This window comes from Aethina tumida, chromosome 1, assembly GCF_024364675.1.
Source record: "Aethina tumida isolate Nest 87 chromosome 1, icAetTumi1.1, whole genome shotgun sequence".
NCBI classification, from domain to species: domain Eukaryota; kingdom Metazoa; phylum Arthropoda; class Insecta; order Coleoptera; family Nitidulidae; genus Aethina; species Aethina tumida.
Window position 1 is genome coordinate 72,191,826 of NC_065435.1, and position 72,089 is coordinate 72,263,914.

General features: G+C 29.9%; 6 protein-coding genes and 1 long non-coding RNA gene across 11 annotated transcripts in view; 4 read left to right on the forward strand and 3 right to left on the reverse strand.

Annotated features, from left to right (window-relative positions):
- The window catches only part of LOC126264169 (uncharacterized), a 925-nt gene extending 631 nt beyond the window's left edge, over positions 1–294 (forward strand). Inside the window, exons 2-3 of the long non-coding RNA XR_007546954.1 lie at positions 12–113; positions 162–294. This is a non-coding gene — a long non-coding RNA (uncharacterized LOC126264169). The remainder of the gene's footprint in view (positions 1–11; positions 114–161) is intronic.
- A 17,361-nt stretch (positions 295–17,655) lies between these two features.
- On the reverse strand, positions 17,656–19,067 carry LOC109609259 (protein odd-skipped). Its single transcript, XM_020025898.2, has 3 exons — positions 18,977–19,067; positions 18,413–18,896; positions 17,656–18,323 (listed from the first exon to the last, which is right to left on the reverse strand). Exons 1-3 carry the CDS (start codon positions 19,020–19,022, stop codon positions 17,918–17,920), a joined length of 936 nt encoding a protein of 311 aa, XP_019881457.1. The 5' UTR covers positions 19,023–19,067; the 3' UTR covers positions 17,656–17,917.
- Positions 19,068–45,501: 26,434 nt separating this feature from the next.
- On the reverse strand, positions 45,502–46,332 carry LOC109609310 (uncharacterized). The gene is made up of 2 exons (XM_020025961.2): positions 46,223–46,332; positions 45,502–46,170 (listed from the first exon to the last, which is right to left on the reverse strand). The coding sequence occupies exon 2, from the start codon at positions 46,165–46,167 to the stop codon at positions 45,538–45,540; it is 630 nt and encodes a 209-aa protein (XP_019881520.1). The 5' UTR covers positions 46,168–46,170; positions 46,223–46,332; the 3' UTR covers positions 45,502–45,537.
- Positions 46,333–51,653: 5,321 nt separating this feature from the next.
- On the forward strand, positions 51,654–54,270 carry LOC109609309 (probable actin-related protein 2/3 complex subunit 2). Its single transcript, XM_020025960.2, has 6 exons — positions 51,654–51,821; positions 52,072–52,165; positions 52,873–53,159; positions 53,211–53,400; positions 53,462–53,694; positions 53,755–54,270. Exons 1-6 carry the CDS (start codon positions 51,748–51,750, stop codon positions 53,780–53,782), a joined length of 906 nt encoding a protein of 301 aa, XP_019881519.1. The 5' UTR covers positions 51,654–51,747; the 3' UTR covers positions 53,783–54,270.
- A 351-nt stretch (positions 54,271–54,621) lies between these two features.
- Positions 54,622–60,348, forward strand: LOC109609302 (nuclear RNA export factor 1). Of its 3 annotated transcripts, none has more exons than XM_020025948.2 (10): positions 54,622–54,819; positions 56,187–56,485; positions 56,545–56,631; positions 56,686–57,120; positions 57,180–57,289; positions 59,019–59,055; positions 59,123–59,539; positions 59,595–59,768; positions 59,824–59,978; positions 60,030–60,348. In XM_020025948.2, the coding sequence occupies exons 1-10, from the start codon at positions 54,762–54,764 to the stop codon at positions 60,133–60,135; spliced, it is 1,878 nt and encodes a 625-aa protein (XP_019881507.1). In that variant the 5' UTR covers positions 54,622–54,761; the 3' UTR covers positions 60,136–60,348. The 3 variants fall into 3 exon arrangements, with proteins under 3 accessions (XP_019881507.1, XP_019881508.1, XP_049825037.1); XM_020025949.2 differs by lacking the exon at positions 54,622–54,819 and adding an exon at positions 54,946–55,187; XM_049969080.1 differs by lacking the exon at positions 54,622–54,819 and adding an exon at positions 55,997–56,129.
- A 1,354-nt stretch (positions 60,349–61,702) lies between these two features.
- Positions 61,703–65,018, forward strand: LOC109609301 (kinesin-like protein Klp10A). Of its 3 annotated transcripts, none has more exons than XM_020025947.2 (7): positions 61,703–61,982; positions 62,901–63,035; positions 63,086–63,308; positions 63,363–63,572; positions 63,623–63,783; positions 63,838–64,391; positions 64,444–65,018. In XM_020025947.2, the coding sequence occupies exons 1-7, from the start codon at positions 61,826–61,828 to the stop codon at positions 64,909–64,911; spliced, it is 1,908 nt and encodes a 635-aa protein (XP_019881506.1). In that variant the 5' UTR covers positions 61,703–61,825; the 3' UTR covers positions 64,912–65,018. The 3 variants fall into 3 exon arrangements, with proteins under 3 accessions (XP_019881506.1, XP_049826454.1, XP_049826455.1); XM_049970497.1 differs by lacking the exon at positions 61,703–61,982 and adding an exon at positions 62,492–62,538; XM_049970498.1 differs by lacking the exon at positions 61,703–61,982 and adding an exon at positions 62,704–62,823.
- Positions 65,019–65,525: 507 nt separating this feature from the next.
- On the reverse strand, positions 65,526–67,356 carry LOC109609246 (uncharacterized). The gene is made up of 3 exons (XM_020025882.2): positions 67,290–67,356; positions 66,967–67,234; positions 65,526–66,916 (listed from the first exon to the last, which is right to left on the reverse strand). The coding sequence occupies exons 1-3, from the start codon at positions 67,354–67,356 to the stop codon at positions 65,554–65,556; spliced, it is 1,698 nt and encodes a 565-aa protein (XP_019881441.2). The 3' UTR covers positions 65,526–65,553.
- Between the last annotated feature and the right edge of the window lie 4,733 nt (positions 67,357–72,089).

Sequence of the window (72,089 nt, forward strand, 5' to 3'; positions counted from 1 at the left end):
TATATTTTTAGGAGAAGAACTATTTAAATTGTTTTAGATTTATATCTGCTTTTGTTGGAATTATGTACACCCTCTTCATAGTTTGTTATTGGGGGCAAAAAATGACAGATGAAGTATATTTATTATTGTGTGTAAAGTTATATATTAATATACAATTTTAGCACGAAAAGTTTTATTACCAATGTTTTGGAGCGGACTGGATTTATTGGAACGAAAAAAACTTAAAACTCTATAACATGCTTTTGTTACACAGTCAATCATACTTTTTGGTTGACTGCAGAGGATTGGTAAATGTCAACAATCAAGTGTTTATAAAAGTAAGAATTAAAAATATACAAAAGTGTATTTACTTTTGGTTAAGTTTTTCAGAGTGGGATTTACGATTTGCACGTTTTTCCTTAGTTTACCTCAAAATCGATAGAATTGAATAAGCTTTGTTAAATAAATTATTATGTATTTTTGTTGTTGTTTTCTTTTCGACTTTCCTGTGTTGAAAATCAATTTTTGAATAATTAATTTCGAGTAATGACATTCAGTCTCTAAATCCGCAGAATCACTAGTTACTATTTAACTCTATTTAACTCTAGAATATATATTCGTAGAATATTAATCTTCACTGTAAATATATTATAATATAATTAATTAAAATTTTTAAATTTTGCGAACATCAATAATATCTTCGTAACAAGTACTAAGGGATAGTTTAATTAAATTATACTTTTAAGAATTTGAATTTTATTTACTTCAAATTTCAAAAATCTGGTCATATGTTCAAAAATGTCACTCCCATCTTAAAAGAAAATTAATAACCAAATCATTAGACTTAATTCAACCATCAATTTGCATTAGCAGTATTCAATTAACAAATCTTGGAATATGTATAAGTAGAATTATTTAAATATTATAATAATTATAAAGTAATATTAATAATAAATAATTTTCTGACTATAATAACATTCCCACTGATGTATGGCAAAAGCAATATATAAGCAGCTCAAGCAGCTGTATTTCTCAAGAAATTTCTTGAATGGTCAATTGCATCAAACCTTACTCGAAATAAAATCAAATGAGTTGTTAAATTATAGTTAAATGTTAATTATCCATTTTAAAATTCCAAGATTAATTAACATATTAAAAGAAACGGTAGTGATAGTTGAGGAATATATTGTAATAATTTCAAAATGAAATTGAAATAAATCTATTAATAGTCATTAGACTTCATCGTTAACAACTCTATATATATGCAGGATGTTACACAAATTTACTTTACCACATGCTCATTGTTACATAGGAAGTTATCAAAAAATATTGTAAAAGAATATCAATAACAAAGCGATGTGTATTAGTGGGTGTATGGTTAAAATTTGTCGGATAAGTTGTGAAACACCCTGTATATCTTTAGTAACAAATTGTTGAGTTTACAGTAAATGAAAATATTAAGAAGAAAATACTGCATAAAGAGTTAGGTTTGTTACAACATTTTTTATATCGTTTTCTGTTGAACCTTCGACAATTTTATATTTCAGACTTAACTTTGTTGTTAACGAACAAGTATTCATTTATTCTCAATGTCATAATCTGTTATGTTATAATCTATGTTTTCAGGAGAACTTTTTAATTTTTTTAGGTTTATACTTCATACCACACAATTTCGGATAAAGTGAATTTGTGACAATATATAAAATTATTCATTAATATATTATATTTAGCATAAAAATTTCATATTGAGATTTACATTTTGCATGTTTTTCCCCAGAGTACTACAAAATCGATGGGACTTTGGTAAACAAATAATTATTATATTAATGCATTTCCTTTATAGTTCTGACCTTCCTGTTGGAAATTGATTTTCAAATAATTAATGGAGAAATTATGATCATTTCAGAATAGATCGAATCCCTAATTAATTTTTGGTCATTATAATTTCATTTCTTATTATTTTTATGAATTATCTTAATTTTAGTAAATGTTTTCAACGCATTTATTGTCAGAAAAATATCGTCCTTTTCCGAAATATTTTCTTATATATATTTTTACGTTATCACATGGTACTTAACATTCTATTTAAGCTCTCAAATTTTAAATGTATAACTCTTCATTTCCGAGTAATTGGAAGTTAATATTTGTACTCAACTCACGTCTATTTTTAACTAAAATAAATAATATCATCCGAGCACAGACATGAAAGGAATCAAATTTTCTTTAACAAAATAGCTGGCTTTTGTAATAATATTAATTTAAGATTTATGAGTTTCGAAAAAATCCTTCATTGAAGCCAGTGGTCTTTTAAGCTTGCGCACTTTTACTTGTACTTGTAATTTCTTTACGATTGGCCATTACACAACATTTTATAATTTAAAGTTAAATAAATCTTGCGTCTTTTAATAAATTGAATCAATTAAATCAAAAACATGTCTAAGGAAAATATAAGTTAAACAAACAAAACTAGAGAGATTACACTAGAACACAAAATTAAATAAAAATCAGAGGTAAAATGATATGAATTTGTCCAAAGATATGTCGACAAAATTTTTGAAAGTTGTTATATTTCTCTTTATAAAATTTTCATTTATAGGGGCATCATCTGATGTAATAAATAATGATTATGGTGGATGAAGAGGTCGTTTTCAGAAAAAAATTTCTCAAATTATTTAAAATGTGATGGTAAAATAAAACTTGTTTATCAAATGGAACTGCATGTTCTCAGCTAAAAGAAGACGAGGTATTTTTGTAGTGAGGGGTTTGTCAAAGATTGGGATTGATAACGTCAATAAACACTAACATAATCATAAAATTCCGATTTTTTGTAGAACTGTTATTTTTCACAAATATTTTCGATTTATAAAAATAAAAAAGATATATCAAATAAGCCTATTCTATTGGTGTATTGTTTGTACATTCCACATTTATTTCATTCGACATGATATGTGTGATCATGCGCTGTGAAGAATCTTAGTTTGAGTAAGTTTTTCATGAATTTGATCAATTAACAAACAGTAGGCAGTTGTATCGATCGTTTGGCCTGTTGTTAGGTAGTCAATTTGTAGAATTCCACGCGCAGTCATCAAAATCTCTATTGGAACTTTTCTCAAGTACAGTTTCACTAGATTTAACAACTTCTACCCAAGGTAGGCAAAAATAGACGAAACTACCCATTTTTGTCGCATACACAATACGATCGATGACGACGTGCGAGTAAAAAATTGGTAGTTGTCAAACGTTTAATTTTGTTATTTTTGGTGAAATTCATTGCACGAAGTATTTTTTCAATTCATCACAGTTAATGACCGACGTATTTCTAAACATGTTGGATATTTCTTAATTTTTCATTCATTTAGGAACCACTTTCGCATTGTTCATCGTTAATGTATTTAGCATTTCGCAAATTTGCACGAATTATAACTACACGCTGAGTACACCATTTTATCCCAAAAATCATTCAAATAATAAATTGATGGAAAAATCACATTTTTTCGATAATCAATTTATCAAAGTAAACGTCGATATCAAACTAACTTTGCCTTAATATCTATTGTTTTGCTTTAATTTTATCTTCTGTAATTAATCCAAGAACTGAAATATTGTATTTCTTTTATTTGATAAAAAGTTTTATACAATTTTTATGATTATCTTATTCTAGGATAAAATTGACTTGAACTGTCTGAGGTTTTTTTTCGTTTTGTGTGCCCTAAAAGTAAAAAAAATACAATTTATATTATTATATAATTTACAACAGCATATACTACTTTTAATCGATTGATTCCTATTTCCTAATTAAAAGCATTATGAATTGATTGTTTTAATTCTGTCAATAGGTTTCAGAATAATTAGCAATACATCATCAAAGTACATTAATTTATAATTGATTAAATTACTTTTTAATTAGCAATCAATTAATCAATTCAAATTCAGAATGGTGTTTATATATAAAAATATTAGAAATGTTTTATATAAAACATATTTAATAATATTTAGTGATATGGAAGAACAGTTTGAAAATATTTCTAATTTATACGGAATAAATACATAAAATAATCTAAATCGATTTTAGGGGATGCTTTAAATTTTGCACAAAATATTGCCTTTTTATTGTTTCGAAGACAACATTTCATAATATTAATAGTCAATGTTTGTTCTTACATTATGCGTGATTTTACACAATTTTATATTCATGTGTTTCCCTGAACTCTCTGAAACTAAAATAACTTTAAAATGTTTGTTTATAACTTCGTGCGGAATATTGGTAAGTAGGTATTATAAAATTCATAAATGCTAATTTAATTTTTTTTAGAATTTAATAATAACCTTTATAATGTCCATGAACTTTTAAGGTCTAAAATGCAATTCTTCTATCAAAATTTTGTCATATGGCCTCAGTTTCAACCCAAAAGAAAATTTATAGACAAGTGAAACTCGCACGTAAAGTAGTCACATTCATTTCAATCTGTGCTTTGTTTACAACTTTACTTTTATTTCCATCAAGTGATATTGACAACAATTTCCTATTTTTTTATATGTCGTGAAACATTTAAAAGTTACCTATGATATGGAGTCAATTTATTACTTGTATATTAATTTTATGTAGTACATCGCAAACAATAAGATTTCTAATTACATTAGTGTATTATTTACATCAAGTTAGGTTTCAAATTTATATATGCAGCGAAGTATATCTAAAAATCATCAATTGGAACAATATGCAATACAAGACAATATTAAATATCAAAATGAAATTGAAACTAGATTATTGAAGCTGATTAAATTGCACAGAATTATAAGAGGGTAAGTGTAATACGTAAACTGAAAATGTTTTGCTACTATTTTGTACTGAATATTTTTATTTTAGGGTAAATTGTGAAATTAATCAAACAATATCAACAATGTCCATACCACTCTTTCTCTCTTCTATAATTAATCCACCCTCTCTAATAATTAATATATTTGTTATGGTAAACAAATTTATTTTTTTTTAAATTTATACCATTATTTATAAAAATATATTTTAGGATAAAACTATTTTAAACTATTATAAAAGTTTTGCAACTATTTTTAAGTACTTTATATGTGTCTTTTTATTCAGTAATTTAGGACAAAAAGCTGCAGATGAGGTAAACGTAAGAGAAAAATAAAACATTAATTTATTAATAAATTTACAGAATGAAAAGTTTTACTACAAATGTTTCGAAACAGAATGGATATATTGAAATAAAAAAAAATTAAGATTGTATCATATGCTTTTGTTGTATGATCAGAAATCATTCTTAATAGACTGTCATGGTCTAATAAATGTTAACAATCATGCCATCATATCGGTAACAATTTTGGAATTAAAATTAAACTTTTGTAATTTTTCAAAAAATTTTTTTAGATTAGGATTTACGTGATGTACTTTTTTTTTGAGTGTGAAAGTTTAAGTATTAAAACAATAATGTAAAATCAATATTAGTATTTGAAGTTTACATTTTCAATTATTTTCTGATTAATGTAACATTATTACTTACTTGACCGTTAAAATTAAACAATTTACATTTAAAAATTATTTTTGTGTGAAAAGAATATAATTTGTATTTCATATCAAATTTAACATGTGCATAAGTTATTTTGTAAAGGTCATGAAATTATATACATTTCTTATCTCATTGTTCAAATGATTCGAATCGAATGTGGCTAGTATAAGTTCTTTGTTAAAATTTATAAATGCTTTTATGTTTATTTCCCTTGTAATAATTTAACTAATGTTAATGTAATATTTTTTACTATATGTAATAAAAATAAATCATTATCGGCTTTTAGATACGTAATTAATTTTCCTAATTAATATATCAATTAACTTGGAAACAAATCTTTTCTATTCCTAATTTGCATGAACACTAAAATTAATCGGTTATTTCGAATTGAAATGTTCATAAGTGTGAATTTCAAAGGACTGACTTTTCAGATTCAAGATAAAAGTACCCCCTTCCCTCAAAATTTGGAGTTAAGGAGGGAACAATTTTGCAAAATAATTTAATCTGAAATACCACATACACCAACATAAGGAATGTCCGCGCAATACACGAAAAAAATTGGTCGGCTCGCGGCCTATACTTACCAGGGGCGTTTCGTAGTGGGGCGTAGCCCCCTGGTCAGAGTGTTGGGCCTTGGGGCGCCCCCAAGAACCTCAGTTGTGTGGGTGGAACGAGCCCGGCCCGGATTACGTCCCACCAAAGATCATGTTCCCAGAATCTTCCACAACCAAGACTACACACGAATTTTATTAAAAATATATTGCACCTTATTATAATTAAACTCGATATTGTGGTGATAATTTTTGACTGTGTATTGAATATTTGAAAGTTATCGCGTCGGACGTCAAAGGTACACCTATAATTTTAAAGTACATGTTTCTTACAATTCCATATTAGACAGAGTATATGTTTAATTAGAATTGATGATATAACCATCTACTTAATTTAAACAAATATGTAAAATTTGTAAATTAATCATATGATAATTATACGAATGGATACGTCGTAGTCACGGGGAGAAAGTTGGACACGTTTTTCCCTTCAGGAAATGGCAAGAATTCTAACATGATGTTAAAACTTAGCATAAACGGCACAACAGTTCGCCACCTGTCCGTGGACCGTAAAAAAATGCCCTTTGGCAGCCGAATATTCGTGACTCCTGCTTATCTAACGCTGGCACAACTAGCAGGACTCGGCGGTCGATTCGTTTTCCCAGTCTAATGCGAGTTATTATGGCTTTTTAATTTGTACGTTGGACTAAAGCGCGGTTGTTGGCGTATTTGCCTCGCAGTGATGGGATTTCGTGAAATCCGAGTGATACGGAGATTTTCACACGCTGATGAGGAAGGGTTTCTGGATTTCACTTTAATTGTTTCAATTTGTAATGGTCCTGCAGCCATCCTGGTAACTTTCGTTTACGCTCACACGACCCACAATCGTTTCAAACATACATGAGACAAATAAATCGCACCCCCTTACTTACGCATCACTTACCCTATCTTGATAAAAATATCTTGAATTAAGTTAGGAGTTTCGTAGAACACTTAATTTCTGTGCGATTTTCGACTTTTTTTCCTTAATTCTCGGGTTGATAATTTAATGGTATCAAACGTGTGTTTATTATTTGGGATGGATGGGTACCTAAATCGTGACTGAACACGACCCCAAACGAGCCGCTTCACTTCTCGGAACAGCGATTAATTTCACTTGCGCAATATTTATTATCCACCACGGGGATAGTGAAGGAAAAAAAACATTAAAATTAGCAACCGGCACGATTTAATTCGACTCTGTCCAAACAAGTAATAAACTGAACCACCGTAACAAACATCCACCCCTAAAATTAGGGGGTAAACTAGTATGAAATGTCTCGGTGGCGCCAGTAGTTTCTCGTTCGACAAATGTCTATTTCGAAAGCAGTTCCATTAACTCTAATCACAAGTTTTTTTACGAAAACCGCTCATTTAAGCGAAATGATCTGCTATTCGATGACTGTTATTTGTTAACCATTTCGTTTAATAATTTTTCATGGTTAGGTTCACCTCCGAGCCATTATGGTCATTAAACGGTATGCAACACCATCATTACGTATTAATTGCGAATGTTTTTCGCCGCAAGTTACAAACCATGTTATAATTATGTGTGTGCCGATTTTTGATTTGTAGCACTTTTCAGGTAGTACTAAACTAACGTTGCGGTTTTGTATTTGCGAAAAACTGCTTTGTTTTCGATCCATTCTGATTTATTGCCAAGATAAATAGTGCGTGGTTGTTAAATTTTACATTGTTTTAAAAAAAAACACTTCATTTTTTTTGGACCATGAAATTTATATTGTCATTTAATAAATTACAGACCTCATAAAATTATTGATGTACAAAAATTAAATGGCAATTTAAATCACGTTAACGTTCCGAAAAGGGACTACTTTATAAATATCACATGCTTAAGTCAGATAAGTCATTTTTGGACTAGTATGGTATTATATTAACATTAGAAACTAGAAGTTACTAAATGTTTTATTCATAAGGCCTCCAAGGCAGCTACTACCAAAATGTGATGGGAAATTTCCCAAAAACTTTTATTTTATGCATGAATCGGTTGAAATGTATATAATTTTGTTTTTAATCTCAATTTTTATGGGATTTGTATGATTGGGGGAGGATTTATCAACTATTTTTTATGAGAACATATTTTCACAAAGGAAATTATCAAGTGTTAGAAAAAATATTTAATGATAAGAGTTTATTATTTATAAATTCAATATTAATTTCTATAATTAATATAGATTTCTGGCGATATTTACCTTTATACCAGGTGTGCAAGTTTAAAATGTCGTTTTCTTTACGAAAAGTAAGCAATTAATTAAGAACAATGACAAAAGATTTTTTATTCAAACTATTGGTGCTCGCTTTATACACACTTTGTCCATCTCTCAGGTAAAATATGGATACCATTCCAAACACGAGCTTCATTTTTCATTGAAATCCAATGCATTTCCCATCAATGAAAAGAGGTGCCAGGTCTGGTAAATACAGCGGGTAACATAGAATGGCCTAATCAACCGAAGAAACCGTTTCTTTGATCACTTTGGCTCAATGTAAATGTAAACGTTGTAAAGCTTTAGAATGATTTTGCCGTGTTTTAGAGTCCATTATAGCCGTTTTTGGATCAATACATGGTTCAAATTGATCATTTGTCAGGAACGGACGTAGTACACTACTCCTTTTTGATCTCACCACACTCACAGCATCTTCTTCCCAAACAGATCCGGTTTTGCACTTAATGCTGATGGTTCTCTTGGCGTTACTCATGACTTTTGTGTTTGAGATTTTCAAAATATGCAAAAAACCGTTTTTCTGTTTGTCGTTTCTTACGTTCATGTGGAGTCCATTTTTCAACCCTTCGAATATTTTCCATGACTTTCAGGCGATCGGAAATGGCTTACCGAGTGAAATTCAGCTTCATCATTTGTTGTGTTTGTGTGTTGTCTTCGTCCAATAATGCTTGTAATTCTTTCAACATATTTGGGTGATTTTCACTTTCTTTGTCATTGAAATCGCTACTTGACGCAAGATTGCCGTAACTCTAGAAGAATTTGATGATTTTTTCTTTTGATTATCAAATGCCGAAAATGCTGTTTATTTGTCTTCACATTCGACATATACCAACTCCTGATAATAAAACGACATTTTAAACTCTCGCACCTAGTACATATACATTGAAAAAAATTAAATAAAATATACAATAAAATTTGTTCAATTTTTTTTTATAAAAGAAATAAAAAATTTGCTTAAATATCCAATATTTTTATAGTTACACAAGTACTACAAAAATTAATGAAATAAAAGATAAAATTAATTTTAAAATAATTTATAAATAGTAAAAATAAAAAAATAAAAGTATTTACATTATTAATAGTAAAGGGAAAAAAATGTAAAAAATTAGAGTGGAATAAGAAAAATTAAAAAAAAAAAATAATGTAAATACGTAATTTTTACCTTTTTTCAATAAAAAATAAATTTGATCTGTCTCAAATATTCGAGATCAAAAGTATTATTAAAAATAATAAAAAAAATCAAAATAATTAAGAAACAAAATAATGATTTATATTAAATATAATATATAATAATAAAAATTGATAATATTTTTATTAGATTAGAAATTAAAAGGAAAATTAATAGAAAAAAAATATATGTGAAATATTTAATTAAATTATATTTAAAAATAAAATTTAATTAATAATAATAAAGTTTTTGCAAATTCATTATTTTTTGAAATTCTCTTTATATTATATAAAGTTAGTATAACAACTAGTGAAAATTATTTTTTATTTTCATATTCATATTATATGAAAAAAAAATGAAAAAAAAAATTAGCGTAAAATAAGAAAAATATTATTAAAAAGAATAAAAGTACATAATTTTTATAGTCTTTTCTTAATAAAAATACATTTAAAAATAGATTTTTTGTTCCATCTCAAATACCAATAATGTTATAGTAGCAATAGTACTAGAAAAATATAAAAAACAAATACACATAAAATTAAATATGTGAAAGTAAAAATAAAAAGAAAGAACTCATAAATAACTATAAAAGACAAAAAAAAATGAAATGCATAAATTTTAGTTTTACTTCTCAAGAAAGAAATAAAAATAAAATTATAATTGAAACATTATTAAAATAATTATTTTTTAAAATTGCGAATATTTAAATGAAGCTTGAAAAATGTAGTCTTTTATCAGTGATATTTTTAGAAAAAAAAATTGGTACCTGTAAACAGCACAAAGATATTTTTATTAAGCAACCCAACAATTTAGATGAACAAACCCCCTGAACGCATTGCAATCCACCTCCACAAAAATAATTATACGTCGCTTAAAATGCATTAAACGCAAAGCTTAGAAAACACCAATTTCCAACCGGCAACCTGGTGATTACCCGGGAAGAAGCACCGTAACAGTGGAGCAGGACAGGACCTAAAAACTATAAAAAATAGATCACGGGTGACTAGAACGGAGCCGCCGGCGCCAAGGTGGCAACCGTGCGCAAGGAAAACCCCCAATTAGCGGGGTCCGGCAGGGCGGACGACAAACTTTATACATTTTAGTAAATTGCCGGTTGCGGACGGCGGTGTCCACCCGCCCCGGTCCGACCACGAAATCACAGTTCGCCATCGATTCTTTCGGCTTTTGTTCTGGGACCGGCCGACGGCGATTTGGCCGCGAGACAATGCCTCCTCGAATCTCCGACGGCCGTTTTTTTCCATCCGAACCCGCTTGATTATCTCGAGACGTATCATTTACCGGGGATTTTTCACCAGAAACGATGATGGCCATTTCGTTATTTTCACACCGGTCATTATGAAGACGTTCTTTCCAGACGACAATCTAACTAAACTGTCTTAATACTTGTCTCGCTTAAAGACAGTCATTTCATTTGTGGAGGCGGATTTTACTCAAAAACTGTCATCACTGTTTATTTCTACTAGTTAACATCTTCTTGATTTCTGCTGTTCTTCCTTTACTAAATGTATCTGTCACTGTAAAATTGGGGGATACAAACTACACGGATAGAAGAGATAACAAACGACAATCAACATTCACATATCAATTACATGAATGCAACATGTTGTAGTACAAATAAAATTCGGTACGTCAATAGTTGATTTGTAATGGTTCGGAACGGAGTGGAACGGAACAATGGTCGACGAGTGCCGCAAACAAGTACACAATAAAAATCGCCGTCTGTCTTGTCATCGTGGGTAATGTTCTTTTACGGGCCATTTGTGTGTGTAAGGCCGTAATGCCGAGCTAAAGCTGCGATCACACTACTAATCAAATCTTCACTGATGAATATTATCCAAAGATGCCAAAATATTTATTTTTGTAGGCTATTATAAACACTTCGTGGTTTCGTTTCAAAATGTCTGCAGAAGAATATAGGAAACAATTGCTCAATATTCATGTACAAAGATAGAGTCACACCTGTCAACATTTGTTTTTGCTTTCCTTCCAAAATTAAGTGATATTCAGACACCACCTCCAGATAATAAAATAGAATTTGTCAAATTAAAGCAAAAACTCCATTGAAGGTAACTGAAAATGATCTCAACAAATCTTGTATTTTCTTAGTATCTCCTTTAGACCTATGTTTTTACGCATTTTAAAGACTGCATGTAAATTCACCAAAAATGTTAAATCAATCGTCTCAAAAATTCTGATTTTCAAATATAAATATATCAGTAGGAAGTTGCCAACAGTCATTTAAACTATTAAATATTTAAATATTCTTCAACAAAAAATGCCGTTCGTAAATCTTAATATTGCACTCGGGTGTGGATCCGGCTTAAGACACGATGCGGGCCGGGCCGTTTAGCGGAGAGCTGGGAAGATCAATGCTCTTGAGTATTGTGTCTTATGCGGCAATCATGAGGGGTCGAAGGTCAGCCAACGGGTCGCGAACCTGTCCTCTGGCCAATTCAAGAACATCGCCCAAAACAGGTCCGTAACAACGCAACTATTTTATACAAATCTGTCGTCTGCACACACCAATGCATCTAGATTTAACACATTAGAGTGTTAAATGCATTTTTCCCGATTATTACTGTTGGTTAACTAGAAGATAAATATAATTGTTTGGTGGTTATACAGGAATCTTATAATTGTCCAATTTTCTCATTCCTTTCATACCGTCCCTAAAAACCATTTAGCTTTAAAATTGCTACGAGATGCAGCCAGAAGTAAAAAGGGTGAAAAGTGATTAAATATGATACAAAAAAAACGATTGAAACCCCATAAATATAGACAGATGACGTATTTATAGTAATAATTCACGAGGAGGATCATAAATAAAAATGTCGGGCAGCAGAAGCTGTCAATCAAAAACATCAACTGTAATTTGACCAAATGATGTTCAAACAATTTTCTAGTAGGTAACGCAATTATCGAACGTTTCAGCAGGTGCTTTCATTTTGTTTGTCGTCTTCATAATTTTTTTTCAATTGCAACATTTTCATTTCGTTCGTTTCCAGACATGAACCATGTTGTAACATTTAGCGGCTAATAAAATTAAGCGGCGCCAGTTCTGCGTAGCTGGTCAGCCGTGCACCCTTTAATTAAACGGCGCTAATGACAGACCACACCAGCCCAAAACAGCCAAAACATCGCTGCTTTAAATTAGTTTTTAATATATTGCTGCAACAAAGACGTCGGGTTTATCCTTTCGTCCTGTTTGTATTCGCTGTAGATCGGACCCAGTCCGTGAGATAAAGACGAACTGGTAATTATTGTGTTGCTAATTAGTTGGAATTGGGGTTGTTAATGTCGGCCGGTTAGATTGCTGGTATTTCCTCTTCTATGACCTGTTTGATGATTTACAATATTTCTGTTTTAAAGTCTAATAAAAAACGAGAAAAAAATGATAAAATTATTTCAGGAAATATATTATTAATATTATGTTTTAACATTAAAAACATTCAACTGGGAATAATCCACTTAAAAATAGATCTTGACAGTTATATCTTTTAAGTATTATTTAAATTCGATATTATTTTAATAACTTTTTACTTTTATTTTAAATAACAAAAAAATTTAATAAGGATTCATAATTTTGTTAATAATAACATTAATGATGGTAGCAACTGCATAATATTTATTTATTTTTATTCTATTAATTTTAATCACAGGGCGATTTAAAAATATAATATGGAATTATTAAAATATGTGTTTTCATTATTTTATTAATTTAATAAGTTGGAATGCTAAAGAATAAATAAAATTAAATTATTAGTTATGCATCAAAATTATGTTTTGTTAGTTTTTATTTTATTTTGTCACCATATTCAAGAAGTAGTACTGCTAGAAATTTTAGTTAACCTGGCGCATCCACCAGATTTTAGAGAGATTTTACTAGAAGTTAGAGTAAAAATCTTATTAAAAAAGGTAAACTCATGAAAAAATAAGTATTTCAATAACTTAGAATATTGATACAAAATACATTAATGAGAAACTACTAATTTTATTTAATTACAAAGTAAATTATTGCCTTAATTATTTTAATTGTTTTTAATAATTACTCTAAGAATATTTTTTTGTGTAATCCACACCCTATAATTCCCATAACGATCCAGCCGAACAAAAAAAAAATAATTCACGAAAATCACACATAATCGTTCGTCATAATTGGGCTTGTTCTTACATGTTTTAATTCACCAATTTAAATCATAATTAATGTGAAATTCGAATCGTTTAATCCCTCGATTTTAATAGCCTTGTAATTTTCAAATGGAAAGAGAGAAATCAAATTTAATAACAGAGTCGAAACGGAGTAAAATTGCATTTCGCCGAAGGGTTTCAAGTCTATGATACTTTTCCATTCATCTTTGTTTCTTTAATTCTTTGTTTTGTGTGTGTTCGTACATAACGTATCATTAAAACATCAAACGTCGATCATTGAGATTTATTAGATTTACAGATTTTAATCGAACTCGCATCACATGTACTTTTTACATATTACAAAGGAATTTTAACTGGATTTAATTTACTCATTCCTTTCTTACCGTGCCGGTAATAACATAAGAACCTGTCAATCATACATTTTGCAAGACAATTTTCTGGTAGATAAAACATTTATGTTTAATACATACAGGTGTTCAATATTTTTTCACGCCCGATAAGCAAAGTTTCCGGTATGTTTTCGTTAGCATTGGAATCATCAATTACTGATAATATGTATAAGCAATAATTGCAGGAATTATGTTAATCCCAAAACGTTTACTGGGTTTTGTCATGTTACGTTATCTGTTCTAGTATTAACAATAAATCTCTTGATATGTGACCAGGGTCGTTTCAATCAATAACTATAAATAACATTAAATCAATCAAACAAACAATTCTACAGGTAACTACGACTTAGGGTGTGTTAATTATCCTTATACAACAATAAATTTAATTGTGGAAGAAATTGTTGATTGATTTAACCAAGTTATGGTGGGCAATTTTGTATTTTTGCTCCTCTTTCTTAGAGATATGTGTTATTAAAAATTAGTTTTTGACGCCTGTTTGAAATGATCTTTAACACAATAATTCTTTTTATTTTATACCTTGTATTTTAAAGTAATAAGAACTTCCCGTATTATTGTTGGTGCATTACATCCAGTTAATTGCCCACATATTCTGAAACATCATGTATAGAGTCTGATATGTTCTCACTAAAAAAAGTACGACAACAGTTCATGGAACCGATATCAGACATTAACACGTTCACATGCAACACTTGGTCACAGCACTAAGACAAGTTAATACATTAAGTGTGGGATTAATCGTCTAAACATCAGTTATCGATATTGTTGTGTGCGCCGTTAATTACGTACAATATGGGCTTTATCGCCGCAATCCCCCTGCCAATCGGTAAATACAGTCAACAGCCGCACATCGCAGTCACCACGTCAACCGGGATTTGTTCTTATAGGTTTTGTAAATAGTGTTGGTTGCTTATCTGGAGTCAGAAACATTGCACTTCATTAATTGAGCATACATATTTTATCAGTCCAGCTTAAATTTTCGGAGGTGGTCGCCAAAAACATTTTTTTATGTCATGATAAATCCAATATTTACTAAATACATATATATGTATTTATACAAAACTCAAGTTGTGATGGATGAGAATATCTTTCATTATAAATTGCGGTAAATAGTACGTGAAATTACCCTTGTCCGTGATTTGCCGCCGTCAATCATAACTCACGGCTTCCCTGGCACATCTTCAGAAACACCTGAAGTCGAAACGGTCTCTGGACCTTTCCCAACCCATCAATCATAGATCGCTGCTCGTCCATCTGTCAGCCAGTGAGTCTAACACACACACACACACACACACGAAAATCGCGTGCGGTATTTTCCAACAAATTGCATTTAATTGTTTAATAGACCTATTGTTGTTGGGTCTTGTAATTGTCCCGGGGATCAATTATATCATCCTCAACGCTTTAATTTGACCATTTTCGGGCGATTATTTTTTTCGAAACGCTGCCCGTGATTTGCGCCTGTCAATCCGTGATAGATAGAAGTGAATTTTTTTTTTCTTTCCAGTCTAATTGTTAAATTGTTGCTGGAACTCTTCACACATAATTAAGCGAAAGCGTTCGGATTTATCGGCGCGTTGGAATCATTCTCAGGGTTACGCCGGGTTTGATTAATGACTGGATTTTGATACGATTCCGAATAACTAATTTCGATTTGGACTGAAACCTTGTAATTCCGACGGTACGATTCAAAAGGCAATTTGGGAGTCTTTTATACTTTTTTATAAATTGTTGAGACAACAAGAGATTTGTATAAAAACACAAATATTTCATAAGTAAACACATTTTACAATGTTTCGGCGTTAAGTAAGTAATTTTGACTTGAACTGAGACCTCGCAATTCCGACGGCATTCAAAAGAAAATTTAGATGACTTTTTACATTTATACAAGTTGTTAAGATAACAGATTTTATATAAAATTTTCATGAAATAAATACAATATCGACATATTTACTAACTAAAATCTATTTTTCATAATAATGTCTAATTTATTTTTAAAATTCTTAATAGCACATAATTAAAAATGTGTTTTTTAACTAAAATGTTAAGAATTACTTTTTAAATTTTAATAATAGTTTAACTTTTTTAGCACATTATAGATTTAAGTTTTAATGTTTAACTATGATGAAGTGATTTTAAACCCTACATTAAATTGTTTTTGTTATGCTTAATTGAATATAAATAAATATCGTATTAAATTGTCAATTAGTGTTAATAATATTTGTAACTTTATTCTCATCCCTTATAATTTTCAAATTAGTTCCCCTTCATCAATGACATGGAACAATGTTTTAAATAATAAACATATTATTGGAAAATACTAATATCGTTAAATATTTGCAATATGTTATTATAATTTTAATTATTGTGTGATTAACATAATATTTGTGACCATTAGTATGGAAACGTCGAGATACCTACCGGCTCTTTTGTCCACTTCTAAGGTTCGCCGACTCTAAAACAGATGGCACTCCTTTACACGACTCAACTTTATTGACCAATCTGCTCAAAATCCATTAAAATTTTCAAAATTTCTATCAAAAATTCAATTCACAACAACAGTAATAGAAACAGAATTTAAATTCGTCTGTTAAAACGATTGACACTGTTTGTGGCAGCCTTTTTCACGGACGTGCCAACGGGGTGTCAGTAACAAAAAGTTACCGCCATTCATAAGGGGTGGTCGCCAGTTCAAAAGCTTTAGAAAGTGGGTGCCTTTCACATGCAACAATAAAAACATGCGTATGTTTCCTAAGAGCGCAATCTGTTACACGCTACACAATAGAAACCACCCCAACTAATTTCATTTTTTATTATGCCTAATGGGTTTATAATTTTTATTCAATAAAATTTTAGTTATGAAATTTCAATGTGTTGTTAATGTTTAGAAGCTAAATCTTCTCGATTATCTGACAACAAAACTCTAAAATTCAAAAAAATCGATTCCGTTCAACAATTATCATGTAAAAGGCGTGTTAAAATTGGAACGAATTGGAAAAATGATTGGTCTCATATATTTTTGATATAACCTTCTAATAAAGAAAAAGGAAATCAAATGTATCAAAAGTGTACAATAATTTTAAGTTTTTAAAATTTTAAAAATAAATCAAAACTAAATTATTTAATTACTTAATACATCCCAAAATAATCTTGTTCATTAAAAATTGCTAAAAAAATAATCTCTATTATTTCAAAATTACAATTTGTTGTTCAAACTGGAACAAATTGAAAAAAACACATGACCTAAAATATGTATGTATGTGTAAGATATTTATCAGATAATACAAATGTCAATAAAATTCACTAATTATAGTGTTGAATGTCTCAAAAATTGTATAATGCATATTAAATAGCTTTATTTTTATTATTTTCAAACAATTTATGGCAATAATACTGTTTATATTAACAATGCTATTAAATCATAAACTGTCTATACCTGGCACAATCGAGCAAAATATCAGGTATTTTTCAAGTGGAATGAAAGTAATAGCTGAGCACACAAGTTCGTTATCGCAAAAGGTAAACATTTGCACAAGAAAAAAAATTGTTCAAATAAAACAAAACTGGTATCAGGGAAATAAATATTTATTATACAATTACTCGAAACGTTTCAAGGAATAAATTACATATGTACAAATAATATAAAATACAACGATTAAAAAAATCTTTAGTTCAATGGGTAACTCTTACAATTAAACTAAAATCAGTCTTTCCAACAATAAATAACTAAAAGAAAGTACAGGAAGAATACCCATACGAGGTAATAGACATCTTTGGCAAAACAAAACAAAAATTGCAACTTTCTGGCGATGCCAAAAAATTAACAAAATTATCTCTTCATAATGTCAGCTATAGAAAATCCCAATTTAACCTTGGTCTTAACTGGTTCCGTTTCGTCCGTCCTTTTCTTGGTCAAATCCAGACACACGGTACCACTGGCCAGTTCCGAAGCAACCTGTACTTCCTTCACCTCCTGGTGCTTCAGCTCGTGGGCTTTCAAGTCTGCGTAGGTGGCAAAGAACTGAGCGCACAAGTTGCACTCCAAGGGCTTTTCGGTGTGGGTGAGCAGGTGTGTCTTCAAGTTGGACCTTTGGTTGAACGATCGGTTGCAGATCGGACACTTATGGGGCGATTCTTCCATGTGCAAAATCTTATGCACTGCCAATGTCCTGGACTGGCAGAATCCTTTTCCGCATTCGGTGCATTTGAATGGCTTCTCTTTACTGTGGATGTATCTAGAAGGAAAGATTACTTTTAGTTTTTTGTTCCGGGAGAAGTTTCACGAATAAAAATTTTATAAGAAGCAACAAGAAATTTAATTTACCTATGATCTCTGAGATGGTCTTGCCTCCTGAAGGCCTTTCCGCAAATGTCACAGGAGTATGGCCTTTCGTCGGTGTGGGTCCTCTCGTGAATCAAGAGGTTGTAACTTTTGGTGAACTGGCGGTTGCAATACTTGCAAATGAACTGTTTCTTAGGTCTGGTTGATCCTGTAACCTTTGGAGGCAGAGGCGCCCTTCCGGGAGCCCTCAGATCCTGAAAGCCTCCCCTGGCATGGTACAGGGCGGCATTCCTAAGCCACTGGTTCATCATCAGGGCGTTGTAAGGATATCCAACAGTATTGTGCATGGTTTGGTATTGTTGCGGGTACGTGGGATGTTCCATGACTTCTGAACGGTACGAGTACGTTTCGCAAGTCGCCGGAAATCTGATGGAAGGCGGTGGGGAATAAGTGGGGGTATGCGGCGGCGTTAACAGGGGGGAGGTGGAGTCTGCCTCCTGTTTCACTTGTGAGAACTGATGGAAAACTGCAACAAAACAATGGAAAATTAATTTTCACGTTCACGTCAATCTACAGTGGGATCAGTCCTATTTCACAAAAACACACCTTGTTGTTTGGCTAACTGGGCACTATCAACGTATTCCAAATTCATGTTGTATCACTGAGCAGAGATAAATCAAGTAGGTTAGTGTCACGCACTTATCTAACACAGCAGGCTACGAACAACTGAACGCTACCAGACAGTTGCCGGGGTAGTCTAAGTAGCGGTTGCCGAGGTACTGGGATACGCCCATCCGATGCTCTTTCGCCGTTCGATTGGGCGATGGGCGCGCATGCCTTCTGGATCTGGATCTGCCCGCGGGCCCCGCAATATTCGGCGTCGCGTACCATTTTACCGTTTCGTAGGGGGTTGGTTTATTGGAGGGAAACTGAGGATTGCGGCTCTGATTAACCGTTTCGTGACGTTCAATTCCGACGGGTTTGATTTCATTATCGGTGGAGCGGGTTGAAAGGATTTCCGGCGAGCGATTAGCGAGCTAATGGAATGTATATAAATTGCCAATTTATGGGCTAAACTGATTTACCTTGTTTAGGGTGGATTGTTATTAATGAGAAATTGATTTAATCATTCAATATATTTGCTGTTAAATTTAATGTATATATATTGTAATAAATAAATGTTTTAGGAAAATCTGAAACTATAGATATCAATTATATTAAATTCAATTCAAAAATTACTTACATATTTATTAATATAGAATTTTTAAATATATTTAAAAAAACTTAAATTTACTTTCTAAAAATCAACTATTCTTCACTACAAAATGTTAAATATTATATATATTGAATTAAATATTAAAAAAGTGATCTGGTACATATTTATACACTATTATTATTATTTATTTTGACCATTTTCATCAACATATATTTAATATAGGGTAGTTTAACAAATATATAAAAAATTCAAATTGTTTTTAGAATTCACCAATTTGGCTGTTAAATAATGCTAAAAATTATAAATATGCATGTGTGAAATGAAAAAATAAAAATCTTTACTTTACACAGATGCTAAAAATATACACTGCATTTTTTGAATTTTGATAAAAAGTATTTTTTAATATAGGATTTATATTAATATATAAATATTAAAAGAAACTAAAATTACTTTTTAAAATTCAATTACTCTGCTACAAGGTGTTTAAAATTTTATATAACAATGTATGATATTCGAAATGAAAACTTTTAGTTGACATTTGACAAACACTACATACAATATTGCCGTTTATTTTTGGAATTTGTATTGTAAATTTTTTAAAATGCAGTGTTTCAATAAATTTATTATAATTTCAATCCACAAAATGTTAAAAATAGAAATTAAAGGCATAAAAAACAAAAAATTTCACTTGAGATATATATAAGATAATTTAATTGTTCAGTATTTAATCTAATATCAAAATCAATATTCGTGATATTAATTGTCTTTACTAATATTTTCTGTAACGAGATATCTAATATACATTAAGTATTTTAATACTATAAAGAATTTAAATAAAAATTTAAACATAATAATTTTTTAATATAAAATAATAAATAAATTGTAATATTTTTTGTAGATATTGTGTATTATTTTTTATCTCGAAGCCTCTTTAAAAATTAAAATACTTTAAATTTAAATGAACAAACATTCAACATTGTAATTACATTTTTCGTCATCGTTCCTTTAAAATATTTTAAAATTCATTAATTTTCTACTCTTGTAATAATATAAAAAATATTAAATATCGATAATAATAAAAAGGGACATTTTATAAGGTTAAACAAGCATTTAAGAGATTTAATGATTGAAATAAATAAGACACAAAAATTACAAATTTTCATTAGTTCACATTTAAGTTCACTAATTTCATGTAATTTTTAATAAATAATATGGTAAGTAACAAAAAATATATAATTTTTCTAGAATATTTTCTGCATCGTTTTATAAAACTGTAGAAACCTGCCTTCAGGGCAATAACTACCCTAGTGTTTTAACTGGTCGACTTTTACTTGCAATATTCCAACTCATCCTGACACAATTTCACAAAAATATAGGTCACCGAATTTTTTATTATGCTCAATAAATCGGCAGAAGGCAAAAATCAGGTAAGATGTAGTTTTATAACAGCGAGGGCCACACGAACGTTAATAAAAATCGAGAGCGAGGCACACGACTGCAACCCCGAGATCAGAAACGTACCGCCGACGTTTTATGATCCGAGTGGCAAAAAGATGCCGAATTTATGGTCCTAATATACACGTTTTGTGCTGTAAATTTCCCAACTCAAAGTGCAACAATCAAAATATTTAGGAGCGATACATTTCGCTTTTTAAAAATCAGGTACCATTCGTACGTATCTGAAGTGTACTCTTCCTATATCAGTTTAAAGAGTCATTCAAGCTGAGAGGTCGATTTATAATTTTTCTACAACCGTATCAGTATGTGTGATATTTTTATTAATTATGATTAGATACAAAAATAAATTTGTAAAGAAATAAATACCCTTGAAATATTTCAATGATAATGGAAGCATTCAACACTGGAACCTTAAACAGTTCCTTACACATAAGGTTTCTCGTTTCAGTAACTCAATTAGTGTGTCCAACAAATAAACACATCGCCTCGCACATTAATTTTTATGGTGACATAACTAGACTGGGTTTTGTGTGCGGCGTAGAATATCGACTGCACTGTTGGAAAGTGGCACTTAAACCTCATATCTATATCTAAGGACCCGGGCAGCTGTATAAACCCCAAGTTATAAAATTATTAATTAAGTTTTCAACGTAGTATATATTAATATCGACAGTAACAATAAACAAGTGACCCGATATGGTGCATTTCATAAACAGGATATCGACGATGATGAAACATCAGCAGTTCATTCTTGTGTTTGAAAAAAAAAAACAAATTGATTAATCGATGGGAAAATATTCAAGATATTGGTATGTGGTGCAAAAACGTCTTGGAAAACACGTCTTATCATTTATCAGCTACTGAAATTGATTTGGATTTCCAGATGCACTTCCGCGAATTGTTATTTGATAAACATTCTATGGAAAAACAAATATTTAATTTTATTTTAGAGTTCTACCAAAAGTGACTTTCTAACTACAGTACAAAAAGCCTCCAAAAATATATCAATAATCAGGTTTCCGCTGACTATTTTTTTTTTTAATGAGCAAACCAAAGTTCATCAACACAATTTTTAAAACAGTAAATTACTCATTCTCTTGATTGCTAAATAAAACTGATTATCGAAGATGAGTTTACATGGATATTACAAACAGTTTTGTTTCAAACAACAAATTATAATGGTAATTATTAACGATCTGCAATAAATAATTTTACAATTGTATATTGAGAAAACCTATTTATGGATACATTTTGATGACAAACTCCATTAAATAACTGTTTTTCAAAATTTTTAACTGATTGTAATTAATTTCAAATAGGAATTGTGAATGTTCTTGAAATGATTTTAAATCTTTAAATGTATATAAATAAAATTAATGTGTAAGTTAAATCGGTTTAGGATCAATAATTGTGAAAAGACATGTCATCGAATTTCCCAGACTGCATTTCCAGCAATTCGATCTAATATATCTGTGCCAGAACACACATACGTACAATAAAAGTAGATAAAGGGAAAAAACACTCGGTACCGACAAACATACAAACAAATAGCGTGGCGATTATTATTGTAAACTAATAAATGTCAGCGGTATCCGTGTTGTGGGACGCTAAAAATGTAGATCAAACGCGCCGACCGACTTATCGATTATCTCGTATATAGTAGTCTGATACTCAGATAATTGTGCTTCAAGTGAAGAAACTGCCTTTGATGTTCCACCGACAAATATTTATTGATTGACGAATGAGATATTGGCAAACAGTAGCCTTTAATCGATTTATGGATTTCATGTGCTATCCAATCGGTTCATCTCCCATTTCATTGTCTTTGTTCTCAAACTGGTCGTAACTGGATTGGAAAATTGTTTAAACTTAAATATACAAAACATATATTTTTCTAGCTCCAATAAATTTTATTTTCAAACAAGATGCTTACTCCATTGGAAGGAACATGATCGATCTTTAAGTTGCTAAGTTTCAAATTATTTTTTATATAAAAAATCAAGATTATGATCTCCTTTTCATAAAAATAATAACTTTCACAAACAATTTCTATTCGTTAGTCTTAAAAAAGGGATAATTTATATAAATAATACATGTCATTGTTAATTAAAGTAAATATGAATTCTTTTTGTAGTCCATAAACTTATTGTATTCAAAGTTTCTCTAATTGAAAGTGAATGACATAAATTAACAAAACATCTTTATTATCAGTTGTACGATCACCAACTGAAGTTTATTTACAGTAAACATAGGAGAGGTATTAATTTTAGGTAGATTAGGATGTCGATAAATGGTTTTCCGAGTAGAAACGCTAATTGGGTGGGTGCGTTCAAATTAGTCACAAGGTGTTTGTCACCCATTTCCTGATCCAATCTACGTTATGGCTAATAAAGTTTTATCGTTTTTTACGATTGCACCATTGCAGTTGCGACACCGCAAAGGATAAACGGAGGGTGAAGGTGTTTCAGAATAAAATTGTTCGTTCGATTCCATCAGCTCGAACTCCAATAAAGCTGAATACTCGTCGAAAATAAAAAGAGCAGATTGCGATGTTGGAACACCTACACCACAGGACACGGGATCGTGTCAGGTACGTCCATCGGAACAGGTGGCGGAGTGAAATTGATGAATAATTCAGACGATGGGCAAGCTGTTCAGAAATTCGCTCGCGGGACACTCGAGTTTAAGCATCAGAAGCCAATAATTTAAGGGAGGCACTACTGCCGAAACCCACAGAAATTGAAACAATATGGTGGTTAAGTGCTTGTCAAAAAACACCTGCCCTCACTTCGGGCCATTTCCGAATAATATATTTATTTTCTTGCTCGTTTTTATTTCGGTTGTTAATAATTAGCGATCACGTGCTGAGGCCGTTTGGATTTTTATCTTTGGGACGGATCTTCCAACAGATTTGCACGCAACGGTCTTTTTTTTAAGTATGGGCCTCGAAAATTTTCGGGAAGCGCATCGAAAATTAAATGATATACATAGAATTTCCAGTCGAACTCGAATGGGAATGATGAAAATATATGGGTGACAGGCAGGTTGACCCAAATAACTAATTATAATTTTTAATGATATGTGTTTAAGGCAGCACCTTATGTAAAATAAATTATAAATTACGCAAAGGAATAACTTTACATAAAGGCTGCTGGTGTGAAGCATCCTAAAGCTAAAACCATATGCACCTGCTTTCACTTGGAGCTATATGGAATAATGTATTTCTTGTAAATGTGTTCTTTGGTTACATGCAATCGATTTTGTTTCTGATTTTTTATATGGTAGTATTTAATATAAAATTCTTTCTAGAATATGAAAATATTATTTTATTACGCTTTTTTCCCATAGAATGTAAAAACCTAAATTTATTTTAGTTCGTCTGTATTGTTTAGGTCTTTGAATGCAACTTGTACAACATAAACATTTGGTTTTTCCAAATCAGATTTAAGAAGGTGCTAAAGTCTTCCAGTAGTCGATAATCCTTACTGTTGTGGTTTATCTACATTGGATTTCCCACAGAAAAGCCTTATCATTTGTGGTTTTATAAAATCAAAGGGAAAAGTAGCAGGTGCCTTTTGTGGTCAATAATCTTCTAAAGAAAGTCATTTTGATGTGAGCTGTGAATTTCCTAATCTTAATCTTTGTTTGCAATTTGAATTCATAATCATTTTGCACGAAATAATTGAATACAAACTCAAGTTTGAATCAGCATTAATCAAATGTACACACACTAAACGGGCTTCAACAGTTCAAAATTTTTATTCAAACAATACTAATGTTAATTAAGACTAACACGACATTTGCAAAATTACCTAAGCTTTGAAAGATCCATCTTTTAGGTAATAATTTCCATTCACCTCATCATCTGTATTTTGGGTTTAAAATTAAATCCCTCCTTGTATTTTGATACTAATTTGTGGTTTGATATAATACAGACTTTGTCTGTGACATGCACAAGATTTGGAATAACCCCGATTATGTGCTATTTTGGGAAAATTATGTGATCGTATTTACCATTAATCATCAATTGATGCAACAAGGACCACTCGAAATTAGCTACTAACTACATGAAGTGTTTTTCGGAGGAAGGTAAATTTGGAGTTAATATGTATTTTATCTATGAGTTCATTAATCGTTGAATCATGTACTATCGAATATACACAACATATCCATTAGACTGCACACTTCAATAAAAATAAATAAACAAGTCAGCTACGAATAAAAGGGTGAAACTGTTATAGAAGCACAAGGATCATTTATTTAACACATTTCAAGTACGACTCGTAAAAACTATATATTTATATATATATACTGTACTGGATTGTAGCAACTGATACTATTATCATTCTAATCACTGAAGATTAGGAAACATACTCTTTGATTTGAATTTGTAACAATAGAAAATGGCACAACGGTTGTTATTATAAATTCTAATAGACAACAAGAATTAAATATGTAGGAGATTTTGTAAAATTATCTATTAAAAGGTATACAAAAATGTTTTTATGATTACTAGAATAGTTTATAACGAACAAATCTTTATTGCTACCGTAAATGTCTGATATCAGTAATAAGATGATATGCACTTTTCTATTACATTTTCAATTTCAAGGAAGTTTTACGTTTTTAAACAATTAATTTTATTTTTTCTTAATTTAGTTTTATTTTATAATAATTATTTAGAAACCAATTCTAAATTATGAATATTTTTAATTAATTTCTAGATTCAAATATGACAATTTAATAGAACTTGAAATTTCTTCAGATGTATCTCAATCGAAATGAAGTTACCACTGAACGTCTTTCTAACAAAGTGTACCCATTTCCATCGGGATTGTCCCTTAATCAATACGCTAATTAGATGGATAGTCCCTATAAGAGAACATTATTTCGTACTTAGTGCATTCAAATTAAATTTAACAAACATATTTTCGCCGAAAAAACAAAAACAAGGTAAAAAAAAATGACATAATACATTGTCTAAGTAAATATGAATTATTCTTGTACTCTATAAAGTTAATATATTCAAAGTTTCTCTAATTGAAAGTGAATGATATAAATTAACAAAACAGTTTTCATAACAGTGTTATGATCACCAACTGAATTTTATTTACAGTAAACATAGGAGAGATATTAATTTTACTTTTTGATTTGCGTTTATAACAATAGAAAATGGCACAACGATTTTGATTATAGATTCTATTAGACAGCAACAATTAAATAACAATTGGGCTGAAATTTTCGTAGGCTAGCATAGAAAAAATCTTTTTTTATTGATTTTATTATTCAACATAGTTTCCTTTGAGGGCGATACAACGATTACAGCGGTCATGCAATTCATACTGTATTCTTATTCTATAAAATCTAAAATATATTTTTTGAATTGAGCTGTGTTATTTAATTTAATATTAATACTTCGTATAATATTTTTTTATTTATACTTTTGGCTTCTCCGTGGCATAGGCTACTTTTGTTCCTTTAGGATGTTTAACATAAGTAGATCATCATTTTTTTAATTCAATTTAGGCTTGTCACTAAAAACCATTCATCTATACCACTCATCAGTGAATGTAATCCTAACCAAGTCAAAATTAAACTGAAGTTGAACTTTAGTAGAAACCATCTTCTCAGGTTGGCTTTAACTTCAGCTGGTAAATAATTATATTCACAGAAAGCAATGAAAAACCATAAAGTAAAAAAATTGTTTATTGTAAAATAAAAAAATATGTAATTTTAAAAATTAAAGATAAAAATTATATTGATGAATTGCTTAGTAGGCACAACAATAACAGAAAAAACAATAAACTTTATAAGTATTAGCATCCAATTCAAGTAGTATAGCTCATATTTTTAATATATTTTAAGTTATTTAAGTTACTATAATTATGGCTACTATTGTATATCAGTTAAGACGACTTGAAATTTGAAATACATGAAATTTCTTTAGTTACTCAATTTTTACACAGAATTTCTCATTTTTTACGCACTATAAAGGAGACGCAATGATATATTTTTTAATAGTTTCAACCAGCAACTAAGAAAGGAGACCGTTGTTTGAAATTGTTAGAATGAGTTATTTCAGAGAAAAACTATTGTTTATTAATTTTGCGTGTCCATTTTAGTTGAACATTCTAGAATTCGTAATAAAATAAATATGTAAACAAAATAATCAAAACTGCGTTACACATCCACAAGACTTTTAAGAAGAAAACGATTTATCATCACGGATTTAATAGTCCAGAGTTAATTATAGTGTTTATATCGGTTTTGAAACCGAACAGAATAAATTTAATTTTAATGCGTGGTTTGGTGGTTGTGGGTGGCAATGGATTCGGGCGAATCTAGATGAACCGCCGAAAAAACAGCACCTGTACCACTTAAACACTCAATTTACATGTCACATTAATTGCTATATTCATTACACCGTAATTTATTCAATGGCCAAGGGTTGACTATTAGCATTCGTTGAAACAGATCAAAAGAGTAAGTCGACCACAATACGAGAAATTAATATTTTCCGTGTACCGACTTGAACCGTAATTACTATTGTCCAACTACTGAAACGTTAAATCTTCTAAATCCGGGAAATACCAGTCCTTAAGTAGAACCACATGTTACTGTTTTCAGGCCTTACGCATCTATCATTTAATTGTCACACGGATATTTCTATCTACGTGATTCGGTAGATAAACACAATTGATTGTGATAATATATACGTATGTATGTGTCAATTATTAATTAAATATTTCTGTTCATTAAATTTGCAAGCATATTACTTACTTTGAATCGCATAAAACTGTTCATAAAATATAAAATAATGTGTTGGAATCAAAGACAATAAATAATCTTATGTTTTTCATTTATTGCAATATCTTATTTGTAATTTTTTGACATAAGACTTTGTGGTAACCGGAAATTAAGCAAATATGGATGCATCATTCTAGGAAATGTACTTTTAAGTAAAAATCCCCGCTTCATAGTGAATATTTACAAACACGATCATTGCTATGTATTCTAGAATTTGATGACTTATAACTTTTTAAACACCAATAGTAAGTTAAGATAGCGGTGCCTTTATAGTTCTTTCATGTCAACCGACCAGAGAAAATTCAAGGAAATCCATATCACCTTTCATTGTAATTGGGAAATAATTTTCAAATTGTCTTGATTTAAATAATAATAATAATAATACTAATGACAAATTTGTTTCTAATACATTCTAATTTTAAAATTTATTGCCAGTCAGTTTTCAATGTAATCATTTTTAAGAAAAATATGTATAAAATATAAGTACTTTAATATTAAAAAGGATATATAAAATTATCAGTTTACAATATACCTTATACAGTACCGTTTTTAAAACGATTAAATGAATAAAAATTTTACTAATAAACTAGAAATATAGAAGATATACAGGGTGTTTCGCAACTTATCCGAAAAATTTTAACCACATACTCACAGTTGTATAAGAAGTCCATTTAAAAAATGTATATATGATAAATCGACAATATGTGGTTAAAATTTGTCGGAATTTGTCTATACCTTGTATAGAAGGTTAAAATGAACGGTGTGCTAAAATTGGATTCGACAGGCCAAAGCTTGCATTCAAATCAATGGGTACAATTTCGAACAGCTTTTATAGATGGATTGAATTATTTTTCATCTCGTTTCCTGTTGCTCTATTATCATTTTTTTTAATGAACTTCTTATGTAACAGTGAGTATGTGGTTAAAATTTTTCGAATAAGATGTGAAATACTTTGTATAAAATATACATATACTATATGTAACATCTAGAAGGAAATAATTTATGGAATTTAGACTGAGAAATATTAAAGTACAACACAATATTTTGATCACAGAAGAAAAGTAAAAAAAATATACATAATGCACTCGGTGGTAATTAAATCAAATAAATCAAATACAAAAACATCAGTATAATACCGATACATCGGCGTAAATTTTGCATATGCCAGATGGCAAAACTGATTGATGGTGGATTTTTTGACGACGATGCAAATACCGATATATCGGTCGATCTATATATATTAATGACTATTCGATAGGATTAATAATCACATTTTTCAAATGAAATTATATATACTGATTAAATAAATTAACAAAATCATGAGATGAAATGTAAAACAATATACGGATACTGACTTTACACCAAAGATTAAATATATATTTTCTGTAAACATATTTATTTAATATTTGTTAATACATTGGTTTTCACTATTAGTTTAGTGGTTGTAGCCAGTAACAATTTGTTACTGATGCCATTAGTGAACACATTTTAAAAGACATGATCTGCTGTTTCTTATTAGCAAAAATTCGGTTAATTGTGAGGACTAATCGTCACTTCCGTCGGTTTTCTTAGCCAGAGGGTAATCAATTCATTAGAAAGGTGTGATTTTGAATACTGCCATAGATTAATATTCGATACATTTAGAGAAAATTTGGCCAATAGTATTTTTTCTTGCTCTAATCAAATTTTCTCATTTTTTGACAGACTTTTATTATATTATTATATTTCATAAATAAAAACAGTTTCAAAGATGTTCTATTTTACCAAAATACAAAAATGGTTTTACGTGAATCAAGGGATCGTGCGAATCCGCACCCGTCGAAGGCAAGATTCGCCTGAACAATCCATATTGAAATTGTCAACTGATCAGCGGACGCCAACCCCACGTACCCTGTTTAATCCCACGCCACAGTTATTGTTTAAACTAGACAGCGGTGGTCGCGGCTCTTGTAACGCACGAAAAAAAAACGATTTTTTTCACTAATTTTCGTTACGTCGGCGCGGATCAAAGGGCGATCAAACGTGCCGCTATCAAAAACCACACACGTACACACGTACCATTGTCACATGATGCGACTGCGGCATTAAATTCACACCTTTGCGAACCAGTGTTTGTCTAGTGGCTGGATTATGGGCGGAATTCGGGATCTTGACGACTGCATTGGTCTTCGAAATAATAGCACGGTTGTATTCGTGGTGCATTATTGGCGGTGCTCGTGATAAGATCGAGTGAATTTAGTAAAATTTGTAAATAACAATTATGGCACGTAGTAAAACAGTTATGGTCGATCAAATTGCGGACACCGCTTTCAAATAATCCATATTCAACAACAGAAAACAAGTTAAATTGTTCGTTTTTAGAATTTTGCAGATTACCAGAAATTCTCACAAAGCCTGAATTATTTATGTCACATTTTGTAACAGTGATTCAACCTTGTGCAGAAATATTGCGACCTATTTAGCCGTAATGTGCACTAAAATGCAAATCTCAACCCTTTACGACTACCCTTTCCCTACTGGGCGTGAAATCGACTACCTATACACTTTCTCAAGGAATTTCTGCACTTTATTGTGGAGGCCGATTTTACTGATCTAAATTTGACGAGATTAGGAAACTGTTCAAAGGGGTTGATGTAAACAAATAATAAACCTGGCGACAGCACAATTGTCTCGATTCACTTTCAGATGTGGATTAAAAATTCCACAGCACTTGCGTAGGTATATAATTTTCTGTACTCGTACTAGTGTTTATTACGGAGGAAATATTATGGAGTCCTGTACTGGTTTTATCGCTTTCCCGTCTACCAGATAGAACAAATTAGAAACCGTATACGCAGCAAACAAAATCAATTCCCTCCGATTGAGAAGTCTGTTTACACAACAGTTATTAACACAAACGGTATTAGTTTTCGTTATTAATTTGGCGCAGCATTTTAACGTAAACATGGGGTTTAGTTTTAAGCTTCTGCTGGAACAGTTAATCAGGGAAACTTCAGCGGCCTTGTAACCGTGCAGTAACCAGAAAAAATATATACCTGACATCACTTTGCATGATTCGTTATGAATATCAGTTTTGGGGTTATTATAATATTTAAAGTGAGAGTCGTGAAATTTTCCCATGAAGTCGTAAAGTGTGCTCCATTTTCCTACAACCCTTTAAATTGGTAGCAGAATGACTTTTACCGACTGAAATATGCTTTATTGCCCAATTGCATTGGATATGCAAAAGTAAGAGTAGTTCTTCGGAACTGGTAAATTTTGCTCCAGTTATGTTCAACCCCTTGAATGGGTAGCAATAAAAAAATTGACGTTTATTAGTGCCGAAAATTTAGAATTTCGTAATTCAAACCCTTTTGATAATATTGAGACGATATGCAAATGTTAATGGTTTATGACTAAGGAAGGATTAGATAGTTTGAATGGAGTAGGTGGGGTTTGTTTATACCAAATATAACAAGATTACTTACGATTAACTTCAAAGGGTTATACCTGGTTTGTCGGCACGTATGAAACGTTTTAAGACAAAGTAAATAGGCTAAACATACTTTTTCTACCTACGACGATTTTCATTTATAACTTTCAACATCAAACTAAACATTTAAAAATCGTTATAATAATATATCTTGGTTATAGTTAATATTAAATTGTATCAACATAAAATTAACTATTTTTTAAATAACATACATATGTTTCAATTTAAAATGTAATACTCTGATAAATACAATCAAATTTTATTTTATAATAATAAAAATTAAATATAGTTTAGATTATATTAAAAAAATCAAAGTTAATTTATTTAAATTATGAGAAAGTAGAAAAAACAAAATTTTTGTCTCAGAAATACTATCACAATTTGCCGTAGCGCCTTCATCTAAATGGGAAATCCTATTAAAAACCATTATTTTTTTATAATAATACAATTTATCTGTAGTTTAGACGTTACGTTAAACGCTGCTAGTAATACTTAAAAACACAACCACTTACTATAGTCTCCTTTCCTTAAATAAAAAATAAAAGTCTATCAAAAACAGCTAGATTTTTAATAATAATAGCATTAACTGTAATTTAAATTAACTAAATTAAAAGCTGTGCAATCAAACCTAGTTCATTTAAATTAAGTAAAATTTAATTTATCCATTAAATTTACAACTTTCCATGTATAGTAACACAATGCTTAAATCAAAAAATAGTGTCAACTAAGATTTTTTTATATTTAAATTTATTTTAGATGAGAGTAAAATCTGTGATAAAAAATTCAATTGATTAAAAAATTTTACAATCTCAGTTTTTGTTTAGGTTGTTGTAATTTGAATTAAGATTTTGAAAAAGAAGCAATGTGCCCAATTTTAAAAACGGTACCTTTCGATTTCCGCTAGTCAAAAACGCCGTCCCAGAAAATTGATGATTGGACATGGCATTGAGGAACGTGTCGCAATAATGGACCGGAGTGGCCGACACGGACACACGGTCGTAAAACTGTCTGGAACTGGCGATAATAAGCAAACAGTAAACAAGAGGACAATATTGAAAGGAGCCGGTCCATTGTCGTGCATATTGACATCGTTAGGTCCAGTGTAAACAGACGGGGACGGGAGAAAGTGCCACGGAGATTCTAATTGGAAACGAACTAAAGGTCGAGAGAGACGCACAATAAAACCTAATCGAATTATCCATGCGACTAAAAAATTTTCTCCTCTTCCTCTGGATCTTTACGTCGAGATGCTATGGCAGTTTCACGGTTTTGTTGGGGTGTCAACACTTGAAAGAAAAATTATATAACTGTCAAAACAAGTAAAATATATTGAAATGAACAGAACTAACTGTGTAACCAGAAAGTTTGTCTAACTCCTAAAAAACAAATACTAATACCTAGTCATTAAAAATAAACAGTTAATATTCCGACTTAATCTCTTAAACCTGAGAAATGTCACACACACAGTCTTGAACAGTCATACAGTGGGAGAATTGGAGACGTCGTCACCTCCACAAACAGATCGTTAATCATGGAACGCGCGTAACTTTACCAGGCTTATTAAGTGCGGCGATAAAAGTTGATTGAACCTACTAAACACTGGCTAGCGTCCAAACTGCCACCCAATATCAACATCAATCTCGCAGCTTTATTATCCCGTCCTGATCGATAGTCACTCTAAGGATCGCACAAAAAGTTGCAGTAAAGATGGAATTTTGCCTTTCAATATAAATAATGTTTCAACAGTGTAGTAACAATTTTAAAAATTATAATCACCTTTTCACAATTTACACATACATTTCCTGTTAAAATATGAAAATAAATATGCGCATATATGATGTTTAATGTGATTTTATGCTGCGTAGAATAATTTATTTATTCCTAAACTGCAACGTATAACTCCATTTGAATAAAAAGTTTATATGGTTATTCTTGTCTTATTTATTGAGTCTTCTAATTAACAATTACGTATAAGGTTACGTAATTGTCAATGAGAATAAAAATAAAAAGAATAAATCTATTGGAAGATCTGTTATACATAACAATTTAAAACATGTGATATTTTCATTTTTTTTTTGTTTAAAATTGATAATATCTTAATGGCAAAATAAAGATAAAACAAATGATTACATATCCTAAAAAGAACAATGAATTTTCATTTTTTATATTTAAAAAATGATATAAAGTTTGCGTGTCTCATAATTGAGAAGGTTTATTACTAGAAAAAACAAAATATTTATTTTTGTATTTAAAAAATGATAAAAATTGATTACCCATTTATTGTTTACCTTTTAATATAAAATTTAATAATTTAGAATTATTCAAATTTTGTACATTTAACAATCGTAAAATTTTATTGTGCCTACAAAAAGAAGCAAAAATATAATATTTGCAATTTCCTTCTTAACCCTAAAGAGTTCTTTAATAATGTTTGGAACCCGTTTTTTGATGCCACCAATAAAAACGATAAAAATCCGAAAAACTCTTGTAAAAGGCTACTGAAGCTACCCTTTTGTTGCAATAAACGGCACCATAAAAAGGATTGAACTGTAAAACTGGTCAAAAAACGGCCCATAATCCTTTTCCAAAACAGTTAAAACGGTCACCCTTTTAGAACCCCTTTTTATTGGGAAGGGTTTTTACGATTTTTTAAAATAACTAACTGTCGGAGCGGATTGAATTTTTGAATTTTTACGAATGTCGTAAAAAGTGATCAGTTAAATTTTTTGCCGTCAAAGGTTTACTTTTTTGATATTGTAAAGCAGTAAATGGCCGTTTTATTGGGAACTGTGAACGCATAAACTTAAACATTTATTACTGCTCCTATTCTTGCTTGTTAGGAATTTTGCATAAAAAAAATCTAGTCTAATAGATACTGATGTTTTTTTATGGATTCGGAGAACTTAAACTAAAATTCAATAGGTAAGGTAGAAGTTAACACGTCACTAAAAAACTAGACTGTAGACAAGAAAAAAGCAGAATCCTCCTAAACTTTTTCATTGTAGTGACGTGCACCCAATTAAACTGTGGTACATGTGCGTATGAAAAAAATACAATTAGCCACCCCATAAAGGTTTCATTCGAGGGCACTTAATCCCCATTAACAGATTTACACTATACCAGGATGGTATGGTTTTTTTTTGTAAAAGCATCGAGAAACAAGCGATAAGAACTCTTTTTATCGAACGACAGGTTCCAAAAAGCTGACTTTATCAGAGCGTGGTGCTCAAGAATTTATTGGTCGGTTGACACATATGTGGAGGCAAGAAGTGGCTGTGCCTTTATCTGCCAGAATTCTGTTAAAAAGTCTGAAGTGGCAGGCTGAGTGCCATTTGACACATACAGCGGACGAATTATTTAAAATAAGTGTTAATTGTTATCAGGACGGTGAAAGATGTGAGGCTTTATCTCATGATATTTTAAATATTTATGTTTTATGATATTGTAAAATGTGTAGAAAATGGGTATTTGTGAATTCATAAAATACGTAATTGCGAGATGTTTGCTTAAAAATAAGCGAACTTAGGTTGCATTATTATTTGACTTAAACAATGGAAATTAAAGTTGCTGCACATAAAATACTCAAAAATATAATTGAATAAACTATAAAACAATAAAAAATATAACATTATGATGTATAAAGTTATTTCTAAATATTACAAGATTTTAATGATAAGTAAAAGAATTATAATTTAAAACTATAAATAAAATTAATTTTATTACACATATGATAATGATACATCCATCAATCAATAGAAATAGAAGTTAATCAAATTTTAATATATGGTGTTTCTTAATATTAATATTTAATTTTTTCATGAAAAATAGTCCAAATTACGAACATTGATTTGATTATTAAATATTTAATAATTTAATATTAATAAAAATAAAAAATACATACAACACTAAATTAACAAAATATTATTATATTTTTATATATTATAATTAAAAAATTATGCTTTGTAATATATTGGAAACAGTTATAAAAATAATAAAATGTAGAATTACCAAAAAATAATATTAAATTACAAATAAAAATTTAATAACGATTACATTTTAAGAATTATTAAATAAGTAATGCTAAAAATATATATATAATTTTAAATTGACAAAAAAATATACAAAATTATATATAAGAAATATAAAATTAAATTAAAAGTTACACAAAATTAAGATAAAAATATCCTAAGCCAACTTAAAAAATCAATATTAGTGGTATAATAAAAATTTATTTTTAATGAGCATTATGTAATTTTTTGATACACAAATGTATCAATTCATCAGTAAAAACAAACAAATACATTCAAAACAAAATTAAGAAAATATTTTAAATTATAATACAGCAAAATACAATTTGTTATATATGTAAAACATTTATAAAAATAAAAAAGTATTCAAAATATAAATTACAATAAAAGTTACACACATTTTTAATATATAAATATATTAATACAACAACTAAAAACAAATAAGTACATTCCAAATAAATTTAAAGAAATATTTTAAAATATGATAAAATAAAATATGATTTTTTATATATGTAAAACATTCATAAATATGATTCATTATTTTTTATTAAATAAAAAAATATTCAAGATATAAATTATAATAAAAACAAAATATATAAATATATTAATACAACAATTGAGTACATTTAGAACCAAATTAAGAAAATATGTAATTATAATGTAAAAAAATACGATTTGTTATATACGGGAAACGCCTATAAAAATAATAAAATATTTGACAAAAAAAAATATTGAAAATATTAAAAAATAAATTAGTAAAAATATACAATACAATTTCAAATTTATTTAAAAAATAAATAATATAAAATAAGTAGAAGTAAAAAATTAATAAAAATAAATTATTTCAATTTAACATAAAAATCAAAAAATCCTTGTATGCAAAATTTTTAAATGAGTAATATGAAAAACTATTATTATTATGATCAGTTGAAAAAACATGAAAGTTTTTTTTACGCTTTACAGTTAAAAATGATATTTTTTACCCTTTACCTAAACCAACAGCAATATTCGGACAAACATAAACTTGTATAACCGTTCGTTAAAAAATGACATTTAGAAACGCAATAGAACCGAATCTTTGTTGAGACCGTATTACGAACTACCCATAAAATCGGCATAAAATTATGAAAAACATTTTTTAACGCGTTCGTAAAATGTTAACTGATCCGTTTATAATTTGGAAAACGTTACCGTCCCGATTTTATTACCGGGAACTTCTCATGTTTACAATCCCAATCGGTAGTTGTTTAGCCAAAACTACCGATTTTACGATTCCAAGTTGGCCCATAAAATTATGTCTCGACACTGAAAAAACTATGAATTATTAATGGGGTGGATATGAATACATTTGGTTTTATGTGTAACAAATTATTCACAATCAAATGCGGGAAACAGTTCCAATCTTAGTATTATACAGATTATGAAATGATTTATTAGATTAATAGTATGTTATCACCTGATTTTTAAAGAAAATAAATAATTTTAGTCCTTGTTCATTTTTTAACGGATTTAAATTTAGACAGGGATGAATGCCAATAAATAAAATCGTACACAACATTCCAATTTTCAGTCCAATTAACATCTATGGTATCAGATTACTGACGAATCGTCTCACAAATCGAAAGCGAAAGTTTTTTGGCAATTTTCGAGCACGGAAACTACTAATTGCCAACAGACTTCGGTCCAGATTCGTGCTTCCGACGGTATTAAGCTGACACGTTTCACTGATTTCCAAGTGGCCATTTTTTACGTGCAAAATATTTTAAAACCACATGTGCAACGTGTTTTATGTTTTGACCGGTAGCTGGTCCACAGGTCACATTTGGACACCAAACGGTTGTTAAATTCGGCACTTTGATGTCATAGTTTTACTGTGTTACCTGTAAATCGACAATACCATGAATAGAAATCGGTAGTTTTTATTGAACTGGTAGCAATTGCACTTTTATTGTCTTATAAAATGAGCGGCACCTTTGACATGGAAAGACCCCCGGGTTGATTTTCTCTCGCGCAAAAAAAAAAACTCAAATTCAGACATCGACTCCGTATAATGGGAGCTAGCTAGGATCTCCGGCGCAAGATCGCGGAGTTAACGAAGTTGTCGTACGGTTCAAAGGACCGAGGGCGTAATTGCGTTCGCTTGTGATTTTTGATACTGGCAATCTCTTCGCTCATTGTCTTTTCAAAGCTATGCAAATTGATGTTATGCCCTCGATTTCGGGACCCCGCTTTTTCGACGCGGGATCGGATGCAATAATAGGGATTGTCCAATTTTTCGCTTTGTTAGGATTTAATATTCATATAATCATAAGATGCATTTTAAATCTAAACAATTTGATTTTCGTTCCAGTTAATTGTAAGAAACTGATTAAAAACGTATTTTCAAATTTTTAAATATTTTTATATTTACGTTTTCTTTTTCATTCAGAAATTAAATTGTATTTTTAAATATAGGTTTACTTACTAGTACTAGTAAATATTAAACAAGAGAGGGTTTCAAATCCATATAATGATAAGAAGCATTTTAAATTATGATTTAAATGTAAGTATTTGATTTCCATTTCGGTTAATTCCAAGATTCAAACACTGTTTTTTCAATTTTTAAATCCACATTGTTTTGTTTCGAAATTAAGAGTAATATTAAAAAAGAAGTTTTTAATCTGACTCAAAAAATATGTTTCTTTCAAATTTTAAGCATTTATTATGCAGGTTTTTAAAGATTTAAATTGAGGTTTTAAATTGCGATTTAAAATATATTTTTTGTAAAATAAAATATTCATAAACAAAGGATATTTATACTAATATAATCTTAACATTCAATTTAAATTGTTTAAATTGTAACTAATTTAATTTTCATTTCCATTTCAGGTAATTGTAATAATCTGAAACAAAAAAATGTTATTTATAATTTTTAAAAAAAATATTTTTATTATGTTCTGAAATATATTTTTTCTTATTAGTAAATATAAATATAAATAAACAAATAAGGCTTTATTATTCATATTTGAATTATAATTTAAATGTAATTTGATTTTTATTCTCATGTGGGTTATTTGTAAGCCTCAAAAAATGTTTTTTCAGTTTTTAAATCTATGATTTCGAAATTGAGTCCTTTAATTATTTAAATATGTTATAAAATAACCAAAAGAAATTTTTATATTTATATGATCATAAGATGATTTTTAAGTTATATATATATATATATATATATATTTTAAATGTGAGAAATGTTTTTTCAGTTCGGTTAGCTGTAAGAATTTGACTCAGTACTACTAAAAGTAAGTATACTGATATAATTTTAAAATTCATTCGGTTAATTGTAATAATCTGGCGCAAAAATAGTTTTATAATTTTTATAACCATTTGATTTGAATTGTTTTTCGTTATTACTAAAAGAAAATATTAATATACAAAAGAGACATTTAATACGACTCACAAAATATATTTTTTGCAATTTTGAAATATTTTTATAGTTGATTTATTTGTATTATGTTTTGAAATATATTTTTTTCTTACTAACAAATGTAAATAATAATAAACAAATGAGGATTTATTATATATGTAAATATTGTTTAAATACAACTAATTTAATTTTCTCTTCCATTTCGATTAATTCTAATAAATATTTTTCATATCCGCTTTTTATTTTATACCTTTTGAAATATATTTTTCTTTACTAGTAAATATAAATATTAATAAATAAAAGATAATTTAATGTTTATATAATCTTCGGACGCATTTTAAATTATAATTTAAAAGTAATCTGATTTTCATTTTCATTTGGTTAATTGTAAGAAATTAAGTTAATAGAAAAGACTAAAAAATGTTTTTTAAATTTTAACTTAAACATAATTTTTATTTTGATTATTTGTAAGAAATTTACTCAAAGAATATTTTTACTTTCTTATATACATGTAAGAAGTTAAAGTTTTAAATTATGTAAAGTAAAGTAACATTAATTATTAGGTAATAATAAAACGTTTTTTTGATTTATGAGTTTTCACAAAGTATTGACAGATTAACATAAAAATAAAGTCAATTTTTGTTGACAAATTTTTAGTGGGCTGCTATAATATTACATAATTTTACGTTTACCTTCTCCAGAATATTGCATAATAAACTTACCGTTGTAAGATTATATAATTTTTGACAATTGTGCAATTTATGTTTGTGTTGAGGAATTTAAATTCATGCAAATTTATCTACAATCATAACAAATGCCTCAGTTTTCACAGAAAAATCGTTATCTAAAAATGTTCTATAAACGAATTTAATTAAATTAACAATTTATACAAAAAATGTACCTGTATACATAATGCTTATTTTCTCCAACATTTTGAATGCTAATTATGAAAGTCTATATTTTTAAATAATAATTTTTTTTAATATTAAAAATAAAATAAACTGCGTCTTAAAACTTCTAATATATATATATATATATATATATATATATATATATATATATATATATATATATATATATATATATATATGTACATTTTAAATTAGTGTGTAAACATTTAAATAAATAAATGTGTCTAAACATTCAACTGTTTAAAAATTTAGGATGTAATAATTCAAAATTTGTATAATAATAAAATATTCAATAAAGTTAAATTTTCTGTTATAAAAGTTAAGTCAGTTATTTTCACAGAAAATCTTTTGGAAAAATACGTTTTAGTGCTTTTATTAGGTCATTTATTTTGTTGCACAATTTTACAAGGCAGTTACATAATTTTACGTTTACCTAGACCGAAAAGTTACGTAATATTCAAATAATTTCTTTGTAAGTTAGAGGTTACCGTTTTTAAATTATGCAACTTTTTGGCAATAAAAATATAAATTGTATAATTTTAGGTCTAACTTCAATTTAATTTATGTAAATTTTTCAATAAGCAAATTTATTATTTTTAGTAAACTATGTTACGCTAAAATAATTTTTAAAAATTACATTTGAAATTAATTTTTTTCTTAATTAATACCTTTCTGCAGATAACAGATCTGTAAAAAATATCAAAAATTTTTTCGGAAATAAGTTATAGGGAATTGAGTTCTCTACAAAAAATGTCATATAAAATTTTCCCATAAAGTTGATGGTTGCGTCAGAAAATGAGAAAAATGTCAAAATTTTAAATCAATCCAACTTTAATGTTAAATAATTTTTGAAAAAATGAATATATCAAAAAACTGTAAGAAACATTTTTTGTAGAGCGTTAAATTTTCTATAAAAATCTGTTTTGATCATTTTGAAATATTATCTCTAACGAGAGTTAAAAAATTTCAAAATCCAAGAGAACACCGTTCCCGTGGAAAACGGGAAATTAAAATTTACGATGCGGCACCTCTTAATATTAATATTAAGAGCTGTAACTTTCACAGTATTTTTTTTACCATTTCCAACAAGATTTTCAATATAAATAAGAAAAAAAAATTTGTCGATTTTTTTGAAACAGTCTAATATAAATATATAATATATTTTTAAATTTTACTTTCCAAAATTGTTCCTGTTATATTCAAGGAAATATTCAATTTTTAGGGACCATTTCTGGTCTTTTATTGGGTCAATTGTTGCATAATTTTACAAGGCAGTTACATAAGTTTGCGACTACCTAGACCTAAAAGTTACGTAATATTGAAACGACTTCTTTGAAAGTTATGGCTTACCGTTTTAAAATTATGCAACTTTATTCCAACAAACCTACCAAATTGCACAATTTCGATTCAAGTCGACTTTATGATAACGACACATATTTATTAGGTTTTAGGTTACGAATAGTTGCAATATAACTTTATTATTGTGTGGAATTATTGATTATAAAATATCCTTTGTCATGTTCGGAATATTTAATTCCAAATTCCAATATGTTGATAAGGTTGCAATAAAACATAAAATTACAGAATGGTATTTTAATGCGTATTTAGAACAAATTCAATTTCAATATTGTATTCAGCAAAAGTAATATCGCATTTTAAATAATGATTATTGTAATGTTTTTTCCTGTTACCAAAACTAATTTCATACGATTTTAGAAGATGCCTTTTTTAACTTTTAAGAGACATAACACATTTTTCTCAAGCACATTTCGCAGATATTCCGAACCATTTAAGTGTAACTTGACACCCAAAAGTGTCCGGAGATTAGAAAAGCGTTTGGCGTAGTGTGAGAATTCCACTTTCAAGTGTGTACTTAGAAAACTCTTTTAGCGGTCGAAAATTTTAGTTTATTGGCAACAGATGCTGAAAAATTGTTTCGAATAATTTACCCTTTAGACTGCTTGGAAACTGCTTATTATCTGCATAAGGGGTCAAGAAAATTTGTTGCTGTCGTTGACAGATATTTTAAAGAGGTAATTGATTTAGTGTTTTATGTGTTATGTCTTTTGCGTATTTGCGACACACAATTCTGGATTCAAATTTTTGAGGTGGTATCTACTGAATCGGTACCAAAATTTTTGAAGCCATATGGCAATCACTTATATATTATGTTTCTTAAAGTAGGTAAACAGATGGTTTATAAATAAATATTTTAGTAAATGTGTAAAAAAATAACAAAAAAAAAAATTGTTAAATGAAAATATTTACAGTTAACAGATTAAACAAAGGAATAAATTTTTATTCATAATTCGGTTTTACTAAATAATAACTCAAAATAGAGATTACAACCTAATTTTTTACAGATAATTATATATATTTAAGAGGATACATTAAAATTCTATAAAATTCATTAAGTTTGTGATACAGTTAAATATTGTGTCCATCTTGTTTTTACTAAAAATAAAATTAATTGTAAAAACTGCTATTTCAAATTCTGAAATAGTTTTGATTTTATCTCATGGAATAATATATTGTATATATGATATTTAATTCATAGTCTTTTTGAAACAAAATATTTGTTGTGAAAAAATCGTTAATCATTTTATTTTCATCTTATTACAAAAGTTACGGGGGACCCCAATAATATATACTTTATTTTAGTTAAAAGTGTCCTTATTAATTTAAGGATACAATTGATTTTTAAAATAAATAGTTCTTTTGTTACATATTATAAAATGATGATAAACAGCACAAAATTTAAAATTGAGCATTTTGTAGAATATTTCATAAAATAATTTAATTGAAATTTTGTCCAATCAGTATATAAAATATAATTCAATATTTTATATGTTTTTTCTTAATATTGAGAATTTATTATTAGTAATATTTATAGTATTTTATTAAATAACTCACTTTCAGTGGGAAATAATAATTAACATAAAAAATTAAGGTCTAAATATTGCTGACATGGCTAAAAACTTAAGATACTCTCGAAATGGTTTATAATGTTAATAAAAAATATGAATTAACACACTCATTTGAAAATACAATAAGAAAACAACTCCTTTTATAGATAGACAAAAAAAATTAATTAATTGAGGCATACAAGAACAATCAGGCGTCGACTGAATGAACAAGACTGCTCAAAAATATATTATATATTGAATTTTGGCGAAGAGTACTTCGAAGTTAAAAATCCAAGTTCAATAGAATAGGAGGATCAGATGGTTAATAATACGTTCATCGTTCTCCAAATACAAGTTCGGGCCTAAGATACACTACAAAAACTTTTTACTGGCATAGAATAGGACCATTACTGAAAATTTTTGGTAAAATGTATATAAATATCATGAAATGTGTAAAGGAAACCATCTGCCAATGGTAAACAGTTATATAGATTTTTATACATGATAATGATTGGAAGCATGCTGAAGTTTTCGATTGGCAAGCACAAGTCCGGATCTAAATCCAATTGAAAACTTATGGAACAACATGAAGGCTCGAATTAAAACACCGAAAATCATGAAAATTTTGATGAATTGTATTAGAGTCATAACGTAAGTTATAGTGTAATTATTTTAAATAAAATATAAAATACTTCTAGATTATAATATTTGAAAATAATGAAAGAATATAAGAAAAATAAGAAATGTTATAAAATTCAAAATAGAATTCTTATTAGTTTCCAGCTAATTTTTAGTACATACTTAAGAATATAATAATAAGTTTATTTATCATTCATCATTCAAAGTATTTCTAAAATCAGGTCGAATGAAAATGGCGAATGCGCGAAATAATTAATCAATAAATATATAAAAAAAATAATTTCAAAACATGATTCAAAATATCTCTGTTGTACCCTCAAAGGTGGGATTGGCATGATCGTGGATCCGGCAGCTATGATGGCGCGGTGGCGGCGGGGGCAGCATCCCAGGCAGCCATCACGGCACCTCCGACACGGAAAGGGCGCCCTAGGCGAAGGATGCGAGAGCGCGGCGCGAGACGAGGGGGGGCGGCGAGGCGGATGGGTTTCGCGTGCCGCTTCCAACGCGGCGACCGGTCGCGACGCCCCCGGCCTCGGCAACGGGGGCAGGCGATTTTACTGCGTCGGGGAGGCGTACGATGTACCAACCCCGTTTCTAAGGGTCGTTCCATCTCAAAAATCGACTGGCACAACAAATTATTATATCTAAACGTTAACACCACAATGAAAAAACTAAAAAGGAAAAGAAGAAACATTAAATATTATTTTTTGCAAAAAGAAAGTTTATAATAACAGTTTTATGTGTTCAGTACAGTACAGTCGTTTTTATAACTAAAAGCAAATTATTCGTCTAGAATTTCTAAACATGAAATTGCTCCACTCGGATACGATGAATACAAAAATATTCGGATAATTTTTCCGTAAACATCCATCATTGCTTCCACGAAAAATGAGAAAATTTTGTTCGTTTCGTCCGGCCGTAATAAATACCAATTAGTCTAATAGTGGAAGACTGTAAACAGTTTTATTACATCTATGGACCTTCAAAAGGCAGGCATTTATCAATTGTCAAAACACAATTATTACAGTGCCGTTTTCCGAAAAGTCGATACCGTAACTGCAAACGGCCATGGCCCCGATTTGCTTTGACTTTTGTTCTGATTTTTTATTACTTTTCCTTTTCATGGATCGTGGCTGGTTTATTGTACTTCCACGCGACTCCTTCCTTATACATTTTTAACTACCTCTGGGAAAAAATAATAATTCTGTTTCTTATTAGTATTAATGAAATTATTAAACACAGTAATATTGGAGTACGGCAGTTTAGTATTGAAAATGTCAATTTAGTTAAGTAAATTTAAAAGAGAGAAATTTATAAGACTTTGATTATTTCAGTTTTATTGTAAGGTTGATCATAAAATAAGTAATTATATTTACTTATTTTTTAATTAGATCTTAAAATGTAGAAAGATTGAAACAAATGTTACACTATACACTATGGAAAATTAATTTTGTCCCTGCTCCATGTTTATGGTTTTATTACTCTTACTTTCTGTAAAAGTAACATTTACAGTTTTATGGCAGGACCACGCGACATTTCGTTAAACCATGAAATTCGTTATAACAATAATTGTAAACAGCAGTCAGTCAAAAACAGGTACAAAAATTCTACAAAAAACCTAATACGATTATATTGAAATGACGCACAGTTAGCAATTTAGCAGCAGCAAGTTATATATATATATATATATATATATATATATATATATATATATATTTGTTTAGTCCATATTGTACAATTAGGAATTCACAATAATGGTAATTTTGTGTTTTAGTGTTATCTGTTAAATATCACTTAATTGAACATTATTAACCAATTTAACCATTACTTCTATAGTGAGGTACCTCAAAATGTAAACAAACACTTTATTGATAATATAAGTGTTACATATAATTTCCATTAATTTCTTTGAAATGTGTCTACTTCATATACATATACAATACAATTACAGATAAAATAATGTGAAATAATGTCAACTTGTACAATTATTGACTAAGGCATTTCAAATAGTGAAATATTCATAACATGAAGACTTTACATTTTAAACTTGAATTTACTTTGTTCGAAAGTCAATACATATTTATGATTTTAATAGTACTAGTGACATCTATAAAAGAGTAGTGCAATATTACTGATAAGATTTCTCTTTTACAATATTTCAGGTCAATGTTAGTGCCATCTATGAATAAATAGTTGAAGCTTACCAAAAATATTTCATTTTACAGAAAGTAAATGAATCAATATCATGAGTTTGAATATTAAATTACATTTTTCATTTATAAAAACAAATATTAGCTATCATTTCGTTTATTGCCAAACAAAATAAATCATTGAGTAGAAACAGTATATTTTTGTCGAATCTCTTCAATTTTATCCCTGACACTGGTTTTGTCTGCTTCACTGACTATCAAAGTCCGCAATTTGGGAAACATTGAACTTAATTTAGCAACTGTCAAAGTTTTAAACGTGGCAGTAGGTACTCCTAGAACCTCTAAATTTTTATTGTTTTTCAACCATTCGATGTCGAACTCCCTCAGTCCAATATTATTCACGACTTCCAGTTTCTTCAACTTCGCAAGAGTTTTGAAAACATTCGGCTGGATTGTGGTCAATTGATTGTTGATAATCCTAAGTGATTCCAATTTTTCTGAAGAATAATCGAACAGTCCGTTTGGTAAGGTCGAAATTTGATTATTTTTGATGATACATATTTGTAATCCAGTGAACAAGGACAAAACTTCAGAATTCAAATTTCCGTTGTAAGACTCCAATGTGAATTTAGCTATGTAATTGAGTGGTTTTCCTTTGGCTACTTTAGAAATTGCTTCATTTGTACTAGGGGATGCTCCATTGCATATTACTATATTAGGCCTGGGATAGTTGTTATTACTTTTTATGAAGTTGCAATCACTAAATACTTGCACTAAAAGCGTGCAAAGTACTATTACGGTCTTCATTATCTGAAATCATTAAGATCAATTATTTTATTATTTATAAATATTAAATACTAACCTTATAGTTTTAAGCAGAATAACTATTATATTATTGGTTCAGCTTTTATATGCAACTAAATGATATTTGACAGATACTAAATTCAAAGGAATCAATTTATTCTTAGTATAATTGTTATATAAATGGTAAAACTGTTGACGATAAATTAATACAGTTTGTTTGTTCGATAGATGATAACATATTATTATGAATTCCGATATCGAGTTCAAAAAGTTTAATTACACTGATTGTCAAACTATGTTAATTAAATTATTTAAACATTGTTTATCTTATATAAAAAATAAACATATTTATTAAATGTGGTATTAATATCACCATTTCAAGTTGATGTTTTTAACAATATTTATTATATAAAAAATAACTTTTTATTATCCATCAATAAATATTATAATTAAACAATTGTCAAGCTAAAAATATACATGGTTTGTTTTCTTTTCTGTAGTTATATATGTATTTTTGTACCAGTAACTCGGACATTAAAAAAACACTTTAAGATTAGTACTACATTTTTGAAATATTGTTTTATTGATTAAAAATATATTTTTAGATTGAAAATGTTAATAATACCTTTTTTGTTCATCACATATGTATCATACGTATGTTCGTTGGCGAGTATTAATCGAGATTGGTCTAAATCTCATATATTGTATTGTAAAGAAATTTCACCGGACAAATGCGATACTTTTGAAATATGAAAATGGATCTATGGATTATATTCTGGAATTTGAGTTGGTGATTTTCCCGTAATTCCGAATGGATATTTTGATGCTTGTGCTGAAAATTAAACGAACTATCAGTTGACAACGATTGAATCTGATGTGTTCAAAAAACTAAAAATACCATATAACGACAAATTAGAAATTCTGGGGCTAACAACGAAAACCTTCAAAGAGTTAAATATTAGCAACATTCATCCAAATCCTAAATTTGTAAGACTTGTGAAAGCGGATGAAGAAACTGTGCAAGATCAAATAATAGAGGTGAAAATTTTTCACAATTTTTCTAAACCAATTTATTTAAAAATATTTGTGACTGAATTATATATACATATGTAATATTATACAATATTTTATAAATAAATGTACAATAATAATATTTCGTAAAATTTGATTTGTTATTTAATTACTTCACATATTACTAAATAAATAAATAAATATGTAACTATTCCTTGAACTTGATATTTCAACGTTAGTTGTTCTTGAAGACAGAATTTCTGTAGAAGACATATATTCTATATAAACATATTTGTTAAGATGAATTAAAATTTATCAACCAAACCTCTTTTTTTTCAACCTCACTGATATATAATAAGCATGTTTACTTATTTTATATTAGTAATTAATTCTCAGTCCCAACAACTTAAGGTTAGTACCATATATTTTATATATAATGAAATAGAAATTAATAACAAATATTTTTAGAATGAAAATCTTAATAGCATTGTCTTTGTTCATCGCACATGTTTTTTGCGATTGTTCATTGGCGAGTATCAATCCGGATTGGCCTAAACCTCACATTCTCCATTGTGATGAAATTTCACCGGACAAAAGTGAATTTCTTTTAAAATACGAGCCAGGAAAATCTATGGATTATATTCAAACATTTTACTTTAAAAAATTTAAAGGTAATCTGAGCCCGCAGATGATATCGAAGTTATCGGGAGTTCGTGACTTCGAATTAATAGATGGTGATTTTCCTGTAATTCCTAATGGATTTTTCGATGTGTGTGCCGAAAAATTAGAATTCTTAAAGATATCAAATAATAAGTTGAAAACAATTGAAGCGGACGTGTTTAAAAATCTTTTCAAACTAAGAAATCTTTATGTTTTGGGCAACCAAAACTTGCTGGGCTTTGACATAAACTGGCTATCATCTAACAACAAACTGGAAATTTTGGGACTACCAACGAAAACTTTTAAAGAACTTGATGTGGACAAGCTTAAGGAACTTCTACCAAAACTTAAATTTGTTGGTGTAGCACAAGCGGATAAAGAAAAAGTACACGATAAAATTGAAGAGGTGGAAAAAGTATTTAAAGTATTTTTTGAATAGACTTTATTGATTTAATGTTGATGAACAGAATATGTAAAGTGAATAAATAATACTAAAGTAAGAAGATTGTTCTTTATACATAAATAATACAAAATAAGTTAATAATAATTAAATATGTTTATTTGTGGTAATTCTTTATTAAATAATTTTTATTTGTATAAATAAATTATTTTGTCGATTGTTATAATGTGTCATTGGAAATTTTACTTGGTCAATTAGAATTTGTCTGTTATGATAAACGTCAGCTTTCAAAATTATTGTCAAATTCTAGTAAATGCGGTTACGGTGTATCGCATATGACAATAATAACAGTAAGACTGTTTCGTGTAGCACTGTTTCGGTTTAGCGCTCTTTATTTCAACCTGGGGAGATTCCCTGAAATTGTGCGAGGCGCTAGGTTTCCAAATACAGTAAGAACCCGCGTAACGCTGTTTCGGTTTAGCGCTCTTTTATTTTAACCAGGGGATTCCCCAAAATTGTGAGCAGAGCTAGGTTTCCAAATATGTTTGGTGCGGTGCTGTACGAACGTCATCATTTGAAACATTTGTTGACATTATTGTAAGTATAAATTATATAATACAATAACGATTAATACAGTAACAAATATTATGATCTTTAGTTTTTATCATGGGTGATAATGAAAAACAAGAAAAGAAAGCAACCAGAAAAAGCATTTCACTGGAAACTAAAATGCAAGTGATTAGAAGATTAGATTCTGGTGAACGACAATCTCAAATTAGTGCTGCATTGAATTTGGCAAGTTTTAAGAATAGAGAAAAAATACTGTCATCGGCAACTGCAACTACGTCAAGCACTGCAACTAGAATTACCCGTTTTAGAAATAACATTATAGAGGAAATGAAAAAACGACTGTTTATATGGATTACAGGGGAAGCGAAAGCGGCGGCTGAATTCACAGCGACATTAAAAACAATAATTGAACAAGGGACTATCATCCAGAATTGGTTATTAATATTGATGAAACAGGCCGTTTTGGAAAAGAATGCCAAAACATTTGTAGCCCGTGAAGGGAAACGAGCACAAGGATTTAAAGCTGCAAAAGATCGCTTAACACTTTTACTGGGTGGTAACGCAAGCGGATATTTCAAATTAAAACACTCTAATAAAAAATCATGGATAACTATGAAAATTTTCCAGTATGGTAAACGTTATTGAGAAATTAAACTTGAACAAAGAGCACTACTATTGATAATGCTGTAAGCCACCCAATAAATTTATCAGACTTAACAACGTGCATTCCAGTCGAAGTGGTTTTCTTGCCGCCTAACACAACTGCTTTAATCCAATCAATGGACCAAGGCGTTATATCCAATTTTAAGGCTTAGTACTTGCGACGAACATTTAAGTAGATATTTGAAAAAACAGACAGAAAAAAAGCAATCAATAAGAGAATTTTGGAAAAACTACAATATCATGAATGCTGTAGCAAATATAAAGATAACAGAAAGATGTTTGAAAGAAGTATGGAAGAACATTTGGTCAGATTTAAGTAAGAGCGAAGACATTGGACTCTCTGTTGGTATGGATGAAATAGTGGAAGAAATAACGGAATTAGCGAAATAAACCGGTTTAGATGTGGTAAATGTGAAACAGCAGCTAGTCTTTCTAATGATGAGCAAGAAGAAAAAAAAAAATATTGATAGTACTGATTTCGAAGAAGAGCAAAGAGAACTTTCGATGGTGTTTGTAAAAATGAGTTTCAGGGCTTTATCCACTTATCAACAACCATATATATATATATATATATATATATATATATATATAACACAGATGCTCAATGGATTTAGATATAAGGTTATTATTAAGTTAATTTAATGCATTTTCCAGGTGTGTGCCTCCAGTAATATCTTGCACAATTTCATCAGCAACAGTATTTAATGAATCAAAAATAATATCACCAAATACCTTGAGAAATTAATATAACAACTACAGCTTCCACTCTCAAAATTAGTGAATGAATAAATTCTTGATCCATATCTCTAAGATTACAATGTCTTCCAAATTTTGAGTGTGGTTGTTTAATTTCACACGGTCAGGTCGGGCATCGTCGTCTACAAAAACGAAATCTTGTCCCAATGCACGAATTGAATTATTGATTGAATAACTAATTCGTTATGTCGTCAAGCATTCATTGTTTCTCGGTTTAATATGAGCAACAAAATTCCACTTCACACTGTTGCAGAACCACCCCCCAAAAGCAACAATTTGAGTCATGTTCTACTCATGATATCTCTCACCATGTTCACGCCATGTCCAAATAGGACTATCATCACATTGTTTACATCATCTGTGATCAAACAATTAGGATATTCGCGTGCAGTCCATAGACGGTGATCGTTGGCCCATGCTCTGCTGGCATCGCAATGGTCCCCGTTTTTTCACGCAGTTTTCTTCTGACAGTACACAGACTTACAGTAATTACAACGCCTCCACAAAGTCTGGATGTAGGAATATGCGATTCCGACTAGTAGAAATAATCAGAAAGCGATCCATATTGGCAATGCCAGTTTACTGATAAGGATTTCAAGCGCGAGTAACTACATTTTATCAGACATTATTCATTTGGGCTACTTGTTGGATATTCCAAAATTCAAATTCAAAATTTTCAGAAAAAAGTCTTCTTTGAGGTATTTTACGATGTTAAATTATAGATAAATTAAGTGTGTATCGAAAAAAATGTTTTTAAATGCACAAAAATTTTATAAGAAATCATTACTATATTATTATTGATTATTGCTGCACCCGATATATATTTACTATTTTTACACAAGGTACTTACAACGGATATGTTTGTTGAACTTATTTGCGAGATTCAACTCGGATTTAGTTTTTAAATTTAGTTTATTAAGCTACGAAATTTTAATATTAAGGTAGGTAAAACTTAACTGGTTGCTATATTTAGTTACATGGTTCAGAATGATTTACATTTTTAAAATATTTTCGAGTTTAGTTTTGGTCGAAATGATGGTAATTATATTTTTGTTTTGTTACACTAGTAACATCTATACGCCATTATATAAACTATTTGTAAAGTTAAAGAAATCTATTAGATGTAATTTAGAAGCACAGATATCCACATTCATTTTAGATTATACTGTGTAATATTATTCACAGATGGCAGCACGGATGATAAATTATAGTTTACTTTTTTCTAATTCACAACTTACAACTTTTGTCTAATTATATTTTAAAATTTAATTTGAAAACCGATATACAATTTGATATGATTTTTAATTATACAAGTAAAAGTAAATGAACCGTTTCAATACAATTTAATAATGGTTAATTCGTTAACGATTGACATGATTTTGTTATCGGTCGGGCGACCTGTATTGCCGACAACCTCAAACGACAGAATTAACGACATTTGACAGATTTTGCACCTCCCATGTTTATGAGGCTACGTTAGTGAATTTGTGATTTTGTAAATAAAAGTTAATTAGTTAGTAGAAATGATTTTACTAGAAATAAATAATAGGGTAGTCGAAGAAACGTTGACGGTTAAATTAAAAAACGCTCAAAATGGGTGAGTTCAATTTTAGAATTTTTTTTGTGTTTTCCTCCTCGAATGCAGGCCGGCTATATTTGGGTGAGGCTATCTTAGAAATAGTTAAATATTCAGCCAGGATTTCCGGTTGTATAAAATACACTTCCGAAATTTACACAGAATTAATTAAACATTCAGTTGACCACACATTATGTGCCACACACATAATGACTCACATAAAAAACTGACGTTTCAACCACCTAATTTTTAATGTTGTTTTATATTGCAGGCAAAAGAATGAAAGCATAGATGTAACTGTGGCAGATTTTGATGGAGTATTGTATCATATTTCAAATTTGAACCAGGACAAATCAAAAATAAGGGTACGTTTGAGTCAAATAATTGTTTTCCTGTCTGTGATAATAAATAAAATGACTAAATATTTAGTGATAACAACTGTGTGGTTTATGTCCTCATTATTTTGATAAGTATCAAAGGTTTATCTGTAATAATTGTTTGCGTATGGTTTATATGTATGTACTGTAAATTGCATTAAATATTTAAATAGATATAGTAAACAAAATTTTCTAAAATCAGTGGTATGCATTTGAGATGAAAAAAACAGCCCTTTATTTATAATTTGCTATGGTGATGTTCAGGTAATACAAAAAATAATTATTGTAGTATACATATACTTATTGTCATTTGAAGTATTTTTTATTATTATATATTAAGTGAGTTCTAAATGAAAGATGTTTTAATCACAGTGTGATGAAAACGTTTCAAAGTACATACTTGGGTTGTTCAAAAATAACTTAATTTTTCTTCTGCTTACGTCTTATTAGAAAACTTGAGATTATTGAAAAGATAAAATTTTATTAGACTTTAATAACTTATTTATATTATGTTAGTTTTAAACAATATTGTAACTAAATCCTGTTTAACTTCGTTAAATAACGTATAAAATAATAATAATTACATAAATATTAAGTAGAAATAGATTTTGTTTTAAGTATAATTCGAATATGTTCAGCTACATTGAGTACAACTAACATGGAGATTATTTTTATAAGTATAATTTTTCGTTAAGGTAAGCATTTCGCTAAAGTTCTACAAAGAACTGCAGCAACACGGCGCCGATGAACTGCTCAAACGGGAGTACGGCGATCTGCTGACCGATCCTGAGGACGGTTACAACGTGTCTGTGCTGATCAATCTTGAGAATATACCGTCGAACTGGCCAGAAATCGTCAAAAAGATCGGACTGCTGAAACGGAATTGTTTCGCATCCGTTTTCGAAAAGTATTTTAATTTCCAAGAGCAGGGTGACGAGGGACAGAAACGGGCAGTCATCCATTACAGGGACGATGAAACGCTGTAAGTACACGGATAGGTCGTGTTACCTATTTGACTTGCTGTTTGTTGTAGTTACGTAGAAGCGAAATCGGATAGGGTGACGGTGGTTTTCTCTACTCGTTTCCGGGATGAGGACGATGTTGTCATAGGCAAAGTGTTCATGCAGGAACTGAAAGAAGGTCTTAGGGCATCCCATACCGCACCGCCAGTGCTGTTCAGCCATCGAGAACCACCACGGGAGCTCCAGAACACCGAAGCCAAGGTAACGACTAAAATATTTATAGTAAAGTATATATGTAAATTTATGATTTTTAATTTTGCAGGTGGACAACAATGTTGGTTACGTAACGTTTGTGCTTTTCCCGAGACACACAGCGCCGAACACGCGCGACAACACGATCAATTTAATCCACATGTTCAGACACTACCTCCACTATCACATCAAGTGCTCAAAGGCGTACATTCACAGCAGGATGCGGGCAAAAACGTCGGACTTCCTCAAGGTGCTGAATCGCGCCCGTCCCGAAAACAAGTCCACCGATAAGAAGACGATTACGTGAGTTACGTCGATTCGCTTTCTTTACCAATGGTGTAATTGCATTTGGTTTGATTTCAGAGGAAGGACGTTTGTGCGAAGAGATTGAACGAAATGACAAGATAGTGGTTGAAGAAAATTACCTAAAATTACTGCCAGGTTTAGTAACAATAAACCTTGCTCCATTGAAAACTGACTTGTTCCATTTTACACAAGTTATATTTTATGGTTAATTTTAAATCGTTTCTTCTTCGTCTTATTTATTTTTTAGCACAACATGAAGCTGCACGTATTTATTTCATCTAATGAATACTTCATATAATGTTTGTTTAAAATGAAACAAATTAGTTTTTAGCATATAAATAACAGTTGCGTAGTCAAAACTCCGAGTTTATGTATAAAAAAATTAAAAGTTAAATATTGTAAATAGATTACTAATTTTGTGCTTCCGGATATTGAGAAAATTTGAAGCACACTTTGCATATTGTATAAAACTACTACATATTAATATATGTTTATGTTTTTTTTTACTTGAAGTATTTTGCTTAATTGCCTTTTTGTAATCGACTATGTTCAATTACAGTTGCTTTTTTATAAGTTTCCTATTTATTTTCTACAAACCAGTGAATATATATTTATCCTGTTTTCATACGTTTTTTGTCATATATTTATTACATTGTTTCTAGCTGTTTACACCCTCATTTCTAAATTAACAGATCCTAGACAGTATAAAACTTTTCCCTGAATTTTAGAAAATAAAATGTTATTTTAAATTAAATCGCGTTTTATTTAGAATATTGAAAAAGAAGTAGAAGCGTTACACAATGTTCCAGTGAAAGAGACACAATCATTCAAAAATTTTAAATGGCGCGCGTTTACTGGTTATTTCGATTTCGAACGTTGGTATCGTTACCTATCAACAAAATTCTCCATACCAACCATCACAGTGGTCAGTAGTTTATAACAAGAACCAATGTTTGTTGTCAACGTTTTATAACTATTTGATTGAAATCAGTTGTTTTAAACGTTAAGTAAATTGATAAGAGACTGATATTAGTCTGAAAACTAGAGGACGCGGTGAAAACGAGATGCCTAAACCAGGCGCTAAATACAATGAAAAGCCATCGTGGAAAGGCCAGTATGAAGGTAACGACGCATTTAGTGCATTTAATGTTTTTTTGAGACTTATTTGTCATTTATATTGCATTTCACTGTTTTGCGCGATGGGGACACATAAGTAGTTCTAATTTCTGGTGATTTACATTGATGAAACACGTGAAAGTTATGCGTTCTTTGTGCAATGTGATGTTAGTTTTAGAATTTGCACAGCTGATAGCAGAACACGGATATAAATGCGTAGTCTGGAGTTTTGTTACCCTTAAATTTGAATATGAATTTTAATTTTAGGTTATATCTGTTGATACAAAACACGTGAAAAAAGTAGTTCTTTGTGCAATGTAACGGTAGTTTTAGAATTTGCACAGCTGATGGCAGAGCACAGAGATGAATGTTGGGTCTGTAGTTTTGTTACTTAAAAATGAATAAAAATGTTTAATGAAATGTTTCTATTATATAAATGATGTCAATGTCATTCTGACGTTTATGTACAGTCAAATGTTGTTTTACTTAAGTTAACAAACAGTTTTAATTATTCTCAGAAGTTTATTATCAATATTTTTGTTAAGGCTCAATTTGTTTACTTTTGAGAACATATTCAAGTACACCATATATCTCAATTTATCATTTAATTATTTAAAAAAATTAACAGGATTATTAGAAAGTCACTTTTGACAGTTAATTACTTCATGTACTAATCTGTTTAATACATTCCAATAGTTGTCATTTTGAAGCTCAGTAGTTTTATACAAACAATATAAGTCGAAATTTTAGAATTTGTTAAAAATAGTCAAATAACCTAACCTAACATAGAGAAATTACGTGAATTTGATTAAATGGAAAATGTAATTGTTTAGAAATCTTGATCCAGGTTCAAATTGTTGCATTAATTTAAAATGTAAAACTCAGTTTTATGGTTCCTCAAAAGGGCATTTGGTTACATTCTATATTTGTACAGGGTGTTCCAGAGTAAATAGATAATCTTGAACATTCATATGGATCACATCAACATACTTCCTTTTCAAATATTTCCTATAAAAGACTACCCTAAAGAGACCTTTATGTTCTAAAGCTCATAGTCATGATAGACTGCAAATGACACCATTTACACGTATATGAATTATTTAGTTTTGCTTTTAAGAAAAAAATTTAAGGATAAGTCATTGCTTCATAATAAGGAATTGTTAAATTGACAGAATTATTTAATCAATTAAACTTCTAAATGTCTTTTGAAAAATATAGTTTTCCTGATACTCATAAATTTTTATATTTTAGTACAGTTAATCAAAGTTGTTACGTTATAAAAGAAAGCTGGGAACTCAGATCCAGTTTTTCTTATGGTTATGCATATCACAGATATAACTGACACAAATTATAATTGTTCTTAAATGTTTCAGAACCTGAAATGTACCGCAAACAGGGTGGCGGAAACGGCGGTCGCCGCGTCAAATTCAAGCAGGGTCGTTTTGGTCATAAATCAGACTATCAAAAGAAAGACTGGAGCGAAACGATACGAGCGCACCTCGAGGAAGAGGATATCGACATGGGTGGCGCCGCCGGGGTCGGTACCGCGTACCGCAACAATAAAAAATTTGGTAAAGGCGGTGGCCGTAACAAAGGTGGCAGAAGGAGCGGTTCGCCGGTGCCAATGCGTCGGAAACTCGTCGAAGGTGCTACCAGCTGGTACAGGGTGTCGGTACGTTTTACAATTGATTCGTCTATTGACGGTTATTAACACTGTCTTATTTTTTGTAGGTGAATTACGGTGACAAATACGAAAAGTCGTTTTTGCAAAAACTGTTCTTGGATAACCTTAATCCCTTGCCCTTCATACCCATTCAGGTAAAAGCAGTATTATTTAATTTACACATTTGATTAATATTTCTATATTTGCAGTGGACAACAATAGGCCACAATGTGGTGTTTTTCGTTGAAGGCTATAAAGTGGCAGAAAAAATCCTCAGTCTAGATAGACAGCTGCAGCTGCCGGACGGTTTCAAGCTGTTTGTGCGCGTCCAGCCGGGCTCGCCAAATGTAGACGTAACGCCCACCATGAAGGAAAAAATGAAACTGGCGATGGGTAAACGGTACGATAGTAATATGAAATCGCTCAATCTCTCCGCCTTCCACACCGATCCGGATCTGCAGGATATGTTCTGCGCACTGTTTAAGCCAATTGTTTTTATTGCGGTGCTGGACATCATCGTCGAGAACATTCCGCAATTGGAAGCACTCAATTTAGACGACAACAAGATTTGTATATTGTCGTTTATGAAGAAAATCGTCAAGAGTTTGCCCAACCTATCTGTCTTACACATGAGAGGAAACAAAGTACGTTGCTGTTTATAATAATCATTCGTTTTTAATAACAATAGCTTATTTTTGTTTAGATACGTGATATTGCACATCTAGATCCATTGATAGGATTGCCAATAGTCGACCTAGTACTAGAAGGTAATCCTGTTTGTGACAAATTCAAGGACAGGACTTCATATATAAGGTACTGTTTTCAAGTGTTTTAGTTAGAACTAGTGATGGATGAGTCCGAGATGTCCAATCAATGAATGAGTCGTAATCATTCCAAATTAACAATCGAGTCAACCATCGACTTATAACCCGAGCAATCGAGATGTTTTTCGATTGTATCTAGTCGAATGCATGGGATATATTTCACTGGCGACTCGACACTGTTGTATCTGGTCAACAAAGTTCAGCGAACCGATTTAATCCGACGGCTGACTCGACTGCAAGAGAAAGCCATCGAGAACGATCGATATGTTTGTACAATAAAAACATTCGACTAAAACCTCCCGTATTTGCCCATCACTAATTAGAACAGCAATTTTTCGATTAAAATGTTGCAGTGTAAGCGAGAAAAAATCTTTGTGATCAATTTTGGATGAAGATTTTTTTGGTAAATTTCGGCCACGTTTAGTGTCTGCGTACAAATTAAATAAAAGAGATATTAAGTCTAAGAATGACGTGGATTCGATTTAAATCATCATTTTTATAAGAAGTTGCTGTGCATTGGTAAGCGTTAAAAGATGTATAAAAGCATGTTAAGTTTTGCTGTTAAACTATTATTGACTAAACTTTCTATAAAGGATATTTTGAATAAAAAAAATACACAAAATATATAATATTTGAGTGGAAAAGGTTACATGTTTCCTTATTTATCAATATAAAATCTTTTACCATATTGTAAATGGTACTTGCTATTTTTTGGGAGACTGAAATAGACAAGTGTGAAAAAAAAAGTATCCAAAGGAAGATAAGCCAGTGTAGCATGCAAAATTTTGCTCTTGGCACTACAGGAATAGAAAAACCGGAACCTTCATTTCAGAAGGCTGTCCATTTCTGGCAAGTTCCGAGACTAAAGTGAGATTATGATCTCTATGATACAGTCTTACGGAATCCTTCAGTTGGTGTCTATAGCTCTTGGAGTGATACAACCCAAATTCAGATCCCTTAAAATGCATCTTAAAATTTTAAGTTTTAAATGTTTATATCAGTGGACTAACATGTAATCTAATAAACTTATAACATAAAACAAAAAAAAAAGAAAGAAAAGAAAAAAAAAGAATAGAAAAAAAAGAAAAAAAAACAAAGAAAAAAAAAGAAAAAAAAAACAAAGAAAAAAAAAGAAAAAAAAGAAAATGAAAAAATATTCTTTATAGATTTTTTATTAAAAATATATAAAAGGTTTACTTGCCTTTAAATGTCTTTCAACGTTTATAACAAAATATTCAAATATGCTAAAAATTAATTCATCTATTAAATCATTAATAGTGGTGATTTATATCTAATCCACTTCCCATATGGCAAGTTTAGAAACAACAAGCAATATCTATTTGTAGATATATAACTATCTGTATTTAGACACTGGACAGTGGAATATTTTGATTTTTTTGCACTGTAGAAAAATTGATTGATTCATCTCGCTGTTTATTGTGCATCGGTTATATAAAACTAAAAAATTGTGTTTCTAAAACATGTATTTTAATTTTATTAGTCTTGAACATTACATAATACCTTATTATGTTGAAATAAATCGCTAATGACGGAATTGAAAAAAAAAAAGAAAAAAATGGTATTATGAAATGTTTTTCTATGGCAGAGGAAGGTTTTATTGAATGTTTTTACATAATCTATGCAATGATTGTGAGATGTTGGCAGGTTCCTGATAAGCTCTAACGTGGAGCCACTTTGGCTTCTCTTTTTTTCCACAGTGAAGTGAGAAAGAGATTCCCCAAGGTCCTCAAATTGGTAAGTTATTTATAACTTGATATATATTTTTATCTACCATCTACAAAATTTTATTAATTAATTATAGGATGGAGTGGACCTCGAACCACCAATCAGTTTTGATATTCAGGATGAAATCAAAATCCCCCCAAGCAAGCAAACTTTCTTATGCAACACCGAGGGCGAAGCCATCGTTCGCCAGTTCTTAGCTCAGTACTACCAATTGTATGATTCGGAAAATCGGGAACCTCTTATGCAGGCTTACCATGAGGAAGCGACGCTTTCAATTACTATGGCTTATCCATATGGATACAATAAAGACAAGGATAAGGCGTGGTTGAACTGGTATAATACAGATAACAGAAATATCATGAAAGTAGACGACAGAGATAGACGATTCAAGTTGCTAAAACAGGGCAAACAAGCTGTGTGCACGTTCTTAAATGAAATGCCAAAAACGAAACATGATATTCACAGCTTTACCGTAGATCTTACTCTATTCACAGTAAGTTATTAATCATTAAAATTTATCTGGAGTTGATTGTTAATTGTTCTTGTAGCCTGTCATGTTAAGTTTGACAGTAACCGGTATGTTTAAAGAACTGAAAAGTGGACACAAGATTCCACCACTGAGACATTTCTTTAGAACTATGGTAATAGTTCCAGCAGGTGGAGGTTTCTGCATTATTAATGACGAATTACATGTGACGAATGCTACTCAGGAACAGGCTAAGGTTCATTTTTAAAATTAATAATGTTTGTGCAAACTAAAATGATATTGTTTTACAGAAAGCTTTTAAACTGCCAGACGTGCCTGCTGTCACTGCTAATCCAGTAGATGCTCCAGCTCCTCAAGTACCATTACAACCCAGCGACGATTTGAAACAACAGATGATATCTCGACTTTGCCAAGAAACCAGGATGAATCCTGAATGGTCCATGAAGTAAGTCTTTGTATTTTTATTGTTAAAACGTGCTAAATGATTGATTTGTAGGTGTTTGATGGAAACCAACTGGAATGAAGTAACAGCGTTAGCAGCCTTTAGGGAACTACATATCCGCAACGCGGTGCCCCCGGAAGCATTTATTGTGCCTACATAATAGTATTCCTAACATTTTAAGTTGTACTGTTAATTCAAAAATTGTTATTAATCTTTATAATACATTCAAAATTAATTGTTTAAATTTTTAACTGAGGTATCTTATGTACATTAGAAATTAATAACCTCAGTGTATCCTCTTAGAATTGAATATTATAAAAATGCTAAATAACTTTTGTAAATATTTTTTTAATATAAAGATGTACATAATACTTGTGTTTTACTCTATCCAAATATTAATAAATATATATTATGCTAAAAAAAGAATGTAGTATGGATCAAAATAAGCAGAAAAAAACATGAGTCTTCAAATGAGGGGTGTCAGAAGAAGGTTATTTCTTTTTATAGCTTCTTTTTTAATGTATAAAAACTTATTCACATACCCTGCTCCTTTCACATCAATTCACCCGAAGTTATCATCAAGCATAATTGGTTTTTTGCCACTAGCTTGTTCGGAAAGATGCAACAGACGTTTTCATTTCAAAATTATCTACAGATAAGGCTGGGTTCAGCCGGTATAGAGGTTTTTGTGAATGTTTACAATACGCATGTTTAAACATATACAAATCCTGATACGTAAATGGAACATCAGTCTGTTTTTTTATTAAACATTTGGATAGGTCTTGGGGCTACATTTTCCTAGGTTAATTTGTTTTGATCAACTATATAAGTACCACTCATCAGTGGGTAATCATTTGGTCAACATTCCTTTGGACCATGGACAACAATTTTCTCTAGTATGATGGCATTCTAACTTACTTTTCAAATGCCATTAAAAAGTATTTAGGCATATCCATCTAGATGGATAAGAAGAAAAGGACCCGCAAGATCTCTTAATTTAAAGTCTTTTTGGGCATTTTTAATTAACTTCTACGAATTCTTAAAAGCCAAGAATTCCGAGCGCTTGTTTAGAAATAGAAAGAGGACAGTTTGAATATCTTTTGTAACTTGGTTTTTTTACTTTTTCTAGAAGGTTTTCTGTTTGTACATAATAATTAATACTAAGGCGACTAGACCTGAACGACTGATGAATGAATCAGAAAGAGATAGATGTAATAAGCGTTCCTAACAAATCAGTTAATTGTTTAGGAACCTAGAAACAAAGTTGATTAAACAAAATTATAGCACTGTGAAAGTAGAAAAATTGAAGAAGGTTTTCTGTTTGTACATAATAATTAATACTAAGGCGACTAGACCTGAACGACTGATAAATGAATCAGAAAGAGATAGATGTAATAAGCGTTCCTACAACAAATTAGTTAATTGTTCAGGAACCTAGAAACAAAGTTGATTAAACAAAATTATAGCAGTCTGTATAATAAATAAATGAATTCTCTCGTATAAAACAAATACGAATGTCATGACAACGTAACTAACTGCAGTGTCCAACAACAATCAGTTAATTGTTCATGAACTTAAACATTAAGTTAATTAGACAAAATTTTGGCACTCTAGATGATAAAAATTTGTTTAAAACAAATTAAAATGTTATGACAACGTAAACAAGTTGTCTAGATTTGTTAAGAAATTTTTAATACCCTAGTTGTAATTTCAATATTTGTCAAAAACGATATTTCAGTAACAAAACAGTGGCAGCTGAAATATCGTTCTACTTTTGGTCCGTGGTACTTGACAAGGACTTCAATTAATTTGATTTTAATATTTGATAGTGCAAATAAGCGCAGCTCTCAATGGTTTTAAGTGACGACGACTCTGGAAAAGCTGTTCCTTTGGCTGAAAATGGCCAAAGTAAGGAACGTGTAACTGAAAGACGCAATCTCAGACGGAATACAATGAACAAGCCCCCTCAACACTTCAAGGACAATGGCAAGACCCGCAGGACTATCGGTAAGAAACGATTTTATATATTTTTTAATAATTTAAAGTTCACAAATACAGTAACAATTATGATAGCATAGATCACCTCCATCTCTCGCATTTTTATAGTAACCTTGTCGAACCAAATCGCGTTTTAGATTTATAAAAATTAAGTACCTCATCTGAAAACATTTATGATTTGAATTCGTAAACGAATAAACCAGTACAAACATTCTGAGAAATATCGACCTCGGTACCTGTGTTATTAAGTGTAATGTTTCAGATACGCCCCAATGTTTGGTCAATATTTAGCATATAATGCGGTGTCTTGGGGCATTGTCCATTGTCATGATTTATCCGTAATTTTCATAATTATTTTCTTAATAATGTTTCTGAAGAAGTATTTCTTATACGACAACCGAGGTAGGTTAAATATTGGTTGTTTTTTGATGAGTGTTGCGGCAATTGCGATAAATGCGACGTGAATCATTTTTCGCCCACTATCAAACGTATTAATGTTAGTTGTTGTTTAGATTTTTTATGAAATGCATCATGTTTTACTCGTTTATGACTATTTCTGCCCAAGGTAAAAGTTCACAGCTTTTATTATAAAGTTTTGGATAAGCATATTAAATGAAAATAGTAGGAGTCTTATTTAAATAATAATTATTTAACAATTTTTTTTTGATTGAATTGTAACTAATCAGTAAAGTCGAAATTGACAAGTCTAACATTTTTGACATATGCCTTGTAAAAAAATTTTCTGTTTTAATACAATCCTTCATCAATGATTCGTATGTATCTGATATAATATCTATAATTTATCACAATTTATTGATTGGTCCAAACAAAATCTCTAAGGTGATACTAGGTAAAACATTCAATTGTTTAATTAATTTTAAAATTTATAACAACTTATACAAATCAAATTTGTGACGTTATTGACAGGAGGGAAGATGTTTCCGTACTTCATAGAAGACCAACAAACTAAAAATACGGAACGTCCTATGCACGGATCAACTGAACATTGCCATAATGGGTTTCCTCCAGCCAGGCGCAGTACCGCTATATCGCCCAGATTGAGTGAGTATCTATTATCTAAAATTTTTTTATGTACAACTTTTATTCAATAGAACTGACTCCCCCGAAGACATTGAGCCCAAGAAGGACTAGAACGCGCAGAGAATCTGCGTTTGACTACAAATCCGAAGCGGCCAAACGCGTTGATATGATCGCGAAGTCCCGAGATGAACGTAGGCAGAAGCAGGCCGAAGAAAGAATTCTAAAGGAGCAGATGATGACCATAGAACATTCTACTCCATATTGGGAATTCGCGCACATGATCGCTGAATACAGGTAGGACTATTACTTTGTTTTAACAAGTTTATTTATATGATGATTGTGTTCTAGAAAAGGTATAGAGTTCAAGCCTTTACGTGATACAGATCCAGTTGTGGAAAACCAGATTACGGTTTGTGTACGAAAGCGACCTATGAATCGCAGAGAAATGAATCGGAAGGAGGTAGATGTAATTAGCGTACCTACAAGAAATCAATTAATTGTTCATGAACCTAAACATAAAGTTGATTTAACAAAGTTTTTGGAAAATCAACATTTCAGGTAAATTAGTTTTGTTGTTTTATACGGTTATATAATACTTATTGTTCTAGGTTCGATTACGTTTTTGATGAAGGTTGTAGCAACGATATAGTTTATAAGTTTACTGCAAAGCCTTTAGTTAAGACTATATTTGAAGGTGGAATGGCCACCTGTTTCGCATATGGACAAACCGGTTCTGGAAAGACTCATACCATGGGAGGGGAGTTTAAGGGTAAGCATACTTAGCAAAAGGATACAATGATAATGGTAAATGGGGTAATTTTAGGTAAAAATCAAAATTTTAAGAACGGCATCTATGGTTTGGTCGCTGTAGACGTCTTTAAGCAACTTGCTAGTGCCAAGCGTTCTAAAATGAATTATGTAATCTCGGCAAGTTTTTTCGAAATTTATGGTAAACTTGTATTTGACCTACTATCTAAGAAACAACGATTGCGTGTATTAGAAGACGGAAAGCAGCAAATCCAAGTAGTGGGTCTGACTGAGAAAACTGTGGGCAAAGTTGAAGATGTGTTAGAACTGATACAAAAAGGAAGCATGGAACGTACTTCTGGTCAAACATCCAAGAACTCAAACTCGTCGAGATCTCACGCTGTGTTCCAGATAATAGTTCGAAAGGCTGGTTCTAGAGTTATTGAAGGGAAATTTTCGTTGATTGATTTGGCAGGAAACGAACGAGGGGCTGATACATCGAAATCAAATCGCCAAACTCGCATTGAAGGGGCTGATATTAATAAATCTTTGCTGGCCCTTAAGGAGTGTATCAGAGCTTTGGGACGTAAAGGTGCTCATTTACCATTCAGAGGAAGTAAACTAACACAGGTTATAAAAATGTTATAAAATGTATATTTTTTAGTAACTTGATTTGTTGTAGGTCTTAAGAGATAGTTTTATTGGAGAAAAGTCTCGAACTTGTATGATTGCCCTAATTTCACCTGGAAATAGTTCGGTTGACCATTCCCTCAATACACTGAGATATGCTGACAGAGTTAAAGAATTGGTCGCAAATGATTCGTTAGAGGAAGACCCAATTGATATACCCTCTGACGATCTATGCGACGATAATGATGCAGATTTAGAAGATTATTTAAAATCAGATGAAACCATGGATATATCATCCAATGAAGATGAAGTTTTGGATAGTAATCGTCAAGTCCTTGAGGCTTGCAAATTTTTCCATACAACTGCTTGTAAACTACTATCCGATTATCATAAGGAAGGAATAGATAAGAAACAATACGCCGTAACATGGCGTAATCTACTAAGTGAAATGGTAGATATTCAAACCGCTGCGTTGATCAAGGCGAATGAGTACTGTCAATTACTTCAGGACAACAATTAACTATATACTTTTTTATTTAATTTTTATTATTTTAACACAACTGTAAATGTCTTTCTTTATTAATTTTTTTACATTTTACATTTTAATAAAAATTTATAAGTATACAAGTTTATTTCAATTTATCTTAAATGTAATAAAAATAGTGTAAAAATTCCTAACGAATTTTGGTACGTGTCATTCATTATCAAGGTTTCAATTTCCCCCATGAATTGTTCAACGACCCTCAAAAACTTCCTACGCACGAAATATGCCCATTGTGCATAATTCCACATATCGGCAAATTTACGAGATAATCGTATAATTGACAACGGCATCGGCTGTTGAAAATTTCATGCCGCCAGGTAAAAATTATAAATATGGGTCACATAATGCGGCTCTTGAATTCGATGGGTAATTTTTGACGGACTGCCAGAAATTGATATTTTGCACGGATTATCGTTCAATGATTTGCTTTGTGTTAGTTTTCGGCGGCTTTTATTACAATATGTCGGCGTCCTTTGAAATGCTTTATGCGAACATGTTTTGCCACACTTCTTCCTGTGAATTTAAAAAAATTGCAGATGCTAACTGGGGCATTCAAATAAGGTTCTGTAGAATTTACCAGTTTCACAAAAGACGTTGGTACATAATGAATTTATTGTTCTAATATAACTTAATTACTCTAATTAACTCGAAACTATCTATAGCAACCTTAAATAACCCCATATAATAATTAAAAGGTTGCGTTAGTACAGTAACAATTAAATAATTATGATCATCAAATGTTTCACTAATAACAGCTTTTTGAATAGATATTAAAATTGCACCCACGTGACTCACAATGGCGTTGGAAGTAGACATAACAAGATTAGATGTGAGATTTATGGGTGACAAATTGCCATAACATGTGCACCAAATACTTGGCACTCCAGCATTTTCACAACTTCTGTTTTTTGATATACTTGATAACATAGATTGGCATAATTCATTGCCCATACATTTAGTTTCATTATAATCTTTTCCTGATAGAATAAGAAAATGTTGTAATGTCTTATAGAGATCATAAGTGGAGGTTAATTTCTTCGAATTGCTCCGTAAATTAAAGGTTTCTTGGGGGAATTTAGTCTTAAACCATGGTGGTAAAGATATTAAGTTCATGGGCAATCGCTCTTCAAACCATCCAATGTTAGTTAGACGAATGTTTCCATATCTTATACCATGATCGCTAAGAAATATCACAACCTTTTCATTTAATACTCCGTCAGTTTTCAACTTTGAAAAGAAATTCAAAAATTTACCATCCATTCCACTGGGAGTATTTATGTAGTTGTGACTGAAAGTGTTCATCCAAAAGATACCAAAACTTGGTTCGTTTAAAAAGGTTACAGAAAAATCCTTGGCTAAATTAAGAATTCTTTCACCGGCACTTTCTGGTCCCGTACAGTAGGGCATGGAATCTTGATAAATGATTGGTAAAGTTTCACTAGCTTCAAAGTAAGGTTTGAAATAATAATCAGTTGGTGGTTTTGTAAATCCTTTCTTGAAGTAATTGTAGGTTGAGATTGAGGCCCAGTCTTCAGCATAAGCAGTTATGTATCCTAATTTTCGATAGTCGTACCAAATCATGGAACAGTTGTCCAACATGCCTATTTTTGTTGGATCGCAATTGTCAAAGGATTGTTTTAGATTAAAACCTGTTAGTAGTGCGTTGAAATTAGGAAATGTGTTATCATCGATTTTATTATATCCTTTCATTTCTATAAAGCCATTTTGAAGTAGAAAATTTCTGGTTTTCGGCATCGTTCTAATTAAATTTAATCTTGATACACTATCAATTACTATGAATAATACACTGATTGGTTTAGTCTTGTTATTGTTTTGGGTCGTTTTGTTTTTGATTTCTTCTGAAATTACAATTGGATTGTGCACGTTCTCGTAAACGATTCCGCTGTTTTTGTAACAACGGGCTAATACTGTGTTGTTCTTCAAAGCTGCTTCTGATTGAAACTTAGTACAATTTGAAAAGCTACAAACGCTTATTTTTAATAAAATTGTCTTAAATAATTTTAAGTTTACCTTATTCCTACATCTGGTAAATATTCAGATCCATTTCTAAAAACATACTTGAAACAGCAATTCGGAATCTCACTGTCATCATAATAATCAGACAAAGCAGTTTGATTTAGATGAATTGTAGCAATATTGTTTTTCACCGTGGTAAATGTTAAAAGTCCTTTAGATGTACATGATTTATATGGTTGGCTTTTAAAAATGCCTTCCACTTCTTTGTCATATGCGTTGAAATTTGGTAGCTTGCAACGGTTGGGAACGTTGATAATATAGCCTACAAGTTTATTTAAAATTTTTTATGTAGTTTACATAAACAGAAATTCACTTACCATTTTCATTTGGAACAGCATAATTCCACGTAAACAAAAATATAAACAACAGAACTTCACTGTTCATTGTTTCATATTAACTGCACTTATCTCCCACTGCAGAAATTAGTAATGGAGAACGTTTATCTTGAAACCTTTGATCTCTTACGCGTGTTTATAGATCTGAGTAATTTTATAATGATCGTTCTTTCCATCTTTCACATAAAAAATAATAAACGATATTAATTGGTTTAAAGATCCATTTATTTACTTTAAAATTAATACACTTTTTGTGTTATATTATACTAGTTCGATTATGTCATAATGGAAAAAGGGGACGTACCAAAGGGTAGTCGGTCTTCCTTGGTGGTGACAAGCTGGTTATTGTACATAATGCGAGGTAATCATTTTATGTATGGTATGTGTAAATATAGTGAAACCTGAACTGATGCAAGTACTAACAAAGGGGTGAATTTCAATGAAATATACCTGGTTACCAGAGTTATTTACAAGTTCAGGTAATGTTTAAAAATAAAAAATATTAAATTTTACACTTTCAAGGATATCGAATAGCTTTGTTTAAATCTGAATTAATTCATAAATACAAATTAATTCATAGAAAATTATTAAAAATAATGTTTTAAAAGATTTGTCACAATTCATACAAAAAAGAACGAAATTCACATTTTACAAAAGATAATCCACTAGACAGAACACAATGAGCATATTTGAACCACAAAAGGCTCTTAACTCATATCCCTCATACCATTGTGTCAAATGTACCGAAATCGGATATTCTCGTCTCATCTCAAATAAATAAACATATCAGAGAGGGATCCAATAATGGTAAATTTAGCCAGCCAATTGTGTATGAAATCTGATTTGTTTAATATAATGTACACAGATATCTGTCCCTATTTTGTAGATATTTTTCAGAAAAGATAAACATCTTGGCCTAACGCGACGTGTAATTTTACATAAGATTTAAGAGTCTCATATTCTTAGTTATATGTGCCACTACTATCTAATGAAGACAACTGTTTGATGTAGTAAATTAAAATAAAATATTTTACACTAATAATTTCATAATAACACAATGGTCGATTTTATATTTATAGATATCCTATTTTATTTTTAATTTATTGCTCTCAATATTAAATTTCAAAATTGTAAAATGAGTTTTAATTGTGTCCTTTTGTTCAAGTATTCAATTTTTTTGACATAGTTTAATAAATGGCTTTTAAATTATCTTAATTTTATTTTCGTTTACTTTTATGATCTTAAATAGTCCACCTCAGTTAATTCATCGTTAATCGGTTTTCAATGTTTCAAAACCCATAAAACTAACGTTCAGCTAACATGTTTTATCTTATAAGGTTTAAAAAACTGTACAAGTGCTTATTTAACCACAACCCAGAAATATATGGTGAATTTTATATATTTTGTCGGTATCGTAATCTAATATATTCTCTCATTTTAGGTTTTCTTTTAATAAGTTTAATTCGAAACGCTTATTTAAATGTGAAGATTTTCCACCATCCTCTCCTTCTTATCGGTTTACTATTTACAATTTTAGAAGCTATTTTAAAAATCGTTTATCAAGAAGCTTTCGTAGATGTGATCGCATTCTGTTACGTAATTATGCTAAGCATAAGATATTATAAAATTATATAAAAAATTCTTGTAGCTTCTTTTCTGCTACTTTATTTTACTAGTAAATCTGGCACCACTGAATAAACTATTTTTAGAAATGCGTAAAAATCAAGAAACATCTCAATATATTCAAATACCCACCCTCCACATAAAATTATTTTCGATTGTAACAATTATTATGGAAGTGTCTTTGGTAGAACTTGTTTTAATACCAGTTTGGGTAAATAATTTCGCGGTCAGGTTCTTATTAGAAAGAAAATTAGAATTTGTGTTTTTATTCTTTATGGTACTTTTCATTATAAATTTTAGTAATCAAATTTTAAGTTTTTTTGGAGGTTTTTCTACTTTAATAATATTTGAAATCAATATATTAATATTTTTCCTGCGTCGTTCTGTCAGCGATTATTCGAATATTAAAGGAGAAATAAATAATGTTATATATCAGAATTATGTTAATGGTCATCTGAAGAAAAGCATTAAACGTTTCCTGTTAATAAAAAAGTATGTTTATGAATTTAAGGTCAAAATATTTTATTTTAGTTTTTAGGTATTGCCAAGCATTCATTCAAATTACAGACATGGTGATATTTTTTGAGTTCCTTTTGGGATGTATGATGATCACAGGCTCAATTTTACTTGTTATAAAGGTAAATAAAATAGTAATGTACAGTATTAATAAATATGAATCATTTTTAGAATGGTAATAAAGTCAATATCATGAAATCAGTTGCTTATATGTTTACAACCTTGTTAGTGGGTGGTTATTGTGCAATATTGGGCCAGACAGTTTCCAACAAGGTTACTGATTAACTCTTCTTGCAGAGTTAATCAGTAACCTCAATAATTTTATATTAAATTTGCAGTTTGAAGAAGTTTATTATTCGTTGATAGAATGTCCGTGGGTTGATTGGGACCTTAAGAACAGGAAACTCTATTTAATGTATCTACACATGACACAGACAAAATTTACATTTACATGCTATGGTTTAATTAATGTTGATTATTCTTTGATAGTACAGGTATGTTTTAAAGTGAAAATATTATAAAATTTTAATTATTGTAATTTATTCTAGTACTATAAGAGACTCTACGCCGTACTTTCATTTATAGTTAATATACAAAATTAGAGTGAAAAATTAATAATATATATACTGCACCTTTAATATTGTTTAAATACAAAGATAATGCAACGATATTTATTTACATAACACGATCACAATTGTAATTGTTAGCAATAATAAATGCATATGCAAAATTAGCACTTCATTCATTTTAAAATTTAAATAATAATTTTTGTAGCGTCTTCAGTTCGTTTTTAAATTCTTGACAATCATTTATTGATTTTATAATAAGAGAACATCATTTAATATTTACCATGATTGACTAATTATTATAAATAAAAAAATAAATCAAGAAATTATTAGTTATGAGAGAGCTAATAATTAAAAATACATTAGTTTTAAATCAATATTTTTTTCATTTTTATTGTATTAATTATTTATTTTAATAAAAGAACTAAATAAAGGAAGAAAGCTTTTGAATGTCAAAAATATGACTATTTCAAGATGAGTATCAATAAAGATTAGAATTTTTTTTTAAAATTTTAAATTCAATATTTAACAATTTTGTTTTGCTTTGTAATATTGAAATAGGATAGTGTCAGAAAACATTAAAACATTTTATTAAATTTATTACTGCTATTTATTTTTAATAAAATAAGACTTAAACCTATACTCTCAGAAAGTCAACAGAAGAATTTTTTAAATTAAAACGAGCTGTCTACTAGGAATAAGAGTATCTTTTAAATATTTTGTTTATTATTTTGTTTGTTATTAGTGGGCAAATAAAATCAATTAAATTTTGAATTCTATAACATGTAATTAACATACTTATTGAACATTTTACTTAATTCTATTAAAAATTTTAAAGTATAAAAACATAAATTAATTATTAAAAAATTAATTATTAATTTGTTCTTCTTCTGAAATAAGACTGAAATCTATGTTTATCATCCATCCAAAAAAGGGACACTAGAATTTTTTTATATGTTGGAAGATATACATCAAGAACAACTTTTTGTCATCTATCTAAAAATATTCTTTTAGTATCAAGTTTTGCAATCAATATTATATTTCCTGTGAAAACACAGGTTAGGTAAAAATATATGCCTAAAATAAATTTCTATATTTTTTATTATTCTGAACCAAATAATTAACGTTATGCAAGTTCTTACATAATGCTTAATTGTCTTAAAATTCCATCAGCATCAATTTTGTACTTATGTTCGATAGTATTTTTAGTAACATAATTCAAAATGAAATAGGCGAAATATAGAATAAAAAATGTAATGTAGCGGTCACCATTATAACCATATAACATTTTAAACTTAAATATTTTATTTTATTTAATATGAACTGTTAAAATATTGTCAATTTACTATACTCTATTCTAAGAACTAATATTTTAAAAATAAAAATATATATTTTTCTGAATTTATCTGGACATAAACTTATCAGCTTTAATTTTGAAATGAATTTGTATTGACTAATTGAATAACGGTTAATACTTTGTATAATATCCTTATATTCAACCAATTTCTGAATATATGACATGCTCATGCTTCTTGAATTGCTGTAAAGAATTCGTTTAAATTTTCATAATTTTTATGTAAAATTTGGTTTTCAATGTGATCCCACATGTTTTCTGTAGGGTTGATTTCTTTAGATACCGTCGACTCAGTTAGAACATTGATTGTTTGATCTTTTAACCAGTCCGTTACAATTTTAGATTTGTGTTTAGGATTGTTATTGTGTTGTGTAGTCTTGTACTTGTAAGACGTCTAACATAAGCTGAACAGTTATTTTGAAATAAATTAAGTGTAGTCTCATCACTAAAAGCTACCAGTCCTCACTGTTCTGTGGTCCAGTGGACGTGATCTGACATAGATCAAATCGAAATCAGGCGTTCACACTCTTAGTAGAAAGCAGTGTTTTATTTACATGTCTCGCGCCAAACAAACCCCCATTCCCTAACCTTCTTCTCACTATCCTTAAATTAAATTTCGTATGAGGTTGGCTTTAATTTGAGTTGACTACGAAACTGGTTTGTTTTTTAACATTCAAATTATTCATTTGTCTATGTTGTTTCAAGTATTTCTAGCTCTGTTTC

Coding starts and splice junctions, on each gene's coding strand:
- LOC109609259 (XM_020025898.2), bottom strand. CDS start 19,022: ATGAATTTGGAATACGTTGATAGTGCCCAGTTAGCCAAACAACAAG. Junction 18,897..18,976: donor CCAGTTAGCCAAACAACAAG/GTGTGTTTTTGT, acceptor GTTTTGTTGCAG/TTTTCCATCAGTTCTCACAA. Junction 18,324..18,412: donor GACCATCTCAGAGATCATAG/GTAAATTAAATT, acceptor CTTTCCTTCTAG/ATACATCCACAGTAAAGAGA.
- LOC109609310 (XM_020025961.2), bottom strand. CDS start 46,167: ATGAAGACCGTAATAGTACTTTGCACGCTTTTAGTGCAAGTATTTAGT.
- LOC109609309 (XM_020025960.2), top strand. CDS start 51,748: ATGATTTTACTAGAAATAAATAATAGGGTAGTCGAAGAAACGTTGACG. Junction 51,822..52,071: donor TTAAAAAACGCTCAAAATGG/GTGAGTTCAATT, acceptor TTTATATTGCAG/GCAAAAGAATGAAAGCATAG. Junction 53,401..53,461: donor TCCAGAACACCGAAGCCAAG/GTAACGACTAAA, acceptor TTAATTTTGCAG/GTGGACAACAATGTTGGTTA.
- LOC109609302 (XM_049969080.1), top strand. CDS start 56,012: ATGTCTTTTGAAAAATATAGTTTTCCTGATACTCATAAATTTTTATAT. Junction 59,056..59,122: donor TCCCCAAGGTCCTCAAATTG/GTAAGTTATTTA, acceptor AATTAATTATAG/GATGGAGTGGACCTCGAACC. Junction 59,979..60,029: donor AATCCTGAATGGTCCATGAA/GTAAGTCTTTGT, acceptor ATTGATTTGTAG/GTGTTTGATGGAAACCAACT.
- LOC109609301 (XM_020025947.2), top strand. CDS start 61,826: ATGGTTTTAAGTGACGACGACTCTGGAAAAGCTGTTCCTTTGGCTGAA. Junction 63,309..63,362: donor CACATGATCGCTGAATACAG/GTAGGACTATTA, acceptor ATTGTGTTCTAG/AAAAGGTATAGAGTTCAAGC. Junction 63,784..63,837: donor CATGGGAGGGGAGTTTAAGG/GTAAGCATACTT, acceptor GGGTAATTTTAG/GTAAAAATCAAAATTTTAAG.
- LOC109609246 (XM_020025882.2), bottom strand. CDS start 67,356: ATGAACAGTGAAGTTCTGTTGTTTATATTTTTGTTTACGTGGAATTAT. Junction 67,235..67,289: donor TGCTGTTCCAAATGAAAATG/GTAAGTGAATTT, acceptor ATAAACTTGTAG/GCTATATTATCAACGTTCCC. Junction 66,917..66,966: donor TTACCAGATGTAGGAATAAG/GTAAACTTAAAA, acceptor AAGCGTTTGTAG/CTTTTCAAATTGTACTAAGT.